Source organism: Glandiceps talaboti, chromosome 18 (genome assembly GCF_964340395.1).
Source record: "Glandiceps talaboti chromosome 18, keGlaTala1.1, whole genome shotgun sequence".
NCBI lineage: Eukaryota > Metazoa > Hemichordata > Enteropneusta > Spengelidae > Glandiceps > Glandiceps talaboti.
In genome coordinates this window covers 561,987-634,075 of record NC_135566.1, presented here as the reverse complement: position 1 = coordinate 634,075, position 72,089 = coordinate 561,987, and the positions used below count along the sequence as shown (strand labels likewise).

At 34.8% G+C, this 72,089-nt stretch overlaps 7 protein-coding genes across 10 annotated transcripts in view; 2 read left to right on the top strand and 5 right to left on the bottom strand.

The window, feature by feature from the left end:
* The window catches only part of LOC144449008 (heterogeneous nuclear ribonucleoprotein U-like protein 1), a 7,497-nt gene extending 6,555 nt beyond the window's left edge, over positions 1 to 942 (bottom strand). Inside the window, exon 1 of the mRNA XM_078139404.1 lies at positions 772 to 942. Coding sequence (XP_077995530.1) covers positions 772 to 942 — 171 coding nt within the window. The remainder of the gene's footprint in view (positions 1 to 771) is intronic.
* A 1,526-nt stretch (positions 943 to 2,468) lies between these two features.
* On the bottom strand, positions 2,469 to 11,489 carry LOC144448909 (ubiquitin-conjugating enzyme E2 G1-like). Of its 2 annotated transcripts, none has more exons than XM_078139257.1 (6): positions 11,330 to 11,489; positions 10,861 to 10,963; positions 6,204 to 6,301; positions 5,893 to 6,071; positions 5,179 to 5,296; positions 2,469 to 3,647 (listed from the first exon to the last, which is right to left on the bottom strand). In XM_078139257.1, exons 1-5 carry the CDS (start codon positions 11,373 to 11,375, stop codon positions 5,207 to 5,209), a joined length of 516 nt encoding a protein of 171 aa, XP_077995383.1. In that variant the 5' UTR covers positions 11,376 to 11,489; the 3' UTR covers positions 2,469 to 3,647; positions 5,179 to 5,206. The 2 variants fall into 2 exon arrangements, with proteins under 2 accessions (XP_077995383.1, XP_077995384.1); XM_078139258.1 differs by having other exon boundaries at positions 2,469 to 3,642.
* Positions 11,490 to 14,159: 2,670 nt separating this feature from the next.
* Positions 14,160 to 23,339, bottom strand: LOC144449016 (SWI/SNF-related matrix-associated actin-dependent regulator of chromatin subfamily B member 1-like). Of its 2 annotated transcripts, XM_078139416.1 has the most exons (10): positions 23,240 to 23,339; positions 22,930 to 23,041; positions 20,788 to 20,823; positions 19,855 to 19,981; positions 19,169 to 19,303; positions 18,442 to 18,569; positions 16,752 to 16,921; positions 15,990 to 16,180; positions 15,328 to 15,459; positions 14,160 to 14,409 (listed from the first exon to the last, which is right to left on the bottom strand). In XM_078139416.1, the coding sequence occupies exons 1-10, from the start codon at positions 23,327 to 23,329 to the stop codon at positions 14,370 to 14,372; spliced, it is 1,161 nt and encodes a 386-aa protein (XP_077995542.1). In that variant the 5' UTR covers positions 23,330 to 23,339; the 3' UTR covers positions 14,160 to 14,369. The 2 variants fall into 2 exon arrangements, with proteins under 2 accessions (XP_077995542.1, XP_077995543.1); XM_078139417.1 differs by lacking the exon at positions 20,788 to 20,823.
* A 424-nt stretch (positions 23,340 to 23,763) lies between these two features.
* LOC144449212 (phosphatidylinositol 4,5-bisphosphate 5-phosphatase A-like) lies at positions 23,764 to 31,630 on the top strand. Its single transcript, XM_078139720.1, has 9 exons — positions 23,764 to 23,777; positions 24,999 to 25,221; positions 25,357 to 25,473; positions 26,793 to 26,968; positions 27,519 to 27,740; positions 28,446 to 28,608; positions 28,809 to 28,946; positions 30,151 to 30,339; positions 30,684 to 31,630. The coding sequence occupies exons 1-9, from the start codon at positions 23,764 to 23,766 to the stop codon at positions 30,711 to 30,713; spliced, it is 1,272 nt and encodes a 423-aa protein (XP_077995846.1). The 3' UTR covers positions 30,714 to 31,630.
* A 4,772-nt stretch (positions 31,631 to 36,402) lies between these two features.
* LOC144449210 (uncharacterized) lies at positions 36,403 to 58,226 on the bottom strand. The gene is made up of 16 exons (XM_078139717.1): positions 57,864 to 58,226; positions 55,998 to 56,102; positions 55,167 to 55,236; positions 54,351 to 54,630; positions 46,031 to 47,314; positions 43,083 to 43,141; positions 42,198 to 42,259; positions 41,763 to 41,851; positions 41,239 to 41,341; positions 40,269 to 40,423; positions 39,617 to 39,709; positions 39,144 to 39,240; positions 38,512 to 38,726; positions 37,995 to 38,196; positions 37,086 to 37,223; positions 36,403 to 36,552 (listed from the first exon to the last, which is right to left on the bottom strand). Exons 1-16 carry the CDS (start codon positions 58,224 to 58,226, stop codon positions 36,403 to 36,405), a joined length of 3,465 nt encoding a protein of 1,154 aa, XP_077995843.1.
* A 3,698-nt stretch (positions 58,227 to 61,924) lies between these two features.
* LOC144449510 (NFATC2-interacting protein-like) lies at positions 61,925 to 67,983 on the bottom strand. The gene is made up of 8 exons (XM_078140054.1): positions 67,905 to 67,983; positions 66,621 to 66,789; positions 66,147 to 66,303; positions 65,160 to 65,288; positions 64,654 to 64,813; positions 63,565 to 63,709; positions 63,161 to 63,291; positions 61,925 to 62,734 (listed from the first exon to the last, which is right to left on the bottom strand). The coding sequence occupies exons 1-8, from the start codon at positions 67,980 to 67,982 to the stop codon at positions 62,573 to 62,575; spliced, it is 1,131 nt and encodes a 376-aa protein (XP_077996180.1). The 5' UTR covers position 67,983; the 3' UTR covers positions 61,925 to 62,572.
* Positions 67,984 to 68,040: 57 nt separating this feature from the next.
* The window catches only part of LOC144449448 (rabankyrin-5-like), an 18,823-nt gene continuing 14,774 nt past the window's right edge, over positions 68,041 to 72,089 (top strand). For both annotated transcript variants that reach the window (XM_078139982.1, XM_078139981.1), the window contains exons 1-4: positions 68,041 to 68,056; positions 69,788 to 69,977; positions 70,899 to 71,017; positions 71,719 to 71,854. In XM_078139982.1, the coding sequence (XP_077996108.1) occupies positions 68,047 to 68,056; positions 69,788 to 69,977; positions 70,899 to 71,017; positions 71,719 to 71,854 (455 nt within the window). In that variant the 5' untranslated portion in view covers positions 68,041 to 68,046. The remainder of the gene's footprint in view (positions 68,057 to 69,787; positions 69,978 to 70,898; positions 71,018 to 71,718; positions 71,855 to 72,089) is intronic.

The window sequence follows — 72,089 nt, the reverse complement described above, 5'->3', positions numbered from 1 at the left end:
CATAATCTTACATGCTTGACTGCATTGCATTGTTTATACACTGTGCATCATCTTTGTTTTTTATTCATAATATTTAATTTGGTTTTCAAAGCAATTTATCTTCTTTGTGTAGTATTTTTTTAATTTCCTAGTATTAGTAATAATGAAGGGGGGCAACAAAGAAGAGAAGTCTGAACAATCTAATCAATAATCTCATCAAATCTATGATTATACATATATATATATATATTGGTAGATGCTCATTTCTATTTGTTATGTATGTTAACACTCTTTGATATGAAACTTGAACCATTACCCTATTACGTACACATTTCAGCACAGGTACTCGAATCAATGTGTATGATTTAAAAAAAAAAATATGTATGTAAAAAAGTCTTATTTATATACAATATATTTTTTTCTACACATTGATTCGAGTACCTGTGCATTTCAGTATCTGGTTTATGGAAATATCATACATCTAGTATTTGTTATTGCTGTCATTTTTCTAATTATCATTTTGAGTTATTTTCTTTGTCAACGCTTATCACTTTACAGATCCCGGTAGCTATTCCCTTGATGAGTACATTTTGATAGTAGTAGTACTACTAGTAATAGTAGACGCGTTATAAATATAAGGCTAGGCTGTCACAATTACATTCGTGAAAGCACGTTTGTCCTTCGAACTATGAATCTCTATTCAGAAACTTCAAGTAACTATACTGACTGACAAATTATGCATGTACATAATGAATGATTAAGTACAGATTTAAATTGCATTTTTATACATACTTTGCCATTATTTACACCATGAGTCGCTCGTCCACCAGCCCACATGTATTCGAAGCCTTTGTCATGCATGTCCCATCCAGACACGCCATCGGGCCCAATGGTCAGATGCAAATCACTGTTGTTATCGTCCAATGTGATTCTATCACCCTGGTAGCTGGGTTGTTGATACATGACGGTAACGCTCCCTCTGTTTTCTCACGAATCCCGTCAAATGTGTGAATTTCCACCTGCAATTTCGTGGAAACTGTGCACGATACAGTGAGATTTACTGACGCTCGTCAAAGATGGCGTCTGTCGAAACGTAAATGGACGCTACTTATTTTAGATCCCCTAACTTAGTCGATTTGGGCAACTGTGCATGTTCCGTTTGACAAGTTACCAACGGTACCATTGCCAACGGTAGGTACAGTGCAATAATGCATTAAATCTTTTTTCGCTTCGGGTTTTCCACAAATAAATAAATAATTAAATAAATACGGAACGACAGTAAATGATAAGAAGTAATACCATAGACAATATTCAATGAATGACAATGTCTCTAGCTCTATCGTCCATTCCATGTTTTGGTGGTATATTGCATATTGTGTCACAGACTAGGAAAACGTGTTCAGATTTTTATTTTATTTGATAGCAATGTTTGTAGCGTTGTTGCGAAATCCCTGATGGATACCTACTACACGGAAAACTGCAACAAATTGTGACCATATTTATATGGAAATGAGTCACTTACTTTTTTGTAAATACTCCACTCAGAATGTAATAAATAATATCTGATAGGGATGGTGACACAGGGGAGAGATTTTATAATATTGGATCATGTTGATATAATCACCCCCCCCCCTTCATACGCCAAACAGGTAAATAAGATGTAGATATTAAAAACGTTAACAGACGTATGATGAATAATAAACTGTAATGCACTCAACTGTATGCTGAGGGATTCTAAAATAAAGATGTGCTGTTTTGAAATGCCCACACCTCTCCCCCAAATATTTTCCTTGAAAGAATGTTACTGACCAAGATTCATGCAGAACTGTTACACTAGTCTTTTACAGGATGTAACAAGTATTTATTAAACCCATTTCATTGACCTTTTCCCCTCAAATCGTAAAGATCATTTCACAGGGTAGTAGTTAGGATAGAATGTGGTGATAACCCAGATATTATATTCTCGACTAGGCCCAAGTATAGTTGAAAGAAATTTCACATAAAATGGTTGCAGAACTGTCAACTTCATACCATTGTAATGTTTACCAGTTCACAGCTATGGTTGAGATGTATTAAAATCCTTTGATTGTAATATAATATTTATATATTTTTACACACTTTGAATGTGTACTGAAAAGTTGGAGCACAGACCACCACACATACATTGTTTGCTGGTCTAAGTGGTGTGAGGTTGCATTTTATCCAACAACCGACAGTTTTTGAGTTTAAGTTGTTAACACACACATCCACAGACACTTAGCGATGCTGACAGCACTACTGAACATTATCAGTTCAGTTGTGCTAATAACATGTCAACACTTTTAGTTACATTTATTCTGCTTTTTATTTTCTTTAATACAATAACTACATCAATGGATTGTTTTGTTACAATATACATTAGCCTAAGTACTCTTCTACTCTCTGCTACTTGAAAATGAACTGAGAGAAAAACCTACCATCTAAATGAAAGAAATCACACAATAAACCACTTTCCAGAAAACCACACATTTTACTGTTTTAATTACTAGTACTTCATTTCTTTCTGTGTTTACTAAATTGAAATATCAAGAATGTAATTAAATTTATACTTTGGAAAGTCACAATTTAGACTGTCAGACAGGTATTGGTGGTACGTCTATAATCTCTGCTCTGGGAGTTTACAGAAGAGCCATCATCAAAAATATCTGAATGTCTACCCTTTTTTTGTTTTTTCATTGAATGACATGAGGATGGAGTAAATCAGGTAACAGACCTTCCCATGAAAAGCGCCCCCTAGTGGTTGTCACTGCACAGGGCATGCTGTATTCAGGGATGTCATATCATACCATATGTTACACACTACAGCAAAAAACAAAACAAAAAAAACCAAAAAAACCTATCAAATTGATTTCCCTGATGCCAGTGTAAACAAAACGTAACAGTATGATTGATGTGAACACACACTGGGTTATTCACACTTGCTAGTTTTGGGGAGAAAATGAGAATCTGAATGAAATACATATATATCTATATTGTTATAAATAAACAAAAACTGAACAATGATGAGACCACTGCTGCAGATAACCATCCCATGCAGTGCACACTGTATTGCTACTTTGCATAGAAGTAAGTTTGGAATCTGCTACAAGTTCTGGTCATAGAAACTGGGAGGTTAAATCACACAACAGTACTTTATTTATTTAAAAAAAATAAAATCAGAAAATACTAATACAGATGAAACAGAACACAAATACATTATGCAGAGAAGACAGAATTGACATTAAAAGTAATAAGAAATAAGAAAGTTACATTTACATAGTTATGAGATATATTAGTCTGGAGATTTCAATACTTTAGTATGATGTGTTTTCTTTTGTTTTTCTGTCACCAAGAACTAACCCACAGGTGCTTTGATTATTCCCCACCCCATTAGGACGAACCCATAGTGTTTGTAATTGTAACACCCCCCACCCCTCCCTCTGAATTTGAAAGTTGCGATCCCTAGTTGATTTACATTTTGACTTGACATAAGTCTATAAATATCCATTGAGAAACTAGCTTGATGCACTGCAGGTTAGTAGGCAATCAATTTGTATCAGTGGCTTGATTATATGATGTCATGTTTACCGGGCACATCAGTACAATACTCATCTTCTTTGTTGTTGTTGTACTTCTCCTGGCAACCTGTTCTGAAAACAAAAAACAACTTATTATATTACTGAAACAATACAGATTTTGTATTTTGAACTATCAGTAGTGGCAAAGATTTCATTACATGTATATAGAGATAAGGTCATTATTCAGTAAAGCTCAGCATCATTTTCCAACATCAAGCTAACTCATTCAAATGTGCAGGGGTGTAAGCACGATGTTAATCACCTCACTAGCATTTCAATTTGTGTCAGCAACTTAAAAGGTAAATGACCACATCTACCTGACATCAATACCAGACTGACATACAGCTAGATAATAGGAAAGGATTCTTGAGCCTTATTGTATACTGCTATAAGTTTGAGTTTCTGAAATTAAATGACAATATTGGATGGCAAAGACAATTTCATAACAGATATGACATAATCATAATCAGAAATATATAGCTATGATGCATGGGGTGTTCTTAACCTTCCTAAAAGTAAACCTCTTGCATTTTCACTTTCAGTTGTATTTACATTTACTGAAAATAGTTGTGCCTCAGAAAAAATAACAGATGGTTAGCCCAAAAATGTCCAGATAAATTCAGTAAATGAGCTAAGACCTGTATTATAACTAACAGTAACAAGTCATTGAAAATGACATAGTCCCACTATGATTGGGTTTTAAGGAACTGGCAGTTTATGCTGTCATTTTCAAACCTGGTTAATGCTGTTTGGCCTCATATGGTAGTTTTTGATATCACTACTTTGTTCAAGCATGTCTGAGTTATGGCTTTGGACATGAAAACTGTGCCAACAAAATGGCTGCCAGGCAGCCATATCGGATTGTATCACGACGAAAATGGATATGCAAATGTATGTCACAGAACACTGGGCTAATACCAACTATGAATGAGATCTGTTCAAGCATGTCCGAGTTATGGCTTTGGACATGGAAAATTCGCAAACAAAATGGCTGCCAGGCAGCCATATTAGATCGTATCATGACAACAATGAATATGCACATGTATGTCATAGAACACTGTCCTAATACCAACTTTGAATGAGATCTGTTCAACCATGTCTGAGTTATGGCTTTGGACTGGGAAAATTCGCAAACAAAATGGCTGCTAGGCAGCCATATTGGATCGTATCATAAAACAAATTGACGTGCATATGTATGCCATAGTATGTTGCCCCTGTACCAAGTTTGAAAAAAATCGGTCCAGGCATCTCCAAGAAACGGCTGTGGATGGACGGTCGGACACACGGACAGACGGAACCCAATCCATAAGTCCCCGCCGGACAACTAAATAGTAGTAAATGGTTGAAATGAAATGAAATTTAGCTTTAATTTTGAGTGTAGCTCAGTATTATTTTTCAACATCAGAAGAAGAATGTTTGCAGCTATACATACAACTTTGTCTTGATTTCAGCATGTAAAATATCTGGAGTAAGTCATTCACATGTAAACCCCCCCCCCCCCCCCCCACTCACACACACCAAATGTAGATTTCATTCACTTACCCCCATCCCCACCCTACACACATACTCCAGTTGCAGACTTAATTCAACTTATATTACTTACCAATATTTGATATTTTGATGAGATCTGTTTAATCATCAAAGGCTGAATCCTGACTTTTCCTCACACACTTTGACACCTTAGATTTGAACTGGCCATAATAATCTTGTCGCCAGTCTTTCTATGGGTTGTACAAACATGTTAAGAGTTAGAATAAACACTGAATACAAAAATAACAATAACTTACATCAAGATATGACTCCAGATATTAAAATTGGTACTGTGGCCAAACACTTAAGATTGTTCAAAATTCCATCCATTAGCAAATCAAACCTAACATCACAACATGACAGCAGCTACACATATACATTAAATCTAAACGTAAAGTCCTAATATTTCAAACTAAAATTTCTTTTCAAATACAAAATGCTCATATTTATAAGGGGTAATGATTGTATTGCTTTACACAGTAACTAATTTTTGCATATGCAGAGTACAGCTACCTGTGTTTGATGGTTTGTCAGACATTGAAAGGAATGCTAAGTTGTAACTGAACAAGTGTTAAATAGTGCTCTCATTCACAAATTATCTTGGAAATGTTTCAATCATTGTGAGCAATGGGAGGACTGACCCACAGTATGTGTTCTTGTTATCTGTGGAGTGTGATTTACAAATTCATACACCAACCGTCTACTGACTGTCATGACAGGCAAGGGTTATAATGACAGGTGTTAAGGTTAAGACTGACTTGACATGTGAAGCTATATGTATACTTACAGCAGCATCAACATTGGCAGGTGATTCATCATTAGGATCTGCTAACATTGATATGACACTAAGTAATATGGTTTCTACTGTATGTACTGGTAACCACCTCTCTGATGCACTCTCATACCCGTATTTATCTTCCCCTGGTTCATGTAGAATTGAAATACAAACATCTCCATTCCTTTCAACTGGGGAAACAAAAAGTTAGAACGTTACTTTAAGTTTTTACAGTAATATTACACAAGTGTCTGCTGTTTTCCATCAAATCTAAAAACAAAGATAACCTGAGGAAAAAACTATTCAAAATGAACAGTACTTACCATTTGGGTGCCAGATCTCTGTCACAAATTTCATTTTAGGCGGCCTTTGAGGATATTCTTTTGGAAATATAAGATTTGCTTTGAAGAATCCACCCTCACTACAAGTGAAAAAAAAAAATGACATTATTGGTTTTAGCTGTATATATATTTACAACAGCTTAGGGACAAAATTAGACTCTCTCACAGTCCTCGAAGCTTTGCGTAAATACCTAAAACTTGGGTTGTTTTGTATGTATCTACTGCATAATTGTACTTGTATACTAGTATCCCAGTATCCCTAGCCCTGTACTGTGTGCCCTCATTGATCACATGTGACATAGGGCTAACATTTCGTTGATGTGTTACTGTTAGGCGAAGCCCCGAGTACAATTATGCAGTAGATACATACAAAATAACCCAAGTTTTAGCTATTTATGCGAAGCTTCGAGGTTTGTGAGAGAGTCTAGGACAAAATATGCATACTTTTATGTGTAATACATTTGTCATTCTAAAGTCAATATGATTACACAATATGCATACAGATCCAGGGATCTTCTAAGCCCTAAAGGAGTGTTGGTAGATCAATAATATTCATAACCATGAATATTCATCAGGTAAATACATATCCAAAAGATCTTAAATTGAAGGTTTATACCAAGTTCTTAATTTGAATTAACAATTTCAATGACTAGAATGACATTGTTAAATAAAAAGTTTGAATTAGAAATAATATTTCGAATTAAAATATTGTTTGGCAGAGCTATAGACACAGTTGGTCTTGAACAAAAGAATGATCATATGTAATCCTGACAGCTTCACTGATTAGATAAGTTCGGATAACACATGCCAAAACCTGGGATTGAATCCCTGGCCTTTAAGGTTTCCGAGTATTGGACGGAACCCACCAGTGCCAACCATCTTTGAGAGGACCTTGCATTACATTAAAATATGTCACTGGGTTTGAACACCAGTTTTACAAAATATATGTTACCCATGTTTTAATGAAGATATACTTCATTCTTCTGTATCTATTATCAGTTATCACTCTGTCTATGGCACTTACAATTACAAATCTTGGGATATACTTAGTACAACAATATTATTAATCAAATGCATTTCAAATATTCCTCAACAGCACAGAACAGCAGATGAGCTAAAAATATACACATATGTAATTTGTGAGGAGTTCATTTGATGGTCACCCAATATATCATTAATTACGTATAGTCAATTGCTCACTCATCTCAACCAGTGCATATTGTGTCAAATAATTTAATTATCACTTGTGTCAGAGTGAAACATTAATTTGACAAGATCATCAAATAATCTAAAGTATCTGCTCATCCAAAAACAATGAAATATCTTGTTGATACTCAGTTTTCATTTTTTCAAATTTGAATCGTATGACATAAGTAAATTATTTCCTTTGCAAAACGAAGCTTACACATCATGGATTAGAAATGACAATGACATACTATGTAAAAGCTAGATGACATACTATGCAAGAGCTAAATGACATACTATGCAAGAGCTAAATGACATACTATGCAAGAGCTAAATGACATACTATGCAAGAACTAGATGACATACTATGTAAGAGCTAAATGACATACTATGTAAGAACTAGATGACATACTATGTAAGAGCTAAATGACATACTATGCAAGAGCTAAATGACATACTATGTAAGAACTAGATGACATACTATGTAAGAGCTAGATGACATACTATGCAAGAGCTAAATGACATACTATGTAAGAGCTAGATGACATACTATGCAAGAGCTAGATGACATACTATGTAAGAGATAGATGACATACTATGTAAAAGCTAAATGACATACTATGTAAGAGTTAGATGACATACTATGCAAGAGCTAGATGACATACTATGTAAGAGCTAGATGACATACTATGTAAGGAGCTAGATGACATACTATGTAAGAGCTAGATGACATACTATGTAAGAGCTAAATGACATACTATGTAAGCTAGATGACATACTATGTAAGGAGCTAGATGACATACTATGTAAGCTAGATGACATACTATGTAAGAGCTAAATGATGTATGGGCTAAATGACATATGTAAGAGGTGTTGTTGCTACCAGTCACAAACAGCTGTAAATAGAGCCCTGCATAACACAGCCTGAATCTTGAACTCAAGGTAAGAAGTCCGAGCCAATGAACACTGTCTGTCTGCATTATTAGTCTGAAGAACATTTCACTCATCAATACAAATCTAGTTCAACTCCATCAGCTGATTTACTAACTGATGAGGTGATCATAGAAGATTTAAAGACATGGCAGCTGTGTTACAGCTAAGAGTGATTGGTGAAAATCAAATGTCATTCAAAATTATGAATGCTTTGGTTTATTATTAATCTATAGATATCATGTAAATCTTTAGAGTTCCACTTCTGTTTTATATAAATACTATCATGTGTTCCATTGTAATTACTACATAACATCTACATAGACAGACATGGATTAGGTTGACATTCTGCCAAGTTTGCGCTATTTGTAAACAGACCAGCACAACATATGTATGTATAGTCTAGTAAGCATTGATGCAAGGTCATTTGTTTGTGGCTCAAATCAACACAGGATACAGGAGCCTTTATTCTGTTTTTAACATCCCTAGTTGACCAATTTCACAACCACGTCATTTATTCTGTGTTGCTCAAAATGCCATTATTTTCTACATGTTTTCTTAATTCAAACTTGTAGTGAAGTATAATGATATCATAATGCAATATTTTTCTTCCTTCTGCCAGAAAACAGACTCCATTACGATTAAATCTAAAGTTGAGTTGAGTTTGAGATGTGATATACCACTTTAAAGTATCAATGTTTTGCTATTTAGCAAGACTCAAAGGACTTCCTCCAAGGCTACAACATCCTTCAAAGGATAACTACCACTGTGTATCAAACCTTGTCCTTGAATATACAACTACAATGCATGTATAGCACACACACTTCCAGAGACAATAAACATGATATGTATGAAATTTGTTTTGAGACGGTCTCAAGATTTGGTTCTCATTGCAAGTTACTGTGGAAATATGACACTATATACAATGTATTATCATTGGTAACTTAGAATCCAGCAGTTGCAATAGGTTTAGGTAGCAATGTCTTGGAATAGACACGGTTCCATGTAGAGTAAACGTCTGTTGTAGTGAGCATAGGAGTGGACAAAACTATGATGCTTCCAGTTTAGTTTCCAGGCTATATAGTTTTGGTTTACAGTAATTCACAGGGAAGCACAGTATAATATTATTGCACAATGGTTGTATTACTGACCTTCAAACCACAGCCAACTGAGACACTGCAAGCAAGTACAAGCTAGGAGTGAAAGATTCTAACACTTCCTAATCTCCTGAATTCCAATTCCATAAATAGAGGATTTACAATGTGAAAATGTTAATGTACAACACGGATTCAAATTTATTCAAGTCTGTATCACTTCTGCTATATGCTGATTTCACTTAAAATAAACAAACTTGTATTTGTCTCTCCATTGTTCTTTATAAACTATAGATGCAAAGAAATTTCTCAACAGTTCCACTTTGACGCAGAGAGTTTGGTACAACTCTTGCATAGTATGTCATTTAGCTTTTACATAGTATTGTTTCCATTAAGTTCAGAATCAATGATATATTTACCATCTTTGTTCTGTACATACTGTAAATGAACAATCTTCATTCACAGTATGTACAGAATAAAGATGGCTACATTTATTGTGTAACCCATACTTGTTCCCACATGTAGAATGGTTGTTTTATAGGTCAATAACGTGCATGATTCACACCCCATACTTCCTGCTTAAGGCCAATTTTTCTTTGTTCCCTTGAAGCCATGCTTTCATCCACACCTCTGTTTACAAACAAGATGGGTTTGTACTATGTTTCATTTCTACTTTTTAAGATGTATCATATGATTTCTAAGTTTTGCACATCAAAGTGACTTTAGGCATTGATGCGCCGTCACTATATACTAGTTAGCCAGAGTGATCATCATAGTACACACTGTGACACATAACCCATGTGCTGTCATTTGTAATACAATACTGATGTAGATAATTCCTTGCCACACACATACAATTGAAATAGTAAACTCAGGTAATTGGAACCACTGAAGGCCAGGCTATGTGTATTTGTGATCTAGTGAAGGTCACATCTTACTGAACTAGTTATAAACTGATACATGTACACTGAGTAACTGTACATAAGTTTTCAAACCATTCACACACTCACTTTCCTAGCTGCAATAATTGTAGCGTCTTGCTGTGGTTTTGAGGGTTTTTTCGTCTGTTTTGGTGACTTTTTAAGTTTTAGTGTTTAACCGCACGTTAAACACTAAAACTTAAAAAGTCACCAAAACAGACGAAAAGACCCTCAAAACTGCAGCAAGACGCTACAATTATTGCAGCTATCACTCTCCTTACAAATTGTATGACATCCACATGCACAACCTTCCCTCCAAACACATGGATAAAAGAACTATTTACAGTCACACTTCCTTGAAAATCCTAGACACGTGCGACACTTGCATCATTATAACAGCCTTGCTTGATAAGTTGATTACATGTATGTTGAATCACTTGACTGGTTGAATAGAACAGGAACTGAATTGAACACTATACATCATTTTAAAAATATACATTAAATTCTTACTAAAAGGTGTCCGCCGGTCCAATAATCATGACGTCCCATTTGAAGAAATCGTCATCGTCTGAAAGCCCAGCTGAAAAACCTTCCACTGGGTTCTTATGGAGATCTGTTGAGATCAAAGAGAGGTCATTGTTGATCAGCTGTTGCGACTGAAAAGTGCGTAATAATGTCACCACTTTGTTGTTCACTGTCCTTGCGACATAGTAAACAAGTTTCAACCCCGGTTTCACCAAAATGTAAATACTACAAGGTCGAATCAATGTAATAATAATCCATTTTCCCCTTTTGGAGAAATAAAGCATATAACTGTACCAAAATATAGACATTCATCAACAAAGAGTTATTGTTTTCTGCGTGAATAACAAACGTCGTATAACTAGAACCATCCATTGAACTGTAGCATTGCGTACGTGACGAGGTTGTGGAGAAACAACATTTCACGGTAGAAATTTGGTTCTTTCATATTACTAACCTGACAGTTGCTTCTTGAGAAGTAGGGATGCTTGTTGATCTGACATTGACGATAATATACACAAAAATCAACTCAAAATAGCAGTAAAAACACGTCAGTCACAAAGAAACTGGAAATATGGCCGCTGCTGAACTATGGATTTGCATGGAGCATGCGCAATGGAAACGAGAATCAGAAAGTAATCACCGTGATATCCTCCCTTTCCCAGAATGCCGTCAAGTTTTGCTGTGAGGATAAGATTTTAAGTTCACCCATCGTGTATATATTTTGCACAACAAAGCGATTTTAAGATCTGGAAAGACAATAATAACAACCGGAACTGCTTGATGAAATTCAGCACTGAATAGCAACTAGGCTATAAACTTCAATGATCCTACCCAAACAAGAATTGGGCTGAAAGTGTTTCTATCAGTATCAGGTGCCTCTATAAAGGTAGAAATCTACGTTTCTAAAAATGATTATGAAAATCAATAAAAATGTATTTCACTGAAAAATACCATTGTTTTACACAAAATTTACTGATAAAATGAACAACAATTTTTTTTTTAAATCTTCACCACCTTCTGAATAGCCTAGACTTGAACCACTATTGCCACTACACTACTTCACTATCCTATTAAACTGACATTTTGATTTTTTGAATTTTCGCTCCGTTCCCAAGTCTATGTAACCCTGACGACTATTAAGAGCTAGTTTGGAACAAGTTTACAGATAGGCTACCTTCAGAAAAAACTAATCACTTCAAGACATAATGACTCAGAATTTCATTTTCTTGAAGCTAACAGTTTTTTGAGACAATTATGATATTTGTCAATTTTTGTGTTATGGGCATGATTGAATAATCCAAATAATAATAAATTTTTTTATGTATCTTTAAAATTGAAAATTACACCAAGCACAAGCCAAGATTGCCATTGAACAGAAAATATGGATTATATACCCTGGTTGTTGTAAGTCACAACCCGTGTCTACGTCACTAGTTCTCTATGGTGCTTGAAATGTGAGTCAAAATGTTCCAAATCATCATTATTTTCTCATGAATTATTCAATTCAATCTTTATTATGCTACACACACTATCAGAGAATGTGGTATGGTACAAATACAAATGCCAGGAATGAAGAAAATATTGGGGAATAATATTGAAATATTTTCTTTCACACATAAAGTATACCTTTACCAGTATTGTTTCCATAGATACATAAAAATCCTAAATGCTGTAAATTGATACGTTTAAGGGGCATAAGTTGAGTTTATATATGTTGGGCATAGTTATTGCTATATAATAGTAATCTTTATTCATCTAATTATAAAATTCGAAAATTTGTTGAATGGTAGCCACAAGTGCAGCACCCTAGTGTTGAAGAAACAGGAGAAAACCGGATTACCTGTGGAAAACCTGTATTGTTCAGCAGGGTCAAACTGAGCATCACCCTTCTTACATACAGACCTGGTTACATTTTTTAATCAAACCCAACCGATGCCTGGTGGGTTCGAACCCAGACTGCAGAGGTAAGGGTCATATGAGCTAACCACTCAGTCACTGATGTCAACCATATATTCAAAGGTACTCAAACACACTAACAGTATTTTACTTACTGAAGCATACTCAGTTAACCATCAATTGCAATTGACTGAACTCAAAACTGGTATTAAGATAGAACTTCTAAATGATCTGATTTATTATATGAATAAAAATGTTGAGGAAATCCCTATACTATGCAATCACCTGTACTAACAATGCCAGAAGACAAATTGTAATGTCATAAAAGACATTATTAGAGGTTTCCATATCGAATTATTTTTACTTGAGTAAAATGTTTGTAAACCTGTGCCACTTAAATATGTTCTAATTTCAGAACATAAACTCCAGTATCTAATTAGTTAGTTCTTGATAGGACACACACACATGACCAACACAATAGCATCAATATGGAACTAAATGCCAATACTAGCCTGAAAGATCCAGGCGTTCCGTCTCCTTATATAAAGCATTCTCTCATGCCTGAATGCAGTACTAAGTGGTTACATAGGTGAACCAATGGCTGGACCTTTCAGACTATGGCAATACATAACTTGTTCATATATGTCAGATATTGTACAAGATAGGGTGTGGACGTATGGCTTGAGCCATTGTTACCATTTATTATACATGCACTATGGGGAGGGGGGGTATATACTGCTCAATGTATTGACCCTTGGGCATTAAAACCCTCTAATAATGACTTAGTTTTTAGTAAGTCTACATAAATTGTGATTACAACCTAACATAGTGTGGCGTCATTTAAAGTTTTACATAGCACTCCCCCCACAATTTGAAATAGTATGGTATAAAAAATACTGAATTCAACATAGTACATCTTGTGTGTATGTAGCTCATATATCCTGAAGTCTTTATTCAATGCCTGCATTGTGACTACACAACACAGTCATTTAACTGAGAATCACCACATTGTGGTAAATGTGATGTCATCAGAAAGTTTCCCATATCCATAGCAGATATTGGCAAATGGCCAAACAAATCTGTCTTTTATATACAAAATTTCAAACTTAAAAAAAGTTACAGAACTACTATTTTATCACCCTAAGTGACATTTAAGCTGACAGTGGTAATCAATACAAGTGTACGAAATGCAGCAATAAATCTGACTAAACTTGTTGTCTACTTTACTTATTAAGACTGAATATAACCTTGTTCATTGCATGACCACATTTGGTTCTGAAATACCAGAAAAAATAAGAGGTCAAAGGTCAATGTTATACAGCCTTTATTAACAGATTCACACAAAATATTGACAACTTTGTATTTCAGTATAATTTTATTTCTTAGATATTTAATACAAACTGAGAGCAGACTTTTACTATTTAAATAACAACACAAAAGATAAAACAATATTTGACATTTGAAAAAATAAGACAGATTCTTGAGTTTCTTTCTTGTCTCTTGTCTATGACGTGATGAGAAGTGTATCCTGTGGCAGTCAATACTAGCAGAAATATACCATAACTTTTCAGCAACCAAATCTGAAGCATCAGAATGGATTACCATGTAGGTGCTGTGTTTGCCAAACGACGCATACGCCTAAAGGGGAAAACAGATTATGAAATATTGATCACCATTTTAGCAAAATGAAACATGAACATTGTATTATGCCATCATAAAGTAAACTATGCTGAAAGAAGTACAATGTACATTGTTTTCCATCACAAAGTACTCTTCATGGATATCAGGGATAGAGGGATGGCTAATTTGCCTAATTTATTCATATATAAACAATTTATACAAATGATTTGCATAACAATACATTTCTCCAGCAAGTGGTTGAACTCAAATTTCATGTAGATGTGATGTGATCTACTGGTATGTTTTATATTCAGTGACAGATTCTTTCCACCGTTTGAGTTGTTATGAAACCCCAGAACCATAAAACCAAAACACCTGCATAGGGTATTTTTAGCATTAAATTTATAATCCACATTTAGAGGGAGATAATGAGTTGAGTTCAGATAAGAACTAGATAACTGGTTCTAATTAGTCAAGATTCTTGATTACCTAATGTATATAAAGCTAGACAATCACACAAAACAGATAACCTGTGTCTGTACAGTCAAAGATAAACTAAAATTTGGACAGACTATTTATCTGACATATGATGAAATCACTGACTGAATACTCTCCCTATCTCTTGGTTTGACATAGAATTGTTCACGTCTCCAGGCTTTTTTTTCATTCTTATTTGAATAAAATATATCTTTTTTAAAACACACCACTGTGTTCTTTTGTTGATAAGATAACCTGAGTGATTGTGAAACAGTTGGATGAATGCATATAGCTCTGAGAGACTACTAGTAGCTGGGAACACTGTAATAAAACAAACCTGGCCTCATTTATAGGCTGTGCCATTTAAACACACTGTACTAAACTTTCAAGTATTTGAGATGACTTTTAGTTGTGAATGAATGAATGAATGAATGAATGTATGAATGAATGTACATGTACCTGGTGTTTCTGTCCTGGTCCCTTATTTTCTTTTCCATCTCAGCATCTGTTAATGTTTCTAAGAATGGACACCATTGGTCAGCTTCTGCCTGGTTTCTGACTGCTATTTCTACAGTTGGAAGGGGTGACTCACTGCAATGGAGACATACAAATATATATTTACAGTTGGAAGGGGTGACTCACTGCAATGGAGACATACAAATATATATTTATAGTTGGAAGGGGTGACTCACTGCAATGGAGACATACAAATATATTTCTACAGTGGGAAGGGGTGACTCACTGCAATGGAGATATACAAATATATATTTACAGTTGGAAGGGGTGACTCACTGCAATGGAGATATACAAATATATTTCTACAGTTGGAAGGGGTGACTCACTGCAATGGAGACATACATACATATTTCTACAGTTGGAAGGGGTGACTCACTGCAATGGAGATATACATACATATTTCTACAGTTGGAAGGGGTGATTCACTGCAATGGAGATATACATACATATTTCTACAGTTGGAAGGGGTGACTCACTGCAATGGAGATATACAAATAGTACTTCTGAAACCACAAATGTGTACACTTTGAAGATGTAACTTCTTTGTACACAAATGAAAGCAGAACTGTATACATGTATTAAAGCTTAATTCACAATACACTTACCTAAAAGCATAAGTTCTCTGATGCCAGCTAAGTTGTCCCCTAATACTGTAAGCCATGGCAGTGACAAATTCTCCTCCAAGTCCTAACTCGGAACATAACTTCAATGCAAAGTCTTCTGGGCTGTTGTCTTTTTCTGACATGTCCCATTCAAACTGGTCAACAAGAGATATATTCCCAACATGGATATTTAACTTCAAAGGAAAACAAAGATAATTTTTTAAGGTTAATCAAAACAGTGAAGGTAGCAAAAGAAATCCTTCATTTCCAAACCAAATATGATTTGACAGTTTATTGACTCCTCTTTTCATTTAGAGTGGTTCTCTGGTCAAATTACCAAACTTAGGTACATGCAACTAGTCTATTTAAGAAAATGTTTTTCACTGATGTTTTTTTTCCTTAGTTATGAAAACTTCATGTGACTGCATCAAGTAGAATGGTCCAAGCTACAATATATGTAGTCCAATCCAGAATTTTCCATATACATATAAAATTCAATGCATCTACCCCACAGAATATATATATTTTTGTTTTCATTTGGAAAAAATCTAGATGTCATTTTTCAAATGTATCACATTTAAGGAGAGGAATGTCTTCCTGATATAATGAATTTCCAGAGTTCTTTCAGTAAAGAATCCAAAGACTGGCTCTTTCCTAAAAATCATTGCAAAGAAACAAAAACTTGTACATCACAAGGCATGAGAATGGAGATACATAAATATGTCTAAAGTAAATTTAAAGGCTTCAAATAGAAATGTAGAGTACCTTGAGAATAACTCTCTGATCTGTTTGATCTTCTAAAATACTGCTATCAGCTGGGAATGCATCAATTTGTGTTTTGATGGCTTGTTGAATGGCAGGAACAAAGGTGAGAGGATTGAGTTCTAAGTCATCACACAGAATTTCAGCAAATATCTCTGGGGTTATAAGTGTCTCTGTTGGTTTAAAATTAAACAAATGGGGTCAAATAAAATTCAACTACTATCCAGGCATTTTCCAGGAGTATTAAGACCAACTTTGGCCATTTTTTAGGATTATTGACCAGTGAAATACTTGTTAACAAACCTGATTTTAAACACATATTTCATATTTGTCTAACTGATACTTTACAATAGTAATGTCGATTGTTCAGTCAAGATTTCCAGGAGTTGATTGTATTTTTACAGGACTTGCTAGAAGTCCTTTGAAATTCCAGGACTTTCCAGGAGTGTATGAACCATGAAACATAGTTGGTGAAGGGAGTGGCAGTCCTCTCCACAGTCAGTGCAAAGTTATTGGAGGGTGAAAACTTTCCATGACAGAATATGCTGAGCAAATACATGTACTGTAGCTTTTGGCATGAAAGGTCATAATCAACATATCTAGTAGGGCATATACATCAGCAAAGGAATTTCACACTTATTTTTCATCATGATATTGGTTATAGAACGTACAAATGGTTGTGTAAAGATGTAAATTTATGGGAACATTTTGAACATTTAGTGAATCAAACCATGACAGTTAATTCAAATTAGGGTGCACGACAAACAACACAAGGTTGCAAAATATCAAGACGCAGGGTAATCTTGCTGCTGGACGGTTCAGGCTTTCTTTCGATACTATAAGCGAACGAAGTTCGCAGTGAGGGCTTGCCCGAACAGTCTAGCAAATGTCATTTTCAGACCGGACATTCCATTGAGATTACATTAAGCAGTAGGTTGGGCCATGTATGCATATATATACTTTAATATATTCAATCTCAGCATGCAGGTGTTGACAAACACACTTATGTCATTACTATGTCTTATCGGTTTATGGTAATTGTGAGTTTGATGAGTGTGTAGACATTGTCATTCACACATTTCAGTTAACGCATTGGTGGTTATTTTTACAAGCCCCTCCTTAAGATGAATATGCATGAAAAATTAGCTATTGTCCTCTGTTTGTGCTTGTTGCTAATACGGTTCTCTGATTGGCAGTTATTCATATCCTGATGACATTTGCTAGACCTTGGATGTTCCATCCTCGATAGCGATGTTCGGTCATGTGTCGTATTGTATCGGAAGAACAACCGAGGTCTAGCAGATAGACTAGACGCAGGGTACACATTCATGAGAACTGGGTGTAAAGCCATGCCAACACCCCTCGAGGAAGACACTGGTGTGTTGTGACAACAGCGCTATAGTTTTGAAAGAGCTCTCAATGCTGTCTTTTAGACAAGTCATGGTAATTTTACAACAGAAGATACAAGTTTTACATGGATGTTGTACCAGTCAGATCAGTATCTAAGGTTTACTTGATTTCAAGATATTTTGCTGATATTGTGGAGTAACCAGTCATAGGCAATGTCTGCAGTCAATTTCTGTTCAGATAAGTCATACCTATACTTGAATATATACCAATAGGTTAACCATGATGGAATTAATGAAAACAGTGTCAAATTACTCATTGTAAAACTGTAGTAGTTAAAACTCACCATTTTTATTCCAAGTGAATGTATCTCTTAGTTTCTGTCCTTCTATTTCCATATCTAATCGGATGGGTACAAGTACTTCAGGTACAGATGCATTGTCATGTATCATGGCTGGATCATGGTCATCAAAACTGTATGTGAATACCAAGACATGTTTAGGAACAATCTACATATTTTACATATTTTGTACCATGTATCATGGCTGGGTAATGGTCATCAAAACTATATATAAACACCAAAACATATTTATGACCACTGTACATATTTTATATTTTGTGAATTTGAAACATGTAAACACTCTGTGCAAAAAAATACTAGATATCTAAAAAAAATATAATGAATCAAGGAGAGATGTTAGTTTGGAAGAATAAATAGAAGGTAATAAATAATGGGTCGTATGACCAGGAGAGGTATATTGCCTGCTTTGTTTGTAAAGCAAAGCGGTGGTTTCTGACAACCTAGCTTTTGTAACTGTGTAAGACAATAACTTGATTGAATGTTATGAGAAAGTAATTAGATATAGCATTTACATCAATCAATCAATCAATCAAAAGAATCTGTATAGTGCCAAAATCCAATACGACGTAATTTTCTATGGCGCTGAACAAGAACATGCCTGATAATGAGGTGTTTTGCCACATTGTCTGTAGGAGGAGACTGATAAAAACAAACATCTAAAACAAACAACACAAGGAAATGATAGGAGGATAGAAATCAGTTCAGTTCTTACCACATGGGAAAAGTTCTCTGTCTTTTTGGTCCTATTCTGTTTCTAGTGATTGGAGTTGAACATGGCACAGCATCAAGATGATGAGAACTGTTTGGTAATGTAGGAACCCAATCTCGTCTCTTGGCTTTTGCTTCCCTGAAATCATAATGGAACCACTGTTAAATCTGCATTAGCTGCAGGTATAATTTTTTCAATCAGACAACTAACAATGCATTCACTGAAAATTGTTTCATTAATATACTCATACTTAGACATTATACCATGTCAATTAGGTTTATTTTATCTATAGGTAGTACAGTAATGTGATTTATTGGGAGTGCTGATTTTTATATGCAGACCCAAAAAATCAATTTGATGGGGTGTACTGCACCATACTACCAGCCTAGCCAGAAAGCAAATCTTGACCTGTATCATTATTGTACTGTAATCAGGGCTGCATATTATGTACTGATGTGAAATGCTGACTTTTTTCTAATGTAGAATATTTTGCAGTTTGTGAAATCATTGATGATACATACTTTGTCAGAGAACAATGAATTAGGCCATAGATGTCGAATGTCTATGATTAAGCTCACAAACTATGATGGAGTACCTTTGCCTGGGCCCGTTGGCTTAGCGCCCTCTGTGGTGACCTACTGGTAATAGCCTGAGAGGTCTAGCAGCTAGACTACCGGTATGCATCTTACCTGAGTGAAGATGGTTCTGTAGAAATAGACACTGCTTTATACTTCTCATCATTCCCTTCAAAGACCTCTTCAACTTCAGTTGCCTTCAGCAAGGTAACATTGGTAGCTAAACTATGTTGACCAAACCCTACAAGTAAAACATCTTAAGTTTCTCTCCTACACATGTATTCACAAATGATATTATTTTCATATATCTACGGTGCATAGGGACTGTCTGACAGTTTCTGATCATTCACACTTCCACAACAAACATTACTGGTGTGATATACAAACAATAGCAATACAATTATATAGAGTTTCACAGCTGCTGACTTGTAAGTTATACATCACTGCTCAGATTCTGGTATCCCAATTAGACATCCTGAGTTACATTCTATCAGAGAGTATTACCTTGGCAATTGTTTAAGCACTTTTTTGACTTTATGCTTTTCACAGACAGACAAACACTTTGTTCAGACTTTGGCACAACATGTCCTATAATGACAACAAAGCTGATCTTCAGCAGTGCTTGTTAGAACATTGTGTCCTATTGGATTTTGGCACTTAACAAATTCTTTTCATTGATTGATAACTTTCTGTCTCTTAATATGTGAATGTATCCAAATGTCAGACAATCCCAAAATCAGTTATGTGATTTACTGAAAGTGCATTTTTTTCTATTCAAATCCTTTCCCCCCCAATTCCCTGTATTTCAATGGGACCTGATTGTCATGATGGCAACAGGGACTTGGGAATAAAAAGGAGTGACTTTATCTAATGATAGTGTGCTGCTGTAAACTCTAGACAGACTAGGTCAGAGGTCAAGACTACAACTACCTGTGGAAAAGAAGTAAAAACAAAAAATTAGAAATCTAACAGAATAATTCTACAAGGAAAAGTTTAAATTCTATCACTATAATTTTGTGCCTATCCTAAGTCACTTTTTTTTTTTACCATTTTGTCCATTTTTCTTCTCTGCTGCTGCATTTCCTACAAGAAATAAGAAGTTGTATGTAATGTACCGGTGATCAAACTAGTAGGACATGCATTTATTATTATGAAGGTGATGACAGCACAAGCATAGTGTGATACAAGACTTAGCTCACTGTGTAATATGGACTTTAGCACATGATGTACAATAAGAACACAAGTAGATGATAAGTGACATCATCATCAGCACATGTGATAAGAGCATTAACATATGATGTGATAAGGTCATTAACACATGACAAGTAATATTAAAATAAGCATATACCATGTTATGAGCATTAATAATACACAACATAATAACATCAGTAAGTGACATGTGATGTAAGCATTTTGTTCAATAACCTTTGAAATGAAGCAATGCAAATGCCAAAAACAAACCACAAACAGTTATACAAAACACCATTCTTTGACGTGCCTTGAAGGTAACATGCAATGACATTTTGATTATCATGACAATGATAGTGCCATGGTGTATCATGCCTTGCAGTAACAACCTCCACCAATATCACACAAGTTGGTTTATTATTAAGCTTTGCTAACAAGACATAACCAGTAATGAATAAATGAATGAATGAATATATGAATGAATGAATGAACAAACGTACATATGGACGTACATGCAAAGGAATGAGTATATGTATGTATGTATGTATGTGTGTGTGTGTGTGTGTGTGTGTGTGTGTGTATGTATGTATGTATGTATGTATGTATGTATGTATGTATGTATGTATGTATGTATGTATGTATGTATGTATGTAATATGCATGCATATATATGTGTGTGTGTGCATGCGCACGTATGATTTACATAGAGATGTACCCAAGAGAGGAAATTCAAGATATGGAAGTATGAAGGCTGAATAGTGACAAAAATAAATGATACAATGTGAAGAGAAAATGTGTGGTATAAGATTTAGAGTGTGTAACTTAAAATGGACAAAGCAGTAAATAGTCAGATTTAGGATAGGCAACATTGTAACAATAATGATTTGATTTGATTTGATTTGATTCAATACAGAATGATATCACAAATTTACATATGATACTATACATGTATGCTCTGTAATTCACATCAACTTGTACTCAACCCCCTCTTCACTTGCATAATGACTCCAAAATCAAAGCTGACATGTGTTTTTTGTAAATTGATACCACCCCCCCCCCCCACCCCCATCCCCCTCAACATATCTGTTTTTTTATCACCCTGTTTACCATGGTTCTAATACTGCGGACAGTAACTTTTATTGCAGAGATTTCAACTGGGAGTTAAAATACGAGATATGGAGACGAGCTGTGCGTGAATACAAGAGTACATAGATTGATATCTGAATATTAGGAATTACAATAACATATACATCATTTCAACTAGTGCATATTATTGACACTGGCTATTTTGAATTCCATGTCTCTCATTGCTACACCTTACAAATTATTAGGTAAAAAAAAGTGAAACATTAACACAAAGTTAGTGTGTGTGTGTGTGTGTGTGTGTGAGTGAGTGAGTGAGTGTGTGTGTGTGTGTGTGAGTGAGTGTGTATGTGTGAGTGTGTGTGTGCGTGTGTGTGTGTGTGTGTGTGTGAGTATGTGTGTGTGTGTGTGTGTGTGTGTGTGTGTGCGTGTGTGTGTGTGTGTACATGTTGATGATACTTTCAATTCATAGTCATACTTTTATGACTGTAAAAATGTCAATTAAAGTCACAAGGACACTATTTTGACCAACTGATTCAAAAAGTTTAGGAATAAGCAATAGTTTTGCCCAAATTCATATTGGTGGTGTTGCCATCTGTAAAAGTTTATTTTCTTAGCTGGTCATAGAAACATCATTCAGAAACAATAGCACCACTACATTTACCCTGGTGTCAATAGCACCACTACATTTACCCTGGTTGAAAACAGACATTGCAATCCAGAAACCACTAGTTTCAGCTTGGCATCATTGTCAATAGTACTATTAGTAGATAATTGATGCTACACGTGACTAAAAGCTACGTGTTATGCTCAAAGTAACAGCACTACAAATATGCCATCAACAAATCGTAAGCCATTGTACTAGTAGTGCTATGTACTAGCGAACAGTAATACATCAATGTCAAGACTCAATACTTACGTTCTCCCATGCTGACAATTTGCTTTCGTTCGTCCACTGTAGCCAATCTCCTCCATAACGATGGGTACTTTTTGTAGAGTGAACCACGGAACATACGCAGGTAATTGCCAACCTGAAAAAAGGTTACAATTGGGCTAGTAAATAATAGATTTCCGATCTGAAAATCAACCCTGTATTGTAAATATTTGTACAAAATTGTAGAGGCAAAGAAAACAAAGCCCAACGTCGTCTACGTCTGATTTTAACCACTGTGACAAATATAAGTAACTATCGAAACAGACTAAACAGATCAACGTTTGGAATACTCTACCTCTGAACCTATCATGTACCATTCTCCCTTCTCAACTAGCTGGAATTTCTCCGGCTTTTTACCAAACGTGCGGGATGAAGAGGTGGCCATTTTGTCTTCACTGATTCTTTGTTGTAAATATCGCCCCCAGCGGCAAATGACAACGAATCGTAAGCATTTGTTTTTGAAATCATCTAAAATAAGGCCGTAATTGCGTATTTTCGAGTGGTGTCTTGCTGGAAAATGTGTAATTATCACAGTATTTCATTTCGTGTTCAAAATATCACCAAAACAGAACAACCTTGGGGCTATTTGCATTTTTGTTGTATGTTGCGAGTAACAGTACACAAGAACTGATGACGTAGAACACACTTCACATATGTATCTACTTACCGGTACTGTTGCAGTGTGGATGATGTGCCCGCGTGTAGTGTATCAATCTTCCGTCATTTTCTTTGTTTTTTCTTAAAGATTACATAGTATTTCTGCTCCCTTTCTTATGGAACAAGAATATTAGTGCACGTTTGATAACCACATCGTCCAAGATGCCGAAATTCAGGTAGGTTGAACCCCGGAGGGTTGGACATCGATTGAGAGGAAGAGTTCAACGCACTATTCACGTTATATTACCCGGGTAATACTAGAACGGAGAAGCCTGTTCAAAGATCACATTTCAAAACATTACTATCTATGAACATTTAAACACATGATGCAGTCGTGAAATCTAAAAAGTTTAAAATATGACACTGACATTTGGTTTTAGTTTAGTTCCTGACGGACCGTAATCACACTAAAGTCTAAGTTATGTACCATAGACAGTGCAGTGGATGGGATATATGTAACTATAAGTGTTAGTAGTACCATGGATGTATTAGTGAGACACTAATACATCCATGGTAGTACGGAATACGGTCCGTCAGGAACTAGACTACTAGTATTTGGTTTGACATTTATGGCTATATTAAGTTACATTCCTAATTCTGTACTGTAGTCAGAGAGTGAGGTATCAGTCGTATACATGCGCATGTATGTACACTGTATGAATTTACTCAAGGTATATATTAGTGTAATTTGTAAAACAAATGTAAATATACATGTATATATTTAAAATTATAAGTGTAAACACCATTGTACTGAGTGCATCCTTCCATCACAAATCCATTGTCAATATTTACTGGGAAGTGATATTGATAAAATCATAGTCAATGGAGAGAAATTTATCGCCAACATCTGTGATAAAATATATTCAGTGATAACTCATATTAGGCTAGAGCCCAACATTATTGTTGATTTAAGATAATGTAAAAATTTCTAAATGAATTAAAACAGTAACACAGTTTTTTTGTGGTGATACTTGCATAGATGTGTAAACTTTGTACTATTATGATTTAAGGGGAATGTAAGCAGATTTAGCTCTGCTTATCACTCGCGACAAAAATGCTAATGATGAAATGAATTTGATAACTATTTTTTTGTCACCATGGTATTGCCCCTTGTCACCAGGATATTGTATATTGTCTCCATGGTTTTGCTTCTTGTTACCATGGTATTGCTTCTTGTCACCACAGTATTGCCGAAAGCAATGATGAACACCAGTTCCCTGTTATCAGCAAGATATTAACTGTTGAAACCAAACTAAATGTGTCTGAGCTTTCACATCAAATAATATCATAGTTTCATATTTACAATGTACTGTGACAGTTTCATATCCTGTACTATAGATAAAGATTTTTTTTTAAAAACAGACCACACTAACAATATTATTCATTTTTGAATGCAGACTCTTTGCATGTACTTGGAACATTGCCACTTTGGACCCACCACCAGAGGGCAGTATGCTGCATGACTTCCTGCTGGTTCAGCAAACTCCAGCACCTGACATGTATGTTATTGGTCTTCAAGAAGTTAGCTCCAAACCACATCACTATGTAAGGGACAGCCTAGTAGAAGATCCATGGACTGAATGGATATGTACAGAACTTGGACCAAGGGGATATGTCAAGGTATAGTATTAGTATGCAGTCCTTTGCCAAAATATCAGAGGAAAATTTATGAAATGTGTAGATTTCCATTTGTATGTGTTAATGTTTTGATAGGCTCACTGTCACATCATTATGTATTCATTCTTATATTTCTAGGTAAAAGACATTCGTCTGCAAGGTCTTGTACTTTTAGTTTTATCCAAATTAGATCATGTTCCATTCATAAGAAATATTCATACAAACTACACCAGAACTGGACTTGGAGGTTTCTGGGTAAGTAACTATTTTAGTTTAATGTCAATCTTTATTTATACAAACACATGTTTTTCATGAACCATTTGATAAAAATGTGGTATTAGGGTACTTTGTCTGATTTTACTTGGAATATAAACTTATTATAACACAGCATTTTATAAGTGTTTAGTAATAGGGCTTAGATTGTATCACATGGTATGGATTTGACCCATAGTGACCTCAATTTGCATATAGGGTGCACTAGTCTCACTTTATTTTTCCTAAGGCAATATTCATGTAGCATGGAAGTCTTATTGGTGATCTGCTTTGACTATGGAAAGCATATGTGCCTGAGAATGTGATGTGTAATAAAACACTTATTGCCTGGCCTTATTTGGGCACTAGTAGATGTCATATTACCCCTCGTGTGGTTATGTAGCAACTATTTCCCTCCGATTTCAGCCACAGGAAATAGTTGCTGCATAACAGCCCTTGGAGTAATAGACATCTACTAGTACCCTCATAGCCATACAATAAGTGTATATTAACACCACAAAGAGAGGCATTACCTAGGTGTTACTAGCTTAGTCTATAATTTTAATTATCTAATCTGACAAACCTTTCATTCTGTCAAATGTCATCAGTAGACTTCGTTTTCAGTAAAGTATTTTGATCAGTGATATAGTGATTATGGATTTACAATCAGAAAACTTAAAGTACAATCATCAATGATAATATTTAGGATATGTCACGTGTTCAATAAACACAAACTCTTTCTCTGTTGTTTATAATTCACTAACCGCAAAGTGATGATCAACTCTAGTCTCGCTAGTCACTGACATGGTAATGTTACAAGCTCTACTGGAATCAGTTTCCTGTTACCATGACAACCCCAAATAGCCATGATGAACAACAAGTCCCTGTTACCATGACAACCTTGAAAGCCATGATAAACACAATTTCCTGTTACCTTGGCAACCTTGAAAGCAATGATGAACACCAGTTCCCTGTTATCAGCAAGATATTAACTGTTGAAACCAAACTAAATGTGTCTGAGCTTTCACATCTTCTACATGTACAATGTACTACACTTAAATTGACAAATGGAATGAAATTGTAAATTTCACTTTAACTAAGACAAGATTATTTGTAGTTTTGGTAATACCTAATGTTAGGGATTGGAGAGATAATCCCCATACCCATACAATCTGTCAACAGTGACTGAGTCATATTTATCAGTTGGATCATACCACATTTCCAATAATGCACCATTTCAGATATCAAGATGGTACATTTACAAGTTCAATATTTTTTACTAGCATTTCTGACAGTAGTCCTATTTTGTGATTTGTTACCAGGGCAACAAAGGTGCTGTGACAGTACGATTTGGTTTGTATGGTGCCAGCGTATGTCTTGTCAATTGTCACTTAGAACCCCATTTAGAGGGATGGAATCAGAGAAATAAAGACTACTTTACCATTATCAATGACCAATACTTTGATACTTGCCAAACAACACAGATACTGGACCATGAGTAAGTCATATACAACCACATTCCTACAAACTTGTAGCAATTAAATGCTGTGATAACACCAGTTTCCCGTTACCCTGACAAACTCAATTGAAAGCTGTGAGGGGCACCGGTTCTTGTTATCTCTGTATATCATTGTAATGTTGAAAGTTTCTAGTTTCTAGTTTCTCAGACAACTTTGAAAGCAATGATGAACATCAGTTCCCTGTTATCAGCAAATTATTATAACCTGTTGAAACCAAACTAAATGTGTCTGAGCTTTCAGTTCTGTACCAATTTGGAATGTATTTTCTGTATGTGTGCAACATATATTATACATACTAGATACATCTCTGTCTCTGTCACACACACACACACACACACACACACACACACACACACACACACACACACACACTCTCTCTCTCTCTCTCTCTCTCTCGCTCTCTCTCTCTCTCTCTCTCTCTCTCTCTCTCTCTCTCTCTCTCTCTCTCTCTCTCACCATCTTTTGTATCTGCTATCAGATCTCATTTCCTTTCTTTCTTTCTCTGACTTGTATTATTTCTTATAACAGCTATGTGATATGGCTTGGTGATCTGAACTACCGTATAGCTGACTTAAAGACAGACGATGTCAAGGACCTTATTAATTGGGATAAGTTGGACATTCTGAAAACTAAAGACCAACTATGTTTGTCACAAGAAGCTGGAGATGCGTTCATTGATTTCCAAGAAGGAGAACTAACATTCCCTCCAACTTATAAATTAGATGCTGGTACTACAAATTATGATTCAAGGTATTAGTATAAACATTTCCCCATCTCATAAATTAGATGATTACAAATTATGATTGAAGTGATTAAAGATAAGAACATCTGGCATTGTACAAGTTAAAAAGTAAATGTTTTCTACAACCAATGGAATTACCCATCAAGAAACCATTTAACAGAATACATGATAGCACTTGCAGGGGTGAACAAATCCACTGGTCCTGGGTCCGGGACTAGCTATTTTTTGTGTGGACCACACAAATTTTACCTTGTACCACTAATTCTTTCAGCAGGACCACTGGATTTTTTAAGACACTGGTCTGAGGACCACCAGTTCACAAAATGATTTGTTCACCCCTGACTTGTAACCTCTATTCTAAAAAGAACAGTAGGTGATGGTTTATTGTACTGATTAAGTATATATTGACAAAATGTGTATTCTTTCCTCCATTATTCCTTGGACAGATAGTCAATATAAAGTTTAGTAGATGGTGTTTGTATTCATTTAACATGAAATAGAATTGTAAAAATGTAATTTTTGTAACCTCTATTTTAAGCCAAAAATATCTCATTATGTGGAATGGAGAAGACGGCATGATATGGTGATCAAAACTGTAGTTTGGTTGTTACTTCCCCACCTGTGACAAGCTTAAATATTTTGCCAGTTACATCAAGTGTAAGGATATTGAGGCAGTTTTTACAGTAATGTATTGCTTTTATTTTGCCACACAGTGCAAAGAAACGTAAACCAGGCTGGTGTGATAGAATACTATGGAAAGTAAATAAAGATAAAGAAGAAAGACGAAACTTACAGATGGAACTAGACAGATATGACAGTCATAGAGCAGTACTATGGAGTGATCATATACCAGTTAGTGCAGATCTGAGATTGAAAGTAAGTGATCGTATACTGTGATCACATGACTAATCACATGTCCAGAAAACCAACTCTATAGAGTTTGACTATCATTGTATGATATACTCTACATGTACTGAGGACAGAAGTGAAACCTTTGTATTTCTGAGATATTCTGATCACATGACTATCACATGAACTTAAACTGACAATCGTTGTATGACTGATCTACTTAACAGATACTGAAGACAGAAATGAAACCTTTAGTAAGATTTCATACAACCTGGCCATGGAGCCAACAGCGAGATTGTGAATGTATTTACACAGTTGATATTGATACACGGACTGACAGCTGGGATTGGATCGGACTCTTTAAGGTTAGTGTGTATTAACAATAGTATTGCATTAGTTTATGAAGGGAAGTTTATGTCAAGAATATTTTTGCAATCATACATTATTATCTGATCACTGTTAGTGACTACCCTATATGTTATATCGTTGATTACAATGTTGAAGATTACTCCTATAGTTTGGACAAATAATATATTAGTGAAAGCAATGATGATCACTAGTTCCCTGTTATCAGCAATAACAAGTGTTGAAACAGTAAACAAATGATTGAAGCTGAGCTTTCTCTGTGTATACTATGTATGTTTAATGTTTGGTTAGTATCTGCTGTGGTCTACATGTAAAGTGAAAATCAGATTTATCCTAAAATATTTCAATGCATATTTGGTCAAAGTAGAACTTAATATTGTTATTTAACTGCGATTTCATGATGTCACCATTTTAAAAGAAATTTGCCATTGACATAACTTACTAAATGTTGGTATATCTCTGTGATTCTAGTAAAATGTAACATTGGTATATCTCTGTGATTCTAGCAAAATGTAACATTGGTATATCTCTGTGATTCTAGCAAAATGTAACATAGGTATATCTCTGTGATTCTAGTAAAATGTAACATTGGTATATCTCTGTGATTTTAGCAAAATATAACATTGGTATATCTCTGTGATTCTAGCAAAATGTAACATTGGTATAGCTCTGTGATTCTAGCAAAATGTAACATTGGTATATCTCTGTGATTCTAGCAAAATGTAACATTGGTATATCTCTGTGATTCTAGCAAAATGTAACATTGGTATATCTCTGTGATTCTAGCAAAATGTAACATAGGTATATCTCTGTGATTCTAGTAAAATGTAACATTGGTATATCTGTGATTCTAGTAAAATGTAACATTGGTATATCTCTGTGATTCTAGCAAAATGTAACATTGGTATAACTCTGTGATTCTAGCAAAATGTAACATTGGTATATCTCTGTGATTCTAGCAAAATGTAACATAGGTATATCTCTGTGATTCTAGTAAAATGTAACATTGGTATATCTGTGATTCTAGTAAAATGTAACATTGGTATATCTGTGTGATTCTAGTAAAATGTAACATTTGTATATCTCTGTGATTCTAGTAAAATGTAACATTGGTATATCTCTGTGATTCTAGCAAAATGTAACATTGGTATATCTCTGTGATTTTAGCAAAACTTAACATTGTTTATATTTATGCAATTTCAGATTGGTTTTCGCCATTATAAAGACTGTGTAACGTATGTGTGGGCAGTGAAGGATGGAGAGGCGTTACAGCATGGCTGCAAGGTTAGATTTGAATGTAACTACCTACCTAAAGACACAACATGCCATTATGTACTAGGCTATTTTAGCAGTCTTACAGACAGTATCCTTGGAGTCAGTGAAGCCTTTCAGGTGAGTTAGACTTTCATACTCTTAGATGTGTGACATAATCATATAAACTAAATTACAAATGTTATAAACACACCTTTGTGTATTACCAGTAATGCTTAGGTAGGTGTCCAAGATTTCACACCTGAATGTCGAAATCTTACCAGATGTTTCCTTCTCGTTATCTAAAGCACTTGGTTTTTGATACCATACTTGCCAATGATTTCAATGATGTCAATGATGTATTGTGTTGCCAGAGTAGAGGGCTATATCTCCTGATACACAGATGAATTACATTAGTATCTAAGACAGCAAAGATTAACATTCATTTATTTATTTCCCTTGTTTCCATGCTATTTGTATTTCAGATATTGTCACCTGGATTATCAGAAGAGTAGAGTCAATGCAATCTTTTATATCCTACTATAATAGTGCAATTAAGTTTTGTTTGGATGCTACATTGTTATAAATTAGCACCAATGGGATTCAATCAAGTCTTGTTTTACACCCTACATTGTTACAATCAGCACCAATGGGATTCAATCAAGTCTTGTTTTACACCCTACATTGTTACAATCAGCACCATGGGATTCAATCAAGTTTTGTTTTATATGCTACATTGTTATAAATTAGCACCATGGGATGCAGTCAAGTCTGTTTTTAATGCTGCAATGTTTCAGTGTATCACCATGGGATTCATGTTGCTGTGTATGCTACAATGTTACAATATAACAATGGGATTTCATGTTGTGGATGTTACAATGTTACGATTATCAAAGCACGCACTTCAATTAAGTCAATGTTCAATGTACAATGTTACAATATTGCACCATGGGCTTCAGACAATTTTTGCTGTTAATGTTAGTTACAATTTAGTACTGTGCAGTGGGCTTGGTGTTAATTCATTGATTGTGAACAGACAGTACAAATGTAGGTGGTAGTATTGTAATTTATCACCTAACCAACCCTACATTGTGTCTGCAATGATGTAATCTTAATCTTATCTATGACTATTGTCGTATTTCACATAAACTCAGGGTTGGTAAAATGATATGATAGGGTAAGAATTTGGATCACAAAAATGACACAACTCATGGCATTTCAATTTGTACAAATGAGTCATTTTCATGTTTTAGTACATGTATATGCTGCACCTGTGCACAGTTTTGATTTTAACAAACCTTTTAAAATTCATGATAATAAATGTGACATCACACTAATTTTTTAAAAGGAGCAAAGTATTGTTATATCTTGTTCCATAAGTTCTAAATTTTAAGGTTTGACAAGTTTTTAATCACTGAAAAGCCACGTTATCTGGAGAGTTTGTTTATCTTTCAAAAATACTCACGTAAATTACTGCCAACCATCATCTTGCCAAAATGAAAATATCAAACACAAGTATGTTATTTGTAGAGGACAGTTTTTAATCTTTATTACTGATTTTATCCAGACTACCGTAACTCAATTTTTTTTTAGCTTTTGATATGAATATTTTGGATGATTGGAAAATGAATGTAGTTTTAGAAAAACTAATGACATTCTCAAGTACTCAATGAATGAATTTGATCTCACTTTCATTTATTGATTTTGATCACAAAACCTACATAAACATAAGGCATACAGTTCCACTAGTATCAAGAACAGACAACATGTACCCTCAGAAAAAATAATATAGGTGTCAGAAATAGGGCTATGTTATGTACTGAGTACAGAATTCTAGATCATCTTTACACATTAAATTGACACATACAACTGCTATACAGTATTTCATGTTTAGAATTGATTGTAATATTTATACATACATAACCTAAACTGACATACAACTTACTATACTAGATACTTTTAACAAACATTCTTAACACTTTAACAACTGGACAATCTAGATTATGAAATACACTATGTTTTAATATTTTGAATTCAACTAATTTACACATTACGTCTCAGGATGATTTCATACAAACCAATCTCACTACTTAACTAATTATATTTTTGATGTCTTTAGCGGGTAAACCTTCGAAAGTTTATGAAGTTTTGAAATTTTAGATTTGTTTGAAGTATTTTATGTATATAATTCATTGTGGTGAAAAAATCATGATTTCTTACTACAACTGTAGCATAGACATAATGTGGAGTTATCCATGGTTACAACCAATGTGTTGTCACGTTTTTGGCTATGAAGCCATTTATCTTGCACATTTTATAAAATTACTGCCACTGACATAAAAGTTTATCATTTATATAAAGGATTAAAGGACAAAATGATGTACATGATCACATCTCTCCAAAGTCCAAGTGGACTTTATAAACAAAAAGTTTATTGAAATCTTTGAACAATCTTTGCACCTTGTGTAAATGAAATTTACCTGTGCAACAGTACAGGTTACTCTCCCATTTTTTGAAATGAATTTCATTTTCATCAGAAATTTCTATAACAATTGTTCTGGTACTTACTCTTTACTGCATTGTATATGTATCATGACAATAAGTACAGGTACTTATCAGGGTGGGGGGTACTTTTTGAGTGAGAATGGGAGGCTAGGGAGACAGGAGGGAGGGTTGTGGTTGGGTACTTTGCATATGTGTGGAGTTGCTTTTAACTGCTTAGAATCTAGAGATGTATTTGTCTTTTCTTATGTCAACTGTCATGGAGTTACACCATTGTCAATACAATATAGGTAAGAGAAAGTTTGATAAGTTTAAACTCCTCACTTTGATCATTGTGAACTGAATGAATGGCACATAAAAGACAAAGTGTTGTTGGAAGTAAATAAATCTGTCACTTTTAACAGTATTGAAGTATAGCATATACCGTATCAAATATCTTGATCTCCGTGTCATTTGCTAAATATCAAGCATGTGTGTACAAACTCAGTCAAAAAACACTTTACATTTTCATAATGACTGTACTCGATGTGTGGGTTTGATAATGACTGTACTCAATGTAATGTGTTTGAAATAAGACAATGGAGCCAAAAGTAGTTGACAGTCAATATGATGGTAAATATTACCAGTTAATTATACATGTATATTGTATTCCTTATTTTTGTCAGTACTGCAACCAATCGATGTCATATTTGCCTTGCTGGTATGATTTTGTAAAATGTAATTTCTTCAAGTGATGTATATTTGGATTGTATTACAAGTTGTGTGTTTGACCTCTGGAAGGTCACTTTCTAATGATTATGTTTGGTAGTATAAGTGTCTTAAATGACAGTATATGAAATAAAACATAGAATAGAAGACTTTGATAAGTAGTATACATAACTAATTTAAAAATATTTATTTAACTGCACACTCTGCTAGCTCACTAAACTAAGTTTTTCCAGCCACTTCCATGAATGTCATCAAAACATATTTGAATAATTTCTGAAATGTAATTTCTGTACTTTTTTGAATAAATATGTGATGTAATGATTGAGATGAGCTTTGATATATGGTCCCATTATTACAGCAGAAATGACGATGCCGTGGTGTTTCACTCATGACTTATGGCTTCTGACCTCCTAATTTCTTGGATTAAGTTTGTTATGCTCTGCTACCAAGTTTGCACTGAGCACTGTTTTCTCCATGGAGACTTTTATCAATATGTGTGTGTGTGTGTGTGTGTGTGTGTGTGTGTGTGATAGAGTATTTTACAAGAGACAAGACAAAACGGTGAAGGTGACGGAAAATGACGTGTGAATATCATACATTTTACAATGGACGGCAAGGCTACTATAACGGTGAAGGTGACGGAAAATGACGTGTGAATATCATACATTTTACAATGGACGGCAAGGCTACTATGTACATGTACATGTGTAGTCCTGCTTGCAGACGAGGGCAGGCGTGTGTACTGGACGCTATACTGACTATGTCTCGAGAAGGAGGGACAATTGTCAGAATCGAGTCCCAAATTACTTCGTCTGCGCTGCAAGCTAGTACATGTGGTACTCGCCAACAGGTTTGTTATGGATGTGCAGACTGTGATGTTCAGCTCCGGTGTGAATTACTTGTTCATTTCCCCTATAATAGGTCACATTGGTCAATTTTAATAGGCCATACCTCCCATAACATAAATGTACTTGACAAGTAGTAGTATGTATATAGATGGAGCTTGTAGACAGAATATTGAGTATAACAATGTGACTTTATTTCTGTAGATAGCACTTAAACAGGGTAGAGACCCGTCGACGTCCTAGGCTCAAAGGCTCAAAAACTCAAATACAGAAACTCCAATATATGTCAATATTCAATTATTTTTTTCTAAAGAGATGCTACAGTCACTATACTCGAAATAGACACATTTACGAGAAAACTTCGACCAACTAAAACAGAAATGATAGATTCACGACTTTATGACGATTTGTTCCAATCATGTTGTAATAATAACATAGTCAGAAAGAGTAAGATTTATATTTGAATTTTTATACTTTATATATGTCGGACATATTAAAGTTACTATTGTTGTTTCGTGTTGTTGTTTGTTAATTATTTTTGATTGACCATAGAAATACCCTCCACCTATATATATATATATATATATATATATATATATATATATATATATATATATATATATATATATATATATATATATATATATATATATATATATATATATATATATATATATATATATATATATATATATATATATATATATATATATATATATATACAGGTTTTGAAAATATTAACAGAACAAAATTACATGCTAGTTTTTTCTGCTAATTCATCAATTTTGTCTTCCAGTGCAGTAGTTTTGTCTGCAAATTCAGACTCCAAACTCCGCATAGTGTTGACTTCCTCAACACATGGATCCCGGGTTGGTCACAGGCTAGGCTAGGTATATTAGATATACTTTAACGACATCTATCGTATGCAGAACAATCATTCTGGTCGATAATCAGAATTCACCGTACTCTGACAATCTACAACTGCAAAACAAAGCAGTACTACGACAAATCGAATTACCGCAGTATCAAATCTTACTGAATATGACATTATTACAACATGGATATATGATACACATCAATACTATTTAAATGAGATATTACATTCTTTGGGATACACAACTTCCCCCGTACTCTAAATACATATTTATCTCAAAGAATAACAAATAACAATATACTTACAAGTTTGATCATTCATCTCATACATGGTATCAATTTTTTTTTTTCAACAATACAAAGTAATTATACATCTACACACATATAAATACATTCATGACATAAACCTCAGAACGTCCAAAATGTTTGATGGTCTGAGAAAACGAATGGCGCTCAACATTGGTCGATTTTCACTTAATGACTTAGAAAGTGTGGATGCTTTAAAACTCAAAGGAGGATAACAGAACGAATGAAGGTTATGACATGTGATTACCATTCTCGCAAACCAGAGTTGTTATTTCTTCCGTGACACTGCGAAACAATGAAATAACTCTTGGTATTGCGACTTGGACGGTGCCGTAAAAGAGGGTGTGGTTTACGACGATGGTGAATACAGTATATCCAATTCAAGTGCAAACATAGGGTATTTTGTGACGACTTTTACATATGAGTCATCTCATCCCTACACAAGAATCAAACGTATGATGTGAAGTAGAAACCCTATGTAAGGTTGTTTGTCTGTTTCATTTACGGAAAACAGTGACGTGGTATGAGAGAGGGTCCAGATATGTCTGGTATTATAATTATGTCTACAATTTGATAAATCTTCTTTATCTACATACCCGACCAACCTGTCCCCCACACCCACCCCTTCCAAGCAGATGGTACAATGCAAATGTTATCCGACTTTACTTAGAAATACCTCAAACTTGTTTTGCTTCTGTACTATACTCCCTTAGAAATACCTCAAACTTGTTTTGCTTCTGTACTATACTCCCTTAAATAACATCTCGTATCACAAGCATGAGATATTTTCCAACAGGAGTTCAACAGATTTGTAAACAATTTGTTGAAAATATATTTTCTCTGTACAACGACATACTGCATACAGTTGGATGAGGAAAGGCGCAATATATTTAATTGAAGAGTAAAATCTACAATAAAAATCACCGTTGTCGCAATAGAGATGAAATTTGTATGTTGTTCAGTTTGTTTTTCATTCAGAAACTTCTGTCAGTGATGTTACGCTGGATTGAACCACTGTTACTGTAGGGGCCACGGTACATTTGTCGTCACTCTCTCCCTTCGGGTCTTTCTCCTCATCCTTTAGTAGCTGTTGTCCCTCTTCATTGGATTCTTCCGTCGCCTGTAAAATATTCATGTACAAATAAATCAAACAAGAAAAATACAAACGCCTCTACACATTTAACAAATACATACGTATATACATACATACATACATACATACATACATACATACATACATACATACATACATACATACACACACACACACGTACGTGCGTCCGTACGTGCGTGCATGCGCGCGCGCGTGCGTGCGTGCGTGCGTACGTACGTACGTACGTACGTACGTACATACATACATACATACACACACACACACACACACACACATACATACATACATACATACATACATACATACATATGCGCAGTAGTATAGAGAACTACCACTCACACTTACAACAGCATTAACAAAAATAAAGAGTTTTTCAGCTCAGAAAGAAAGATAAATAAATAAATAAATAAATAAATAAATATAAGTAAAACATTCAAAGCTGTCTTTTAGTTTCTCCCTTTCTGATAAATTAAATTTATATAGGGGGCCTATTAGATAAGAAACTAAAACGATGGAATTTACTGTTTTTAGAAACTTACCTTTAAAACTCTGATTTGTTCTTCCAAGTCTTTAATATTGTTGTCTTTCCTTTGGTTTTCACTGTCCAGTAACGCTACTTGACTTTCACTATCCCTAAGATTGATTCGTAGTTGATCCACCTCGTGATAATGTTTATTCTGTAACAATACCAGCAAGAAAGTGTGGTTGAGAGCAACAACAAAAAAAGTATATCCAATGACAAATACTCGCGATACAGCTATACGATACGAAATAGTTACACGTCAGTTTGTTATTATTTTTGCCATTTCATAGCATTATCTGTTACGGAAGGTGGAATGATGATGATTATGTGGGGGGGGGCAGAAATAGTGTTGATGATGTGGGGGGGGGGGCAGGAATAGTGTTGATGATGTGTGTGTGGGGGGGGGGGGCAGGAATAGTGTTGATGATGATGTGTGGGGGGGGCAGAAATAGTGTTGACTGGGGGGGGGGGCAAAAATAGTGTTGACTTTATCGTCAAACAAAAGAGAGGAGGAAAAATCGAATAAGTCATAAAAGTATTTGTACTTTTAAGGAATGTGTTTTCCCAAATTCCTTACAATTTTAGTGTGTCTATAAATTTACTTACTAATAGTTTTAATTCTTGAAATACTCATTGCAAAATGTTTTGATTCCAGGGCCTATTACCGTTAATCATCTTTCTTCTATCGAGAATGCGAAGCTCTATAATCATTCTCGCGACACTGCGAAACAACGGTGCGTCTTGAATGGTGCCGTAAAAGAGGCCGCGGTATTTACGACGATGTCAAAGAATGTGACAATACAGGTGTATGAATACGTATATTGAGAACAGTTCTGAGCACGGAATACCCATTCTCAACATTTTCTATCTTTGAATACGATGTATTTGAACAAAAATAATGTCACCGAAATTGACAATAACTCACCAGTTTTTGTCGAAGTAAATTCTGAATCGAAAGTGTGATGTCTCCAATCTGACCATCCATCTCATCCTCGTTCCCAGAATTTGATCTCCAGCTTCCTCTTCTTTTTCCGCCTGGAAGTATTTTGAGTTTATTTTTCAGGATATCCGACTGTCTGGATTCGACATCACTCGGAGCTGGTGAAGGGTACACCTCTGTGATCATCCTAACTGTGGTACTTAGGTCGGAAGAATCACTGCCACGACGACGAGAAAATATTGGAGCTTCCAGTTCGCTTCGGCATATAGATGAACGAATGCCTTCTCCTCGCGACCTATAAGAAGAATTGTGTTAAACAAAATGACTGTCTTTAAGGTTATGATTCAGAATGTTCGTTAAAATATTTGTTTCGCTGTGAACTTGATTGTTTGCTTTATATAATATATTGTAAAACAAATAGCCTTGGATTTCCACGTGCATAACACTAATCCAACGTAGCCGTGAAGGTGTGTTCAATTACGTTTATATTAAAATATCTCACCATCTGTGCAACTCTGCGTTGCTAATTGGTTCGATGGTCGTTTCGAATGCTACGCCACCCTCCGACGAAGCGCCCTCAATGGTTACGCCAACAATCTGTTCACCTCTACAACCACTGTCCGACGATTGTGGCTCAATGTTATCCCCTTCGTTATCTTTGCAGCCTTTAGACACTTTGTGTTTTAATCTCTTCCTTCCAAATTCTTCTAAAATTCTCTGTGAAAAAGAGTAAATTTTAAGTATCAATGTTTCTTTGCAGTCATAAGGTTATAATCTGATTCAAAGTTTGTTTGTTTGATGAATTTGGGTACATATTACCGTGGGCAATATTTGGCTATGGGGCTAGTGAAGAGACATCCATATGACATAGTTAACGTTGTCTAAAATTTGAATCTACAAGTTCTGTTACACGGTCTATGCAATGTTGAAACTGTGACATGTTCGATTCACAGAAATTAGGGACCAGTGAATTTGATGTGGTATGTTTCGGACTGCAATAAATCATCGATAATGCTAATATGTGTACGAGATAGAATAACACGGCTTTCATGACGTCTAGAAATGTCCCCCACGAAGTCAATCAATTCGATGGTCTTCATGGACAACATCTCACACGAAGTCTCCTCTTCTTACCTGTGCCTGTGGAAAGTCTTTGATAGCGGTCAATACGTCGTCTTTGGAGAGAGTGAAAAGCTCGGAATAACCAACTGAGCGAACATCCGCCGTGCGTCTACGGTAAATAGGAAATGAAACAACTTCAATACAGAGATTACACCACGCAAATCACAAGTTGGGTGGTATACTATATATCTCAATAACTATGTGCTGCCGGCCCCATTATTGTAGTTTACTGTACTGTAATACTGTAGAGGTCTGTAGAAACGGAATGTTCGACCATTTTTGATGGAATGATTGCTATAATTATCAAATATGAGTTATTGAACGGAAAAGGCAGTATAATCGTGAGGCGGCGCTTTTTTCTTGGGGAGTATAGAAATATAAAGGACTTGGCTAAACACTGTCGAGAATCGAAGGAAGCGTATACATGCATGAAATACAACAGAAGAAAAACTATACACGCTAGATAATTAATGCCTGTTACTTACTTATTGGCGCCGCTTTCCTGGTCCAAATTAAGAATACCAATTTCCCCAAAGAAATCGCCTGCTTTTAAAGTGGTAAATACTTCACCTGTATCACTATTGATGAGAGAACAAGAGATTAAATTGGCCATGATCTAAAACAATTATTTTTCATATTTGGCACATTTACACAATTCTGGACAGTCCAAAACTGAGCGTCGTTCTTCTGTTAATTTTTGTTGCAAAAGTTTGGCTATGTATGGTAATAAGGCACCGTAAACAGATCACTCCTTTATCGTTCAAAATTATAGAATGGATGTGAAAATTACATCAAATCTAGGATAAGTTATTCTGCCAATTCATGTTTACTTTTACATTCAATGTCGTTATTATTACTGATTCGGGCCTACAGAGGGTCATTAGGATCATACTATCTGATTCCTACGGAGGGCCATTAGGGACGTCGACATACAAACTGATTCCTACGGAGGGCCATTAGGGACATACTAGTACTAACTGATTCCTACAAAGGATCATTAGGTACATACTAGATGGAAAAAACTAGTAGAATAGGTGAATCATGGGTAAATATGTGATAACAAGATACAGTCCCATTACAATAGTTAATATATATCTATTCAAAAAGTGACAATGTCATAGTTCAAAGTTCACTGACCTTGTGACGTCAAGGATACCATCAGCAATTATAAACATTTCTCTAGCTACCTCTCCTTTTCGACATATCAAGTCACCAGGTGTGAAAATATAAGCCTTCATTTTAAGGACAAGATCGTGCAGAAATTCTGGCGGACATTCCTTGAAAATTGACACCTAAACATTGAATGAAAAAACAATAGATACAATGTCAACGTTAATTTTTTGTTTAATTGTTATGCAAACTAATATTTATTTAGAAATGTCCAGTCTTTAAAAAAAAATAATGCAATGTTGTGTGTCATTTCATATACTAAGATTTATATTAAAATGCATGTAGCTTAGAATATAAAAGTCGAGTGGATTAGATCTTTGATACCGAACATTTTCTTTTTCATGTTTTAACTTCAACACTGCTGTAACTAGAATCATATAGGCAATGTCTATTCGTAAATTGTATATAACCACCCCCACCCCCATTCAGTATGTTGTTGGGAAATAAATGAATATTTCGGCCATCAAATCAACATTCGAATTCTAATCATGAAAGAAAAGAAATGTTAGACACACAAACACAAACACAAACACAAACACAAACACAAACACAAACACAAACACAAACACACACACACAAACAAATACAAACACAAACACAAACACAAACACAAACACACACAAACGCAAACGCAAACGCAAACGCAAACACAAAGACAAACACACGCAAACACAAACGCAAATGCAAACACAAACACAAACACACAAACAAACAAACACAAACAAACAAACACAAACACAAACACAAACACAAACACAAACACAAACACATACACATACACATACACATACACATACACAAACACATACACAAACACATAACTGAAATCATACAATTCGTTCTGCTGGCCTTTGGTTTTTATGTAAGTTGACATTACATGGACCTATTATCTCTCCTGGTGGCCTCATTACACATATTTCTTTGTTCTTTTACTCACCTTCTTGAGGGTTTCAAGGTTGACATGAAGGGCTAATTCCGTCTTCATTTTCTCTGGCAGAAGTCTCAGATTGTTGATATCACCACCACCCGATAGGTGACCTCTGTGAATGAACACGAAAATTGCGATAATAAATTATTACAACTGATGGGGGAGGGGGTTTTGCGATAATAAGCTGATTACAACTGGTTGGGGAGGAGGTCGTAATTTAGAGGTTTGTTGACTGAAAGACATGGCACATACATGTAGGCCAATTTTTATAGCGCTGCTTGATCATTCTGTACATTATGAATATTGACTCCGAAACATGCAAATACTTCATACTTTTATATTTTCATATTTATTAAACCTCTATGCATACTTCAATAATTTAACCAGAGTATTAGTGTTTTCGATTAATTGTGAATTTAGTAACTACATATTTCATGGAATTTTGAATCAAACTTAACTATACTTTATAATACAAATGGCAACATATATTTATTATATAAAGTTCCACTGATTAATACCACACTAATACATACCTTGCCCATGTGTAATCATACCATCGTTGGACTCTCCGTTGAACGTCTTCAGGTACGTTGTGGATCCGCATATACTGTTTAGTATTATCCTGGAGAAAAGAAGCAAATCAACAAATAACAGATAACGTTTTCAATGTAATCAAAAATGGAGAAAAACACAGAAATAAGTAGACCTGCAGGCCTAAGCTAACTTTCGTTTATTTGTATAAACACAATACGGTCAAAATGAGACGTTACGGCAATTGAAAATCTCACAACAATAATTGTTCATGCACGGACGACAGAATGTCTCCGAATCACTATCCACCATGACTATGTAGTCTGCTCAATGCTAACAACTAGTATATGGTGAAACATTTGTCTGGTCTGAGTATTTAATTGTTCACGTAACTCTTGGACTATTTGCATATGTCGTACGCTATACTTAGTACTCACCAGGTGCATTTCAAAGTCTAACCGTGTTGCATTACGGTTTTCTACCACTGTACCGACTTGACCTATTGATAGAATGTGAAATCACAGTGTTGTCAGAAGAGTTGTTTAAGTTGTAAACAGTCGTAAATTTGGTTTACAGATCCAAGAGTGTCTTCAAATTCCATTCATACAGTTATTGTGAAATCAGTTTCAATAATAACATAAAAAGTTTCTCTTTGACGATGCAGGGGAATATAATCAGTACTCTAAGATGGGGAATAGCAACCTTCAAGTTTACACCCCTCCCCTCCGTAGTACCCGCTAACATATCTGATTCATATAGACGAACGGTTCAAACAAGTCGTTCTAACACAGCTTTTACAAAAAAAGGTCCACTTAAACACGTACAATATCATTCTCTTCTTTACGTAAATGTTCACGACCAGGTGAAGTAAAAAATCAAGTTATTTTTATGACACTACTTTTGCTGGGGAGGGTGGCGATCATCTAATTTAAAAAAATCAAAGCAATGCATATGATAGCTTGATGATTGCGCACCAGTGAAATAACGTTTTTGGTGATCACAATCTCATCACCACACCACAACATATCAAATTCAACTCAGGAAGACTAATAGATTATAAGCTATTAACATCGAAAGAGAATTTGATACGATATGATACTATGCGATACGATATGATCTGGCAAAAAATTACTTCTGATCATTCAAACGTCTTAGGATGAGCATGTACTGAAAAGTATTAAATGTACTCACAACAATCACAACATTTAGTTCGTTAATTGGTTATTGACATTGGTACATGTACATTGCATTATGAGATTACTCAATCTGGAAATAGACACTTCGTATAAAACACAATTATGAGAATTAATCCTTGTACTTACCAACTATTGTAGCAAATACGAAGACACCAATTAGATAACTACAGATTTGAAATACGTACCTGAAACAGACAAGTGAATGAATAAAGAAGTCAGCGAGTTAGTCTTTAAGTTTATCGTTTGAATGACTTATGAAGTCATGCTCTCTATACTTATTTATTTATTGGTTTATTTGTATATTTGTGAACAGAGTTGTAACTCTTCTCTTAGAGGAGGAATAAAACAACAACAACAACAACAACAACAACAACAACAACAACAACAACTCACTCACTCACTCACTCACTCACTCGCTCACTCACTCACTCACTCACTCACTCACTCACTCACTCACTCACTCACTCACTCACTCACTCACTCACTCACTCACTCATTCATTCACTCACCCAGTCAACCAACAAGCCTACCAAAAAAATGATAAGTCATGCCACCACCATCCCCACCCCACCTCTCATCCAAAAGTCATTATATTCTTATTACACGATCTATTTATAGTAGTTTAAAGGTTTCTCACAAAGCTGAACTATATGTTACTTAGCCTTGTTGTTCATACCAATATGTATATATTGTAAATATTTTTAGATACTCGACATTGTGTGAGAAGAGCCGTTGGCTCAACAATTTATCGAGTTTAAATAAAGTCAAATAATAATGATAATAATAATAATAGCCTTACACGAAATGATATTGAGAAAACATCAACAGGTGGTCTTTGATTGATTTTGACAAGCAAGTAATGGCCTATCACGTGGTGTAAACGTGTTTTCACCGACGTGACAACGTGCATACTGATTGACTATATTTACTAATTGGAAATAACATGCTCTGAGGAGTTAGAATGTCAAAAACATCACAGAAGAAAGTGTGTCTATTAGAGCTTGTTAATGAGGTACGCGTTTGTTATTGACGTAAGTGAGCTATTGTCAAAGAGTATTTGATAGCAGTAATTGGTTAGTGTGTATTACTACTATGGAAATCAAGCTATAGGCAAGCTAAGATAGACACAAACTACTACTGTGGAAATCAAGCTATAGGCAAGCTAAGATAGACACAGGCTACTACTGTGGGAATCAAGCTATAGACAAGCTAAGATAGACACAGACTACTACTATGGAAATCAAGCTATAGACAAGCTAAGATAGACACGAACTACTGCTATGAAAATCAAGCTATAGGCAAGCTAAGATAGACACAAACTACTACTATGGAAATCAAGCTATAGGCAAGCTAAGATAGACACAAACTACTACTATGAAAATCAAGCTATAGGCAAGCTAAGATAGACACAAACTACTACTGTGGAAATCAAGCTATAGGCAAGCTAAGATACACACAAACTACTACTGTGGAAATCAAGCTGTAGGCAAGCTAAGATAGACACAAACTAAAATTATTGTTGTAACATGTTGATATAATCTATCAACGGACGTTGATATAATTACACTCACAGTAGGATAACATCTCTGATAGCTAGTTTCCCCCAAATGGCCACACATAAACATCTTGTAGGAGCCCATAGTGCTATACTCAATATATATATATATATATATATATATATATATATATATATATATATATATATATATATATATATATATATATATATATATATATATAGTTTTGGTAGTACTGGAACTCTTTCTTGGGTGTAACTCGGAGTTTCACGCATATTGCGATCATCAGACACTCCTAAGTGTCTGATGATCGCAATATGCGTGAAACTCCGAGTTACACCCAAGAAAGAGTTCCAGTACTACCAAAACTATTACGCTCTGCCACTGCGGTATAGAGCACTGTCTTAGCAGATTGATACTCACCGAGTTATATATATATATATATATATATATATATATATATATATATATATATATATATATATATATATATATATATATATATATATATATATATATATATATATATATATATATATATATATACTGTATATATATATACAGTTACTTGCAATTTATTGAAATAGATTATTTAATATGGCAAGGAATACAAATGACTATTATTGGCTTATTGGGACCAGCATATCATGATACAAGCTATATTTAATCGTAGAGACTTAATCACAGTGAAAGTTATAATACGTGTATTAATGACAATGTGCATTCAATTGTTTGTAATAGATCCGTAAGTAAACTTTGATCAGCAAGCCATATCAGCAAAGTAAATTTGTCTAGTTAGTTATTTCATTAATTAGTCCAGAATTTGAAAGTTTGTCCGAGATTCTTCTAATAGATCATATATGGATTAGCACGCGATCGATGCTAAATATTTGTAATTTTTTAAATCCATGTGAAACTATCAAAAGGGTAAATTTCACGTAGTGAAATATGATACATCAACGTTGTAATCATATCTATGTGTAGACGTAGTACTGTTTGTAATGAACTATCGTGGTCTAGACTGTACACGGGGCTCTTTTTTTCAGGCTGTTAGTGTACATATGTATATCAGGACTTTGTTAACTTATCGAGGAGAAAATAAGAATGGACAAAGTATGGTATCGATGGTTGATCATTTTTAATTATATAATGTGACCAAATCTATAACAGACACTACTCGATATGTTTTAATAGTTGGAGTGAAATAATCATGATATAATATTAAACAACGACATAGCCATGTAACAATGGACACTTGTTGATTCTGTTTCTACGATCTGAGTACGTATGTCTCAGATCAACATATCAAACACATACATACATACATACATACATACATACATACATACATACATACATACATACATACATACATACAATGATACATACATACATACATACATATGTACACATATTCACACGCTCGCACATACACACGCACGCACGCTCACACGCATGCACGTATTTACACAAACAAACAAAACAAAACAAACAAACAAACAAACAAACAAACTCTCACAAACTCACACATGTATATGAATATGAATTAAAACCTACTCCCAGTTTCCTTCAGGAAAGGGCAGATCTCCAATTGTTGTCAGTGTAAGAGTAGACCAATAGACGCAACGTAGATATTTCCTTGTCAAAGTACCGTATTCATCGTCTGGTTCAGGATATGCCCATTCCCCGCCAAAACCTATACTTTGACTGATGACGTAATAGATCGCAGCAAAGCAATGTATGAGCAAGAAGAGGAGGTGGGAGAGATTGGTTACCCTCCATATGTTGGGATGGGCAGTCCGTGTTTCAACCATGTAGTAGAAATGTTTAAATCTGTACACTTTAAGGAATCGTGGAAAACGTAACATCGGTGCAATTTTGCCAACCACTAGGTAAAACAAATCAAGTGGTAACAGTGTCAGGACATCTAGCTTGAACGACTTTGTTTTCAAGTAGTGTACAGCTAGCTTTTTTGAATCACGAACAAGAATTCCGTGCTCGAGATAACCTGTCCTCATTTGCACCGCGATGTCAAGGAAATATATTAAATCAGAGACGTAGTCAAGTGTGAACCATAGTGCAGAATAATTGTGTTGTAGTTCACCCCAGGCTTGCCTAGCGATCATCAACCATAGGTTGTAAATCACAGAAAGAGAAACGACCATCAACCAATAAAAGTTAAAATTATCATCTGGATTGACAACCAGGATTTCCGCTATTGTTTCTCCATCTTCAGCTTCCATTAATTTGGCGGCCAAATCAGATTTTGACTCTTGCATTGCCATTTCTCGTTGACGAGTCGTGAAGCGTTCCATGAACGAGTCTCTGCGCTGTAATGGTTTAGAAACTTTACGTTTGTGATCGACTGCATTTCGGAATCGAATCACATTTCTGAAGGATCGCCAGAAACTTCGTTGCGACTGTTGTTTCAATAGTCGACGGCCGTTTGGACTAACATTTTCGGTGTTTGAATTCTCCAGGAGTAAAAATCCGTTATCGCTGATTCTTGCATCGCTACCCATCTCGATCATTGAGATGACACTGTTATCCCTCCTGTCATCAGACCTTGCCGTTGACAATACCGATGGCGATCTATTGTTACAAACGTCGCCAATTTCCTCCACATCGCTGCCGAGCTGAGAATTACTTATCCCGTTCTCCATCACAAACATTGTGTTAGCGTTATCAGATTTCCTACTTCGATCAACCATAACATCAGCCTTACTATACTTGAGTTGTGTAGGACATCGAATTCGTCTTGCCTTCGTGTGAGTAGAGCAGCTGTAACTAGTACTTCTCGTGCGTTCTTTGACTTCTTTGTCCGTATCAAACCTCCTCACTCTAAAGTTTGCATTCACAATACAACGTACTGTTCCTATTCAACTAAGAGCAACTGGTTTCTGTCTCCTTTTGCGTCAGAAATAAAAGACTGGTCAAAAGTATGCCTTTGGTTATCAGAAAATAAGAACTACAGCCTCATCATGTTACATACACATATGCTACAGATTTCAAATGTTATGTATAATAATGACACAGAGCTATGACAGGTCCCCATGGCAACGATTGCGTGATGCGAAGAACCAAAATATAACAACGGTGCGAGAGTGGACATGTGATATTTTAATGAGTACTAATTAAACGTTATAACGTTGAGATGAAATTTACCAAGACACGTAGACTCGACTGTAGCTGTATACAGATGTGTTTAGTGATTTACGGTTCGGCTAAATACATCGTTATTTTTTTAAAGGGAGAAAGTGGTCCATCACCCATCTTTGTTTCGCTACCACAGTCACTTATGAGCTAATATTCTATTCCAGGATGATAATATTCTATTCCAGGATGATAATATTCTATTCCAGGATGATCATAATACAAAATAATGACGTTATTAGGTATTTACGAATATTCAAAAAATAGCTTCACCGGTGTTTGCATTTCCAATTTCTTTTCCAATACAAACACCAGTGACAGTATTTTTTGAATATTCGTAGATACCCAGTAACGTCATTATTTTGTATTATGATCATTCTAGAAATCTGATATAGAAAATTAGCTCACAAGCGACTGTGTTTGCTAGTCCATTACCCGTCGTTTTCTTGCTATCTCACCCGCGTTATTTTGCGACACAAATATAGGCAATTAAAAAATAAATAGACCATAATTGACCACCGTATTTTAATTGATCAAATGTTACATAGTATTATTATTGCTTGGGCCTATTTCGTTTACTCTTCTTAACACGTGACCAAAAGACAGAACATTTCATTGTGAATAACACTTACTGCTTGGATACCAATAATGCTAATCATTCATGCGTGTTAACCCATCTCGTTAACCCTACGGAGATGGGAAGGGTGGATAAATGTAAAAATTTACAAAATAAACTCACGTAGCCTAGAGTGGGATTACATGAAAGATTCCTATTGGCTGTCATATATTTTGAAACTATATAGGACGTCCAACAACCAATCACCGAATAACTTTCAAATAGAACATGCTTTTCTTCGTTTACAATCCGTATTGCTACAGTTGTATGTTTAAGACTCGATGAGAAAGGGGGTGCTGGGTGGATGAAGGGGAAAGTATTGTATGAAAGGGGGTGCTGGGTGGATGAAGGGGAGAGTGTTGTATGAAAGGGGGTGCTGGGTGGATGAAGGGGAAAGTATTGTATGAAAGGGGGTGCTGGGTGGATGAAGGGGAGAGTGTTGTATTTCTGCATCTTATCTCATCTCATCTCATGTCATGTCATGTCATGTCATCATGAAATGCTTCCTTTCATGAGAAACCAACCTTATGTACGCTCCAAGTACTCATTTTTTTGTTGCATCAGCGGAAAGTATAATATCATACCATATGATCAGCTAGCAAAGACTCAAATCCTAGAAGCTGTTCTAAACTCAATCAAGTTCATGAAGAAGCAGTTGAATAACGCACGCTGAAAATACAAACGCTAGTCAAACGTCTAGGTGACTGTGTTAATTCGCTGTTCATTGTTACCATTTTAGAGAATTTTACACCAATAGCATACACATTCAAAAATTACGCAAATTAAATGCAAGAAGCGTTGTTTTCTAAAATTTAATATTTGTGGTAGACACTTAATACTTGTTTTTAAAACTGACATATTTTTCATCGCAAGTGGTCGTAATCATTCCACACACCTTGGCATCTCACAACAAACAAATAGCAAAACACGCGCATTATACTAAATCATTTTTATTAAATTGGAAACAAATTTATAGGAATGCTATCGATATGAGTAAGTTTGCAAGACGGTACACAACAGGCATATTATGGGATATATCTCATAACTTCCTCGTTGGTAGTGTTCATTCTTTTACTACGTATACTTTATGCTTTGTGTTTAGTTTCTTGTGCCTCTGACCGGCTTTGGTTTGCCATGTAATTTATTAATGTATGTAGATCAAAGGAAGTAACCATAGCAACGGTTATGACCATCATTATTTTTCCTACTAGACATGGATCCTGACGTAAATGAATATATCGTTGTAAAAATGCTATGATAAAACTGACTAAGACAGAGTCCGTGAGAATACTTTGTACATGAGTATATACATATTACTATTACCAGATCAACGTAACTCGCAAGTACCAACCAATTATAGAATGTCTGATTTAAAAAAAATGATTACAAGTAGACACGAGTTTATAACGAGATGTTCTATTCAATGATTCACTCTTACTCTCTCTATAGGTGGTGTTTTTACTGTGTGCTCTCCCACGAAGCAGCTGCAAGTCTCCCCTGTCATTGTTCGTTTTGTACAGTGTATTGTGGTTCCCCTGTTAACGTCACTGTGACACTCTACCTGTTGAATACTCCACAATTGCAATGTTCATGTCCTGCATAGGGAATAGATTCATTATTTCATTTTACTAGTGCCCTAAAATATCATACAGACTTCAACTTGCGTTAAGTTGTTGTCTCATTGTTAACTTTATTTCAAACTATATCCTTCTCTCATCCTAACACTTTAAAAAGGATGGGGGCGGTCGGTCGCTTAAAACTAAAGGAAAAAGAAGTAAGTATACGTGAATATATGTTGGTGATACTTTAAATTCATAATAATATTTTAAGTCTGAATGACTTAGAAATGACAATTAAGGTCAGAATTAAGGAAATTTTTGTATCCTGAAATTAAAAGGATAATTTTCATTCATATACGTGTTGTTGGTATTGTCAGCTGACAATCACGTGACGTGATTTTTTTTTCATCCGACATAGAGGGCGTTGATTTTTTAAAATTTCGCCTCAATCGGAAGAAGTATAGGGTCGGTCGGGTCATAAGAAACATAATTTCAAGTAAGGCCGCCCTAACCATTGACCAGCGAACGTGCAATGTTGATCTCAGACGCGTTAGCCGCAATAAATTGTAGCGTTAGTTTTGATTTTGAGGTGGGTTTGTTTTTTGGGCTATTTTGTTCTGGGGTTTAACTTTAACATAAAACCAACTTTTTTAAAATGTTAAATCCCGGAACGAAAAAAGCATACACCATCATTTGGCTGTTGCTATGAGTGTGACCTTGTTGCTAGGCATACTTGCATACATTTTTTGAATCTTTCTTCACTGGCTACCCTTCCCAGTTTTCACCTTTGCAATATAAACCACCATTTGGTTGTTGCTATGGGCGTGTTGCTCGGCATATTTACATTACATTTTCTTATTCTTTATTCACTTACCTACCAATCACTGGTGTTATCTTTGTAATATGCATTATCATGTAACTGTTGCTAAGGGTTGCTAGGGCCAGTTGTGTCAAAATGTTTTGAACAGTAACAGCAGAATAACACCTCCAGAAACATCCCCACCAAGGTTCAGGCCCATTCATGGTGTAGTTTTCAAGATATAAGTTTTTGATCAAATCTGAGATTTTTATACATAACTTGCATATCAATAATGGGATCATCATATTGTGAATTCACCTTCATGTAGATATCTCCATAGGCATTCCCATTAAAATCAGCCCAAAGACACATCTTTTACCTAATTTGCATATCACTGATGGGATCATTACGTCATGAACAATTCTTAATCTAAACAGTGCTAGCAATGTTCCCACCAAATTTCAGCCCCCGTCTGCTCAGTAATTTTTTCACATTTTTAGACCTAATTTGCATATTACTTACATAATCACCATGTGATGATCAATTCTTAATCTACACATCCCCAAGAACATTCCCACCAAATTTCAGGCCAATCTGCCAAATAGTTTTGGAGTTTAAGGTTTTTGACCCAAATCACATACCCGTGATGAGATCATTTTGATTTGAACACCCAACGTAATATACACACCACATATCATGCCAATTGGTCCAGTGGTTTTTGACTTTAAATTGTTTACACACACACATGCATGTACGCACGTGTGCACACACGCACACACTCACACACACACACACACACACACACACAAACGCACACACACATCCATCCACACAGACAGACAGACACTCTTCCATGCTTATTGCACTACTGAACTAGTTCAGTTGTGCTAAAAATCACAACTAGGGCTACAATTATTGCAGCTATTAACAGATGTATAGGCGACACACTCTAACACAAATGCATATATACATGCAAGTAGGAAAGAAAATACAAACACACAGTCTAAAAGACAATCTAAATCACAGACACCACATATAAAAGATAATATGACAACATTCCTGTATTTCTTTGTTTAAATGATGGCAAATCAGTCAAACATTTTCCATAACGACTATGCATTTCCTTTTGAGAAGTGACAGTCTATATTTACCTCCATATTGAAAATACATGTTTGTGATTTTCTCATAACTATCTAAAATTGGTTGGAAAACAGGAATTAGAAAAAGTAACAACATTAAACACAACAAATGCATTGCATAGCAACCAAACAGGAAGTATATATATATGCGTCACATTGTCATTAGAGACAATAACAATGCTATTTGAGGGTCAAACAACAGTTAGGAAAAATAAAAAAAATGTTTGTTTCTGGTAACATGATTTCAGAAAATAGGGTAGGTAGGTCAGAATTATTACAACTGTAATAATTAATAGCTATTTAAGGGTCAAACAACACTATAGAAATTAGTTACATTACTCTTCCTGTGTTGTGTTTTATTTACAAACCATCCAATAGGCATTGCACAATAACAAGAGGAGAGTTCAAGGTTTAATAGCGGATGAGGAAACCACAGTACCCGGTGAAAACCTGCGTTGTTTGGTAGTCAAACTGAATGACACTCTTAAACACCAATTTGGATCTTTATGTATTCAAATCATTCCAATCAATACTGTGTTAGTTGAGTTAGAAAATATTACAAAAAAATTGATGTCATTATTATATTCTGTTGCTTTTTGTCCCCTCACAGAAATATTAGGCCTACTCATTCTAGTTTCAAAATAAACATCTTCCTTAATATGAAAATAAAGCATATTTATCCGTCAATATTTCTAATCAAATTTCTAAATATTTCTTGTAATTTGTCTGTGTTTGGGTCTTCAACACGTCCGTAAAATTGCATACAGTGTAAAGATAATTGAATTATATAGGAGACTGTAGAAATAATATGTTCCTCTACCATCTCCAAGGCCAGGGTTCTTACTTACTGTTCAGTAGGCTTTGCCAAACTCTCCGTTTGCTGGCTTTACCACTAGATGGTGTCTTGTAAGCATGAGGGCCTCAACGGAAAGAAGTGTGAGGGCCTCAACGGAAAGAAGTGTTTCACTTACTTTTGTACTGTAATACTTACTTGAGCTACCCTGAATAAATATATTTTATTATTATGAATAGGGATGAACTGGGCTTATCAATAGGGAACTTGCAATCCAGACTGAGCATGCTCAGATGCAAAGGACTATGGGATTATCTGTGGTTATCGTACTATCTAATCTGGAGCTATCGATAAAAAACCTCCCACAATGGTCAGGGTAACTATGAATTCATGGTTGCAAACAATATAACAGTAATGTTTACAATACCAATTCATTAGTATTTATTATCACATTTCCCATGATGCAACATTCAACATGGCAGGTTTGCAAGTTCCCTATTACATCATCTCTACGCGATCACATCATCACCAATATGCTGCCTTAGTGGTCAAGCCAGCAAACGGACAGTTTGACAAGACCTGTCGACCTGAACAGGAGAAACGTTACTTGTAAGTAAGTAAGTAAGTAAGTAAGAATCCATGTTGTGGTACAAGGAATTATTATTACTATGCTTTACTGACCTGATGAACGTGTTTAAGGATATAGAGGAGATAATACTGATTTTTGTGAAATCATACCACCATATCTGTTATTAAAATTAGATGTAAAATCAAAATTATCATCAATCATATGTATTCAGTTATCATAGTACAAGTACTGGTCATTAACAATTTACTAGAAACTGTTCGACCATCAGTACTACTGGATAATAAGATTTTATTTTAAAATATTAAAATAATATTTTCAAAACCTATATAGACATCTTGATATGTTTTCTTATTGTCAAAATTTTTTGATTTACAGTCATATCTGCTTAATAAAACATTAAAATAGTTTTAATTTTTTGTATACAACCTATGTACGATACTCAATAGTAATATCTAGGGTGTATTGGTTATTTCTGTTACCATAATCATGATTCAGACTTTGAAAAGAACCAATCATAATCATCATTTAGTATTTGAAAATAACCAATCATCATCATTTAGTATTTGAAAAGAACCAATCATCATCATTTAGTATTTGAAAAGAACCAATCATAATCATCATTTAGTATTTGAAAAGAACCAATCACATTGTGTTTGACAATAACACTAATAATGCAAAAGACCATGACTGACATGAATACAAGATGGCCGACACCATACTATTGTGGGAATCAAACATACGACAATGGGAAAATTAAAAAACTTGAAAAATACAACCCAAAAATGTTGTTTCCTTACTCTTAAAATTCAGAGTGTAAATAACTTACCTAATGCGAAAGTAAAACAAAATACCCAAGAAATATGCTAATAAAAATGTGATAACATGAAACTATCATAAATATTCATGAAAGTTGTAAGCCGACTATTTGTTTTACAACTTAGTTTTGATTAGGTCATATTAATGAAAAACATCCTACTAAGAGTCTCAGTTGATTTATATACATGTAAATTAAATTCCATATACATATTACCTATATAATAGGAAGCCCTTACTTCCTGAGAAAGTGTTAGCCCAAAGACTGCCCTCAGCTCCATCAAATGCACAGAGTGCTTATAGTAGAATGTGTAGATATTTGTGGTGGGTTATTTACTTTATAAATGTCCAATCTTTGCAACTCTCTGATACCAAAGTCCTTTCTGCAATGTACACTTGTGTCATACTAATAATACCTCTTGGGTGGCACATCTACATATTGAAATGAAGCTCCGTCGCAGTCCACAGGTTTTTCTACCCGCCTCCACAGTGTCAAAGAGTCCATGTGTCCTGGCCAGTTTGGCAGTTGTGTGCGATTTACACAGCGGAATTCTTTACCAAGTTGCAGCTGGAAGTCACGTGAGGTTGACTGTCCCCAAGGATTAGCAGACATCGTTTCACCAAACAATTCTCCAATGTGAATGATCGAACTGCCTTTGTAGTGTTTTAAACATTCCAAGGAAAATGTTGACGACTCTGAAAAACCAAAACATTAGAGATATATATAGAAGTATTCATTCAGTTGGAATAATTTAGCCACAACTATCTACTATACAAGCAAACAATGAAAGACTATTGACAGTTGCTTTGGTTTGGTTTGGTGTGTGTTCTTTGGTTACTTCATAAAATATTTTTGAAAGCATTTATTGGAAAACAATCCAGCTCGATAGGAAGACACAATGAAGTGCCTATCCTATAGTATAATCCCTCTATCCACACACATGTAAAGCTTGGAATCATCTCCTTGAAGCCTTTGCCTACAAAGTAACAACTCTTGATGCATTCAAAATGTCATCAGTGAATCATCAAACTATAATTGCATTGTTGTATCTGTATTTTGTTTTTGGAATTAACTGTATATGCCAGGTATTTGCAGCATATTAAAGTCACATTTTCAGGGTCTGAGTCTGAATTGAAAGGTATCTCACTCAGATAACTTTCTTACAATGTTTGTAATTAACTTTATGATAACAATGATGATATGAAAGATACAATGTATGTAGAACTCTTACCGTCTGTATCTGGCCAACTGATCAACAATGTTCGGTCAGAATGTTGTTCGAGTTTCTCTGGACCACCATCCTAAGGGAGGTATAAGGAGAGTTTTGTTAGATGTCAATAAAATATGAGTAGCTGTTTTTATAGTACTTGGTTGTGTGTGGACATCATTCCTTTCCAGAACCTGTTTCTAAACAATCCCACATTGTTTAAAACTGTATAAAACAGAGATTTCTACTTCAGAAGATGAATTTTTTGTAAATAGAGTGATATCATAAAAATGATATTTGAAATGTTCAATGAGCCATGCCTACTATGTCATTGTAATATAATGATACTGAAAACTGCAAATTAGCATTCATAGTGCAATTTTTAAACACCACAATTTGGACCTGTGTGTGCTTAGTTCAAAGTTGTCATAATAACCTTTTCTTGGTTTATATAGAAAGATCAGTAGTTGTGGCTTTTGTTATCACTCCTTTCCACAAAGGGAAGGGATGATAGGAACACCCCCCCCCCCCACCACCACGATGTATTTATGCATTTTAAAGTCTTGTCTTGGTTCGAAATTGTGCTGATAAAATGGAAAAAGAAAGTGTACAAAAATACAGATTGTAGCTTGATTATTAAACATTGACTGGAAAAAAGGTGCTTGAAAAGCCAGGAATCAAACAGGATAACCATCTCTATGACAACATAGTCCTTTGATTTCAAATATTGCAGTGAAGGAGATATGCGTACAGTTAAGGTTACATAGAGTTATATGACTTTGTATTTTAGTCTTCCCTGAATACATGGTATTCATTGAATGAAGTCATATGTGTAGTGTAAAGTGTATATCATACCTTGATTTCCATGTATCTCATTTCAGGTGCATATTGGGAATTCTGGTCATAGCATATAACTTCTACTCCTCTCTTCACCAGTAAATATTCCCAGTATCCACAACCCTGTAAACAAAAATATAAACAAATAATGATACTTTCAAATATTTATTTTTTATACTTTGACACTTGTTTCCCTTTGTTGATTGTAATTCCCTAATAGACTGAATGATTTTGTTATTGTGGATACACATACAATAATCAAACTATCAGTCTAATTCCATGACTAACCCCTATTTGCTTTATTTTGCTAAAAAAATATGATGTAGAAAATTGCTTTCTTTGATCATAGACAGTGGAGGGGGAGCCCCCTCCACTGTCTATGCTTTGATCAACACAGTAATTCTTTGAAAAAAGCCTGTGATAGCTGTATCACAGATATTAATTAAAGAAATAGACTTGCATATAATGTATGATTATTTAGAGAGAATTTCAATTTTTTTTAAACCTTACCAACAAACTCATCATTTTGAAAGTAATATAGAAAAGTCAGCATGGTACAGACAGTACTGCCTTCACGCTGTGTAACACACTTGAGGTTCTCTTGTAACATGAACTTGAACATAAAGGATATTGTTGGCCAAAGTTGTCTAAAAATGAGTCATTTATATAAATATGATATTGAGAGACTGCCTTGGTGGTGCATTACAATTTGTCAAATAGTTTGTCAATGTAACTGACACATTTGTTTGACAATGGAAGATAGTGACAATCCTCCATTGTCTATTCATTCACAGCTTTCAAAACAAATTTGAATCCGAAGTGAAAATGAAAAAAAAGTTACAAGTAACAACATGATTTCAGCATTTTTTAGGTGGTTAGCATGGACAAACTCTAATTTTCCCATCAAATTACAGTGGAATGTATAGGGGGGAAAAAGAGGTCAATTTTACTGTTAATTGGTTTCTAAAACTCTGAAAGAAACAATATACAATAACTTTTTTTTCTGTCAGCTGCTACAAACAATCATTCTGATGATAAAAAGGAATAATTTAACTTTCTTTTTAAACCCCTGTATTTATAGACAAATTTCTTCTCCACTGAAAGAGTCGATTATTCTCAACAATTTTCAACTGAGAAAACAAAATTGTACAAAACAGAGATGACAAAATGTGCTAATATTGCAGTTGAATTAATGGCCTAAATTCCTATACTAGTAGGCTAGGACGGTAGTTTGTGAAAAATTACAAATGAATTAATAGTGATTTAGAAGTCAGATCAAAATGTCTGAAAAGATCATATAGTTGATATAAACAAACAAACAAACAAACTCATTATTTTCAAGGGGTTATTCATTGTGTTAAACTAAATTTGATAGTGTTTGCAGTAATGGGTTATTCATTAGCAAATTTCTATGTTAATTTGACTGTTTTTTGAATAAATATGTTATCGAAATTCACAACCATATCTATTCTAAATATATCCTCTCTTCTTCACATAGACTATAAATCATGGCGGTGCCCCTCACACTTCAAAGGAATGTTTAACATTGCTATTGTGCAAACAAGTGAAACAAAGTTGGCAGAACCAGTAGACTGGACTTAATGATTTGGAACCACGTTTGTAAAAACAATCAGTGCAAACAAATGTAACTTTTACATGAGTACAACACGTACTGTATTTGTCATTGTCCTTGGATGTATTGCAAAGAAAATAAGAAATTTAGTTATCAACAAACTTCTTGAGATTTACTGAATTAAATTTGGGCGACGCCCACAAACTTTAGTATGGACCAATCGTAAAATGTCCACTTGACTGGAAGTTTGGCATATCTTCACAACCTTACACTAGCGTCTACTACTACCAATAGGCAATACATGTACTTACGGCACCCATAGAAACTATCGAGTCTTCTAGACCGACAATAAAGTCTAACGCAACCGGGTATGGCACGGAAAATGCGAACATGATTTGTAAGCTCTGACACGACCCACTGTCGTCGACATCACGAATCCATTCTATCAACTCCTCCCGTTCGTCTTCCTTGACATCGGGAGCACAGAATCGTTGAACATTGTCCGGCGACTGTCCCATCTTCCATTGATATAGATCGTAGTACATGTTTCTGCCACTGGCTTTCCTGCTCTCTAGTGTATTCCATGCCGTGTCTTCCTCCGCTGCAACGTACCTATATGCAGCGGACCGTCTCTGTATTTCCCAAGGAGGAAGTCTGTCGACGGTGTCAGCCATGTTGACACTTTCACCTGTTGGATTGCGTGAAGATGAATGGGTGGGGTCATTATATAGGGCGCCCTCAGTGGATGACTAGTTTATTTCCCCAATAAAAACAAGATCTGCACATCATCTGTACATGTATATTTTAATGAAGTACCTATCCGACAAGGAACCGTGACAGGTTGTTTTATTTTAAACAAACAAGATAACAGCTAAGAAATATATATAAGCGCCCATAAACACACACACAAACATAGATAGATAGATAGATAGATAGATAGATAGATATATAGATAGATGGCTAGATGGATAGATAGCTAGATAGATAGATGGCTAGATAGATGGATAGCTAGATAGGTAAGATAACAACATTATACAATAATTTTAAACTTTCACTCATAGTAAATTCTCACCGTGCATACTTAATTACAAAACTACAATTAATATGTTATGGAGCTATAGCAGCACAACAACCCTTTAAACTTCATCAACTCTCTTGGGAGTATACAATACAAATTTCGCGATTTTATTATTTATTTCTTGAATACGTAAAAAGTGTTTAGTGAAAAACTAGGTGGGGGTCAGGTAACGGAAACCAAACAATTTTTTTGTAGGCCTTATAACAAACATTTCTTTTAGTTTCTAGTTGTTTTGAGTTTTCCAGCTTGTAAAATTGTACTTACTCTGGCAAAACAATAACAAAAGTCATCTCTATTAGAAAATTAATTAATTAATCAATCAAACCAAGATAGATTATCAAACAATTAATCCATATAGCTGAAATTCTTTTATAAAATAAGTGAAGCAGTAACAACATATTTAGGGAATTACAAAATGTTTTATTTAATTTCTGTAAAACTATCAAATATATACAAGAACTGAAATGGAAGAAATGTTAAGGAAACTGTACACTCACTTTAACAATTGTAAACAAAAGTACATAAAAGTAAATATCAACATAAAAGTCCATAGAAGTAAATAATAACACATGATGTTACTCATCCCGACTCTTTGAATAGTCCAACTTTTGTACTTTCTATAGGCAAACAAAATTCATTTGTGAGGTCAAAACAAGGATGACACAATTATGTTCCAGCCCAATCTGATTAAAATCCAATGTAGTGCACATGGTATGATTTCTTCTGGCCGTTACATTTACTGTTGTTTGTTCTTTTGTGAGCACCTGTTATATACATCTGACTCAATACCATAGGTTTTCCTGAACCCAGTCTCATACTTACTAGTAGCCAATCAGAATCCATCTTACAATATAACACTCAACGTTTAAAATTGAAAGAAAGTGAACCACCAAACAATAAAGACAGCATTGTGTTCTTGTCAAACAGAGTTCTCTGAAGTGCTGTACCCATATGTTTCAGTACATTACACATATTTTTTTGTGTGTAAATTCACTAAGCGCCCTCGTGTGACTCGGGAACACCTATGGTACTGCATCAGATGTAGGGATCAGGCGCTCACAAAGGAACAAACAACAATAACAAGAGCTAAAAAGAAATTGCACCATCTACATTGTGTACACTACATTGGATTTTAATCAGATTGGTTCTGGCCGATACCTGAAATGCTATCACTGTATATTCCATTATGCAAATGAAAGGGTTCAGGACTGGTCTGTAACTGTAAAAATCTTTTGAGGTCACATGTTTCATATTTTAATACACTGACTTATAATTCATTGAAAGTCCACCAACTGGAATTAACATATGATTTAAAATGACACAAACTTCATACATTTGTTGGTTGCCAGGCAAACTTCACATATTTTTTGGTTGCCAGGCCTATTTATACTTACTTTAACTATCTCTACCTTACTGTATCAAATCAATATATTGGTTGCCACGCTTACACATACTTTAATAGATTGTCGACAGTCATTCGTGCCATTTTTGCTACGTTTCATCTAAAACAAAGTCGTCGCCTTGCTCCGTAGCACTGAATACTAATGCATACACATTAGTACTGATAGGAAATGTGATTGCCGAAGGCACGAACTGTGAGTGCTCCGACACTCGCTGATCAGTACGCGGTTATAATATTGCTCCGGTTCAGAGCGAGGCGATGACTTTAGTTTTAGATAAAACGTAGCAAAAAAAAGGCATGAACGACTGTTGACAGTCTAATACTTTAGCTACCTCATGGTTACCAGGCCTATTTATACATACTTTAACTATCTCTACCTTACTGTATCAAATTAATTTGTTCCTCCATAAGATTTAGTGTACATTATGTATGTGTAGTTTGTACAAATAGTACATTTGGCCACAGTGCTACTTTTAACTGTCATGCAGTGACAGTAATTACCATGCCAACTGACAGATCTGGGTAGATTTTACTGTCATTTAATTCAGTGTATACTAGAAAATAACCCGTGTTTTGCACTGGATATATATTTTTTCTAAGGTAAAAACTGGCATATAGTATAACCACAACTTGAATAAATCAAATCACTTCATATGAGTAGGGCTCGCATCATCAACAGCAATTAATCCAACAAATTTCATGTAGAACTGTTTAGTTAACATAAACACATTAAAATTTTTCTCATCCATCAGCCAAATAGGAAAATACCCCCAAACAAAAACTCTCACTTAGTATTATAGATATGCAGCATATGTAGTTTTAACATACTGTCAGTGTACATATGACTTTGGGTAGTTTTAACATACTACCAGTGTACATATGACTTTGGGTAGTTTTAACATACTACCAGTGTACATATGACTTTGGGTAGTTTTAACATACTACCAGTGTACATATGACTTTGGGTAGTTTTAACATACTACCAGTGTACATATGACTTTGGGTAGTTTTAACATACTACCAGTGTACATATGACTTTGGGTAGTTTTAACATACTACCAGTGTACATATAACAGTGTATATACAGCAGTCAATTACAGTACACTTATTTAACTATGCAACTAAATCTCCTGAATTTGTGTTGCCACATAAAAAATGATAATATGTGAAGTATCAATTGCAAATTGGCCTTCTTATCTATATACCAATGTAAATTTAGCTTTGTATTAACTCTTACTGTTGGATGAGTTTGACTGTGGATGTGGGACAAATCAATCAATTTCATCCAACAGTGAGGACACGAAGCCATACACAAGCACTAATTGACAAACCCTTGAACAATTTGGCATTTTTTTCTTTTTTTCAAAAAAATTCAAAAATGATTACTATCCTTGGGTACACAATTGAGGGAATATACCGGACTTTGTCATGTGATTGTGATACACCTATCAGTTCAATCCAGAATGAAAATAATAATGTACATTTCAATGTGTCATACAGAATATTTGCATATTTTGTTACCCTAGATGTCTTATAAAATGTTCCATACTTTGTCTCCCTAGGTTGACATTAACTAATCTTGTTTGTCATTGCACTGCCTTCAAAATGGGAATCTATTGTATTGTTAGTGAAATAAAAGTGAACTCTCCTACAAAATCTCATTCAGACTTATATTCACATCATCTACACTGTACATACAGTCATGGGTGGTGTTTTGATAGTTTAGGTTACTCACTATCACAGTGTTGTCAATTTTAGCACTACTCACAGTTGATAGAAGTAACTATATAGAATAAAAAAGGTTTGACAAAAAGATATTTCAAGTTCATTTTTGTGTTGACAGCAAATAATAATACCAAAAATTAACCTTTCAAGCAATTTTTGCATAATTTTTGTCACCTCTTAAAAGCAACAGTTTTTGATAATAAATGCACGACACACACACACACACGCACGTACGGAAAAAAGGAAAATTAAGCTTATCAATTCCTGATATGTCCTGCAAGAAAATGTCAAGGAGACATCTCATAGGTACAGTAGCGAAGTTCTAGGCTTCATTGGCCAACATCTTTGACTACTTTTGAGATAACTTGTGTATATAGAATAGAAGATAGCCATTAAAGCTAAAATGGAGTACAACATATGTAGACATTTCAAGTACAAATATGTTTATTAAAGGCACAAGTAATGTCCAACTATTTACACTTGTATGACTCTGTCATACTTCAGGGTTTTATATATGAAACTTTTATGTCTGTATGAGTTGTTGATGGAAAATAAGTCATGTGACTAGCATGTGACTAATGAACATTGAGTTGGTGAAATCGAGTCATCCTCAAATGACATCTTGACTGTCCCAGGCATTACAGAAATTGCATGTCATGTGATCATCATGTGACAATAACAACAGCCTCACTCTTATCACATGGACTATCTGTTGGGGAATTCACATGTCATGTGACCAGCATGTGACAGGGCATCAACAACATCCTCCCTCTCTATATTACAATGGACTGTTGAAATCTCAAATCATGTGATCATCATGTGACAAGGACATCAATGACATCCTCACTTTCCATGTCCAAGTCTTGTGGTGTCTCAGTTGGTGATATCCTATCACCATCAAAAACAAAGGCAATTTTATTTCTTGGAATATCCAAAAACTTGGAATATTCATCCATTAACTTTTCCATTGGATCAGTCTGTGAAGAAAAAAAAAACTTGATGAAGTATACTTTACATGTAAATATTTGGATTTTGATACAATATAGATATTTGAGAATTATAGTAGCAATTGCAGCAAAATTATGGTAGGCTGTAGGGAAACTATCCCAACTTACTTGATCTCTGTTACAGTGTTCCCAAACCTTAGCAAGGACACAGTCATGCAAAACAATGCACTCATCAACTGTGCATGTGAATTGGATAATTTTTTATTTCACATTTATACAAACTATTTGGGAGAGACAGAGATTCAAATCAGTTTGTGGACTTTATAAATCAAATGGTGACATGGCTTACGTCTTCACATGAAAGTCATAAATCACGAAAGCTCTGTGTATATTAAGTACATTTGAATGATATAAATATCAGATTTGTTCTGAATCGTTGCTATGTAATGTTTTTACCTTTTTGATTGATATTATTTTCTTAGTTTTAGTTCCACCTTGGACTTTGATATGGACAACATTTGGATCCTCCATATCCAGGGATGCATCGTTGTCTGAAGTCATAGAGTTGGCATTTGCCACAACACAATCTGTAGGGTATAAACAAGATATGTCAAACTTTGAATACAAGACGATGGTGTATGTGCTTGTGTGTGTGTGTGTGTGTGTGTGTGTGTGTGTGTGTGTGTGTGTGTGTGTGTGTGTGTGTGTGTGTGTGCGCGTGTGTGTGTGTCTGTCTGTGTGTGCGTGTGCGTGTCTATCTGTCTGTGTCTGTGTGTGTGTCTGTCTGTGGTTATAATGAGGGTAATGATAAGTCATGACAATACCTGATCCACTACACTAATGTGATTAGACTGACCTACCTATAATATCTGTGATACGTAAATTAATAGATTTTGGTGTATCTGAAGCAATAATGGAGTCCTCTCTTAATGTCAGTATGATCTGATCTGCTTCAACATTCAGTTTTTCAGCAAGTGACTTCATAATTACTCCAAACTGGTCAGTCTATGAAAAAAGAAGATGTTTTGAATATTAAGGAACTCTGTATGTCATCAATACCATTACTTTAATACAGAACAGCAAATCGATTCATTCTAATTTGTTTATCTAAAATGAAATATTTCTGTGATCTCAAATAAGTCTCCAGATAAAACTGAATTCTTGCTTGATTTCAAAAAAAAAATAATATGAACAACTACCTGGATGATACTGAATATCAATTAGCACTTGATAAGTGGAGAAAGAATGGAATTACCATCACTACTGACGGATGCACAAATGGACAGACAGATGGACTGACAGAACACATTGTAGTAGACTCCCTTTGGGGAACTAATAAACCATGATTTACTTGTAAATGTACTATTACAGTACCTAGATGCACACATGTGGGTGCCAATGTTTAAATGTCTGTGCATGGTGTCATGTTAGTTCATTTCATTTCTGACAAAATGTCGCAAGAAACCATATTCATTCAATCTTGCTATCTTAAAGTGTAGTATGTGCAGTTTCCTATTGGTTTTGGTGTGGTTGTATCAAACAAGCAATGAACAGTACTTCATACAAGCATGAACATGTTAGAGTGTAGTTGCCATGGTAATACATGTTATTGCATTCAGGGTGTTTTAAAAACAAGGGAAGTGTTGATTACATTTGGGGGCAAGCATGTCTGTGAATTTTTTTTTTAGTAGATGCCATTCAGTGGAGCCCTGTCTGTTTGTGCATCAACTGCACATCTGGTATCATTTTTGGTTACACTCGTACTGTTTTGGATTTTTGTTGGCATCTTTATGGTGTAAAACTTTATTATAACAAAATATGTTTAGTATTTATGAAATGTTCCTATTGTCTACAGATGCAAAGAAGTCCAAAATTTAATTACAAAGACAATGTTCCATCATCAACAAAACAAGAATTACAATCAATAGTTCTGATTGTAAATACATTACCAGTTTCATGTCATATCTTACGACTCCAAGCTTGCATGTGATCTTGACCTTGAGAGTCTTGTCTTCTGGAGGTGACATAAAGCAATCATCTGGCGACTGGGTAAGTGGAGATGGGAATACTGTACTGTTGTAGATGGAATCCATGGCTTTGTCAACATTCCTAGGGAAATAGTTACAGGATGAAAACATTCCTAGTGAAATGGTTAAAAAAAATTATAACAATTCCTAATAAAATGCTCTTTTTAACGAGAGTAACGTTATTACCCTCTGAAGGCAAGTGACTACTTTGATATAATATTAACAACTGTAAAACACAACTATAGATGACATGCCACACTGTTTATGACACTTTCCCGTGACTATTTTTTTATTTTAGACTAATAAAGTCATACATTACAGAAGTGTACTCATATTTATTCCACCATGATGGCACTCAAAAACATGCTTCAAACACCACATTTACCAGTATTTTGTTAAAAATTATTGGATTTAACAACTTCCCTCACCTGAGGACTTTATCCAGCTGCCTTTGTCGACTGGCAGGAACTATTATGTCGAGAGGGGCGGTGGGTGGTGATGGAGGAGGTGAGGGTGAATTACTTGAAATACTTCTTGTTTTGTTCCTCTCTGGAGTCCTACATACAAGACAAATCATACAAATAATACCTTGGAAAAACTTTAGTTCTGCCACAATATCTTTCACTATATGGAAATGATAATATTAAAATAATTGCATGTAATTGATTTTATACACACAAATTAAATTGTAATACTTCCCTAAGTCTTTTACAACACAAATAATAGCATACAAGTATGACTGTCTATATTTTAATTGAAAAAACATATTTCTATAGATTTATGCTGAAAATAATTCTTTGTTAATCTTTAGGCAAATTAGGCTATAATCAATATATATATATATATACATTTCACTCAAAACGTCTAGACATATTAAGTCAATGTGTGCCGAATTGCATATTATTTTAATCACTGGTTCTTAAGGTAATTATGATATACAAACATACAGACAGCACCAAACTCCTACAGGAGTTACAGTTCTTAAGATAATTATGATATACAAACATACAGACAGCACCAAACTCCTACAGGAGTTACAGTTCTTAAGGTAATTATGATATACAAACATACAGACAGCACCAAACTCCTACAGGAGTTACAGTTCTTAAGATAATTATGATATACAAACATACAGACAGCACCAAACTCCTACAGTAGTAAGAATTCATAGAAAAAGCAAAAAGATATTGTAAAGGGAAAAAAAGGAAATAAAATTTTGAAATTGCTCTCTGATCTGGCTGATTTATGACAAGTTTGATGGTTTTTGGTTAGGTATACACATAACTGGAAAATACTCTTCATATTGGTGATAGTGGTCTATAAATTCTAAACTTGCAGTCACATCACACTCCTTACAATATCTTTTTAACTTTTTTGAACCACGACAGTAAATGTATTTGTTTAAATATACATACTGAATACCAATAAAGCAGATATCATCATCTTCTTCATTATCATCATCATCATCTTCAGAGGAAAGTACTACAGTAGTTTTCTTTGGTTTATTTCTAAGTCTTGGCTTCTTTACTGGAGACAAATTCCAACTATCAGTTTCATCTTCTTCATCATCATCTGTATGAAAAAGAACTTGGTTTATCAATATACCTCTCCAGTGATCGATGGTGTCATAAATTTCTAGGGATTTGGCAGTGTCACTGTTTTTTGTTTTTACATTTTTTCCACATAAATTGTCAACAAGTTCCTGTGAAAAAAAAATTGAGGAAAAAATCGCACCCCCCCCCTCCCTCCCCCCGATACTAGTAACTGGATTTTCTCAGCACCTACACACTAGAAAAAGTATGAATCCACAAAAGTGTCTTGCTACTGTACTACATCAAATTTTACATACCCAAGGCTGTAAGAGTCTCTTGCTACTAAATTTTACATACCTGAGTCAATCAGGACAGACTGTACTGCTCTGTGGTCAAATCTAAAGATATTATCTGGGATTTTGTATATGGTAGCACATGGATTACCACTCACTACAGGTCTGCTCCGTTTGGTTGCTGCTTTTTTCTTTGGAATGACCTCATCTCCACTACCTGAACCATCATTCATCTGAGTGTAAGCAAATCACAATAACTAGGTTTAATTCAATCAGCTTTATCTAAAAATTAGTCTGTAAGATACAGACATTCATGCCAGCACTCATTAAAGAAGCCTGAGTGATAGGGCTGAACAACACGATGTATCTTACAGTCTATCTAAAAATCTAACTTTGTTCAATATTGTCAAGAGTTTAAGACTTGTCTTCAGATATCTGTGGATGACATATGGAAGTACACCCCCTCTTTAACTTCAAAAAAGGACCACTAGCCACTCCATTAATTATAGAATTTATTTTAATAATATTGTGACATGCATGGTATAATCTCAGACCACTAGAAATTATCCAAACATTGTGACATCTTGGTATAATTTCAGACTACTAGAAATTATCCAAACATTGTGACATCTTGCATGTAGTGAACAAATACTAACAGTAATGCACTGAAAGCAAAAAGCAACTCTAAAATGGTCTCCAAAAAATGGAAATTGTCTGGAGCACTCAAGCCAAGAATTCTTTTGTAATAATTTACCAGTACAGTAAATGGGTTGCAGACAAAGAAAACGTGAATAAAATTGTTCTGATTTATAGCTAGCAGCGTAATTTGATGTGTGTAATTTTGACATTATTTTTAAAATTAAAAATGAGAACCGCAGGCAGTAGTTAGCAACGGTATACATGTACCTCGGCCATGTGCCAACGTTGTATGGCCTTCTCTTTGTTATCAACACAGTCACTTTGACGAGCTGTTAAAGTGTGTTTATTATATTGACAGTTCTTTTTATAACCTTTCTGTTAATCACTTATGTAACACCCCTTTAAATCCAATCGTCAGCCGTGAATCGAATATGACTTTCTACGTGGCGGAATTTCTCACTCCTGATCCACACTTTATATGTATGAGCCTTCTAATATATAGAATTACAAGAAGACGTACGACGTGTTTTCACTTCCGCATTCTTCAAAACCGCGCGTAAAAACAGCATGATTGCAATTAGGTGATTCACCGGTACGGATTAAAGTAATTACGCTGTCAAAACGACACACCTTCATTGATACTATATGTGTTTATATATAAACACGCCGATATCATTAAGAATCAATAGACATTATTATACCATATTACCTTGTCGCTTGGTTTATTACTGTCGCCGTTCCTGCGTGAACTGTCAGCAATGTCACTGAAACTCAAAATTTCCGCCATTTTGGAAGAATTATTTTTCACGTGACTAAAGTGAGAGATCTCACGAGAATCAAGGTGATCGAAGATGGCGGAAGGTTAGCCGATATCTTCCAATATTTCTCAATTTTTAGCGAATTGTCATATGTTACGGTTATACAAACTGTTTTCTTTGTGTGTAAGAGTCAAACGATGCATTTTGTGTGTACTGTAATATATATACTGTAATTTTATATGCATTTAGCTAGTTGTATATCGGGTATCATACCGGGAGGGAGGGAACTTACCGGGTGGGTTGGGTTATTTACTCGTGATCAGTCAGTTAGTATTCGTGTTGATTGTTTTGCTGTTGTCATCTTTTGATCAATTCTGTTACTTAAAATGACATACATTAAATGCCTCATTCCAAGACACTTCAGAGTTGTCACTCTGTTGGATTTTATTTCATCGATCGTTAGTGAGAAGTTATATGTAAACTTGTGAAATACATTACATATTTCAATGGTTGTTGTAGTTGGCAGACAGGGCAGCCACGAGCTGCAATATCAAACTTGAGATTAATTATTTAATCGCAAATTTTACCTAATATTTGATGACCTTAACAACAAATTACATGTAACAAGGAAACGAAACACAACTACTTTGAGGAAAGGTGCACAAAACCGACCAGGGCAAAGATAAAGAACAATGGACAGCCAGACAGTAGATGCAGTACTAGCGGTTTCGCTCCATCGCTCTTGCTGCTCCGCTAGAACTCATTGCTGATTTTTTTGCAAACCCCATAAGAAAATAAAAATTGAAACTAAAAATGTTGAGTCACACAAAATAAAATATAAATATGAATAAAATTGTATTGTAAATAGATAAAAACAAAGTTACAATTAATGCAGCTAGGCAGACAGTACTCACAAAGAAGCTACAGGTACAGGTGATGGATTACCATGGTAGCTAGATTTAATTTTAATGGCAGTTGGGTGAACTAATCCATGATTTCTGTCATTGACCCTGAATGGATGCAGTCATTTTATTTATCTGCTGATAAGTCCTGTGACAGTGTCGGTGATTTACATAATTCGACTTTTAGTATTTAAACAGCTGCTTTCTCATGTAAGGTACAGATGTAGGTATAACTAAAACTCTTGAAAAAACCCCAACCAATCATATCAATCAAATGTCCTCCTTAAAACTGATATAATTAACATCTACTTTTCAGATTGAATTATCTCAGTGTTCATTGTAATTTTAGTACATGTAATGCTTGTAGAGTATTTTACATCAACAATATTCTATTAGGTTCTATTGTAAATCATTTTAAACTGTCTTGTGTGTGTTACACTAGTCATTTTATAGTACAATTTTTGACATTGTTGTCAATTGTAAGTTTTATTAATATTTTAATGTATCAATTTGTTATTTCCCACATTAAAATATGATCTGCAATTGTAATATTGTTGCAATTCAGTCAATAGGCTGCTATGTACATTGTACTATATTATAAATAAACCGTAAATAATAATACTAATAATTCAGATTCAAAAAGTCATAGAACTGATATAATCATATTATCCTTAATAAAAGTTTACAATGTAAGGTAAGAAGCAAAAATATGTGTTTGAAAATATTTAACGCAAAATTTTGAAAATGAACTGTACCTCAATGCTGAAGGTATACCAATTTCTATCCAGGTACTAACATTTCAATTAAAGATCGGTATTCAGAGATGACTATCAATGTACAATACACAACCACTCATTGCTCATTTTGTAAAAGTTAATAGAATATGTTTGCAGTTATAACAAATCTTGACTCTTTGTTTTTTGTGCATTCAGCTGAAGTGGAAAAACTACAGCGCCATTTGGACTTACTTCGTCAAGAGTATGTCAAACTACAAAATAAACTTGCTGACGTGGAACAAAAGTACAATGTTTCATCAGCTGCAGGAGGTAATCTTAGTGAAGACAGCTTTGTTGCAAGACTCCTTAAAACTGTAGCTGATCTCTTTGATAGGGAGTTATACAGGTAGGTAGTGTCCCCCCAAACTCTCCACTCCCCCCCCCCCCAACTATTTTGTTAGTTTTATTTATAAAGTACTTGCTACTTTCACTTTGAGTGGACCTTCGCCATATGTTGAAATTCTAAGTAACCTTTGAGAGCAAACCATACAATGAGACTGGACTTACTAATACAGCAAATAGTTAAAGTTAGTGAAAATAGCCAGGATGTGGAAGAGTCTACATGATTCCCTGACATTAAATTCAAATGGGATATACAGATAAGTAAAGTATTGTATAATATTTAAAAAAATAACAATTCCCATCCCACCAGAATGAAATGAATGAGTTAAAATAAAAAAATAGTAATACTGACAGTATTATTAACATATAAGGTATCTTATCTAAATTTACATACATACTGTAGATAAGTTGTAAAGATAAGATATGGTGCATGTTGACTTGTTTGTTAATAATTATTGCAATAAAATAATCTACAGCTATATTACCTGCAGTTTTGTAAATTCATATGTCTACTGAACAATGTGTGAGCTATTATCAGTATTAACTGAAATCCTATTCCAGGAGAAGGGAAGGGGAGGGGGGGGGGGAGACATAGGTTTATAATAAGAAATTTGTAAAGAGGATAGTATTCTTGTTATTTACGGAGGAAATTATGAAATCTTTTATTTTCAAAAGAGTTGTGTTTTGACTTGTTTTAGAAACTTAGTAATATACATAAAGAAGGTCTCGCAAGAATGGGATAAATGTAGTAAAATTTACAATTTTTTATTGACATAAAATTCTAGCAGGGGACCTTAGTAAAATGCATGGCAAACTCAGGTAGGTTTGATATATGAAATCTTCCACGCAATAACACTAGTGGATATAACCTTCAAGATTATATTAATTATTATTCAAGTAATTTCAATGTCACCTTTGTTTGCAGCGATTTAACGGTTAAGCTGGAGGGCCATGACATCAAGGCACATAAATTTGTACTGGCAGCACGTAGTGATACATGGGGCGTACCAGATCTAGCTTCTGTACAGTCATTGGATTTCACAGGTTAGTTAGTCTGTCTTCAGGCTAGCAATCAATTTGTTATTCAAATCAGGTTTCAAATTTAATGACATTTATTGCTATAAAGCTGTTTAATGTTAGTAGCCAGTGCATTTTCACCTTTTATATATAATAAATTGACTCTAATGACACTATGTGAGTGCAGTTTACCATGTATATTTTATCAATTTGAGAAAGTCATTAATCACCGCTAATGCTATATTCATGGATATAGTATCACAAAAATAAAGCTTGTGATTTGAGTTAAGAATCTTGAGTCCAAACGCTTACAGCAGAGTTGATAATTTTGTGGTTTCTATGTAATGAATGTTATGAGTATTTAACATATGCAGTGTCAGATCTCATAATTGTGCAAAGTTTGAATTCAAATTGTTCATCACAAGCAGAGAAAGTATTGCACACAATGCCATTTCAAAGTTCTCTCTGTACTAATAATTGTTTTTAAATGTCTTCATCTGTGTAATAGTCACTGCTCTGTAGATTTGATATTGTGAAGCAGATATCGTACGCATCACATATGCACTATGCAGCTGGCTTGAAATACCTTATGGGATTAATATTACAGTCTTGCATGTTTCATATACAAAGATTATGTTTACATGTAGAAATACCCTATGAAGTAGGTGTTACTATGATGCGATGGGTGTATACAGATAGTTTATGTTTGTATTTTTGTTTACTTGTAGAAATACCCTATGAAGTAGGTGTTACTATGATGCGTTGGGTGTATACAGACCAGGCAGATATCAAAGCTGATGATACATTTGTATTACAACTATTGAAAGCAGCAAGTAAATGTAAACTAGTTGGACTCAGAGATCGGTGAGTTTTATCATGTGTATTTTATTAGTTCTTGTGTGTTATGGCCTTTATTATCATATAACTACATCCAAATCTTTACCTGTGTGCCATCAATCAGGAGAGATGAAAACAAAAAAAATCAATCCTGTTGTACTGAACATTTTTCTCCTCTGTTTAGAATTACATTCAATGATCATCACAAGTTTCATTAATTATGTACTGTCACTGGTTAGTGCACACATCAGTTTACACTGTG

What these genes read in the sequence shown, in the direction of transcription:
- LOC144449212 (XM_078139720.1), top strand. An exon ending in ACTACAAATTATGATTCAAG is followed by an intron (nt 27,741 to 28,445) that starts GTATTAGTATAA and finishes TTTGCCACACAG; the next exon opens with TGCAAAGAAACGTAAACCAG. An exon ending in GTGCAGATCTGAGATTGAAA is followed by an intron (nt 28,609 to 28,808) that starts GTAAGTGATCGT and finishes TCTACTTAACAG; the next exon opens with ATACTGAAGACAGAAATGAA.
- LOC144449210 (XM_078139717.1), bottom strand. Translation starts at nt 58,226, where the DNA reads ATGGCTGACACCGTCGACAGACTTCCTCCTTGGGAAATACAGAGACGG. An exon ending in CGATAGTTTCTATGGGTGCC is followed by an intron (nt 56,103 to 57,863) that starts GTAAGTACATGT and finishes TTTTGTTTACAG; the next exon opens with GGTTGTGGATACTGGGAATA. An exon ending in TTTCCTGAAGGAAACTGGGA is followed by an intron (nt 43,142 to 46,030) that starts GTAGGTTTTAAT and finishes TGTCTGTTTCAG; the next exon opens with GTACGTATTTCAAATCTGTA.
- LOC144449016 (XM_078139416.1), bottom strand. Translation starts at nt 23,329, where the DNA reads ATGGCCACCTCTTCATCCCGCACGTTTGGTAAAAAGCCGGAGAAATTC. An exon ending in AATTGTCAGCATGGGAGAAC is followed by an intron (nt 20,824 to 22,929) that starts GTAAGTATTGAG and finishes TATTTCTTGTAG; the next exon opens with GAAATGCAGCAGCAGAGAAG. An exon ending in GAAGAAAAATGGACAAAATG is followed by an intron (nt 19,982 to 20,787) that starts GTAAAAAAAAAA and finishes TTTTACTTGTAG; the next exon opens with GGTTTGGTCAACATAGTTTA.
- LOC144448909 (XM_078139257.1), bottom strand. Translation starts at nt 11,375, where the DNA reads ATGTCAGATCAACAAGCATCCCTACTTCTCAAGAAGCAACTGTCAG. An exon ending in AGAGATCTGGCACCCAAATG is followed by an intron (nt 6,072 to 6,203) that starts GTAAGTACTGTT and finishes TTGTTTCCCCAG; the next exon opens with TTGAAAGGAATGGAGATGTT. An exon ending in CTGCCAATGTTGATGCTGCT is followed by an intron (nt 5,297 to 5,892) that starts GTAAGTATACAT and finishes TACAACCCATAG; the next exon opens with AAAGACTGGCGACAAGATTA.
- LOC144449510 (XM_078140054.1), bottom strand. Translation starts at nt 67,982, where the DNA reads ATGGCGGAAATTTTGAGTTTCAGTGACATTGCTGACAGTTCACGCAGG. An exon ending in GTAATAAACCAAGCGACAAG is followed by an intron (nt 66,790 to 67,904) that starts GTAATATGGTAT and finishes GCTTACACTCAG; the next exon opens with ATGAATGATGGTTCAGGTAG. An exon ending in CAGCTGGATAAAGTCCTCAG is followed by an intron (nt 64,814 to 65,159) that starts GTGAGGGAAGTT and finishes CTATTTCCCTAG; the next exon opens with GAATGTTGACAAAGCCATGG.